The sequence below is a fragment of the Aegilops tauschii genome, chromosome 3 (assembly GCF_002575655.3).
Source record: "Aegilops tauschii subsp. strangulata cultivar AL8/78 chromosome 3, Aet v6.0, whole genome shotgun sequence".
Classification (NCBI taxonomy): domain Eukaryota; kingdom Viridiplantae; phylum Streptophyta; class Magnoliopsida; order Poales; family Poaceae; genus Aegilops; species Aegilops tauschii.
Genome location: NC_053037.3, coordinates 190,241,475 through 190,313,563, shown reverse-complemented (window position 1 = coordinate 190,313,563; position 72,089 = coordinate 190,241,475). Strand labels below are relative to the sequence as shown.

General features: G+C 45.7%; 1 protein-coding gene across 1 annotated transcript; it reads left to right on the top strand.

Moving 5' to 3' along the window:
• Positions 1-25,731: 25,731 nt before the first annotated feature.
• Positions 25,732-31,149, top strand: LOC141042837 (uncharacterized). Its single transcript, XM_073511732.1, has 4 exons — positions 25,732-25,736; positions 26,781-27,527; positions 27,765-28,113; positions 30,958-31,149. The coding sequence occupies exons 1-4, from the start codon at positions 25,732-25,734 to the stop codon at positions 31,147-31,149; spliced, it is 1,293 nt and encodes a 430-aa protein (XP_073367833.1).
• The last annotated feature ends 40,940 nt before the right edge of the window (positions 31,150-72,089 follow it).

The window sequence follows — 72,089 nt, the reverse complement described above, 5'->3', positions numbered from 1 at the left end:
AACTTACTCAACTATGCCAGAGCCCATAATGGCTTGTAGCTGCACACGGAAGTTTCTAGGCATGAAATATCTTATGATCCCTTTGAGCCTGGGTGGCGGACCTAGGGTAATCACACGGGTACTCCGGGATTCCCCTTGGGCAAGCACTGGTTACTCCAGGTGCCCCAAACCATCCACCCAGATGTGTATTAAAGTTGCCACCTTATGTTGTCCCAAAATTATTATCTCTCACAACTTGCATGGATCACACATACCAAGCCCCGTCTACGAGCATGGCTAAGCAATATATGATATAACGAATATTCCCGGGGTGATCAAAAGGTCATAGGTTCCTACCAGATGAACTACATATCATAACCACATTGTCCCAATCCTATTCATGCAATCTTTGAGGGTGAAACTAATGCATAGTAAAAACTAGGTATTGGAAATTATGATCAAAGTGTGAACTTGCCTTGCTGACGTTCGTTTAACTATAAAGATTCATAGTAGCAAGCTTCGCACTCCGGATGATCTAGCGTAAGCAAGCAATAACATACATAAGCATACAAGCAAAGATCCAAAAAGAAAACAAATGAAAGACTTCGAAAAACTCCAAAACATCCAAATAAAGTTTCTGTATAGAACGTAATATTTACAACAACAAAAATAAATGTTTTTGGTTTTAACAGAAAGTACATGTCACAAGCTTCGCTTTGCAAAAAAAATCACCCAAAACGGAGTTACGAAACTCGAGTTACGGCCTAACGAAATTTGAATTCAGATCTGTTTGAATTCAAATTTTAAAACTTTCAAAATATTTTTTGTTTGATTCTCTGGATAGATGGGATTTCTATGAACTAGTAGGAAAAAGAATCAACTAAATCGGATATATAGACTAAAAGATATACAAGAAGGAAGATTTGGTATAGAATCTGAGATTGGAAAAATAAACTCGAGTTACGACCTAACGAAGTTTGAATTCAGATCTGTTTGAATTCAAATTTTAAAACTTTCAAAATATTTTTCGTTTGATTCTCTGGATAGATGGGATTTCTATGAACTACTCCCTCTGTCCCAAAATATAAGAACGTTTTTAACACTACACTAGTGTCAAAAACGTTCTTATATTATGGGACGGAGGGAGTAGTAGGAAAAAGAATCAACTAAATCTGATCTATAGACTAAAAGATATACAAGAAAGAAGATTTGGTATAGAATCTGAGATTGGAAAAATACTGGAAAAAGAGAAAAGAAATTCGGTCGGATGCCAAGTGGCGCCCTCTGATTGGCAGGCTGGGTGCTCACCGGACTTGTCGCGGGCGACGAGGAAGAAGGCAACTCCGGTGTGCTTCGGTGAAGGACGCGTGCGGAACGGTGAAGAGCAACGTGAGGCGGATCCGAGGAACAGCACCGCGGGGTCGGTATCGCCTCCTGGCGTGGTGGAGAAGTCGCCGGAATCCACGAACTCCGGCGAGCAATTGGCGAGGTTAGGGAGGGGGAAAATTTCCAGAAGTAGAGGCCTTCGGACGAGGGTTGAGAGGGCTCCCAGGGGTGCTTTATATAGGGCTTGGGGAGGTCAGAATCCGAAAAAAATTGTGGTGCTTAATGGTGGCTGTTTCTCTGCCTCGTAATGGCCATTACAGGCGACTCCAAGGCGCACTAGGAAGGGGAAGGGGTAGAGGGAGGCGAGGGGAACCGATTTAGGAAGTCAGTTGAACGAGGGAGATGAAGGGAGAGGGTGGGGCGCTGGGTGGAAGTGCTGCATGGGTGCTCTCTGTAGATGTTTCTGTAACGACCAGAGGAGGGAGATGGCCATTGGTTGGGCTGAAAGATATGGGCCTTAGTTGGTCTATGGCTGCGTGGTTTTTTTAATAACAAAAACACTGTGGCACCGAAAATACAAATAAATATAAGTCTAAAAATGCCAGAAAAATTCACATAATATTATGGTCTTATATATGACCTAGTGCACTTTTATCTGGCCTGAGATGCAAGTTTTTAAAAAATAAACATTTTGCTATGCTAATAAAATAAATTGCAAATAAAACTCAACAAATATATTTTGGTTCCACATTCGATTTCCAATAATTTCTTTTCTGATTTTGAAGAAGTCATTTTATCTTCTCTCTTTATTTTATTTTTGATATAATGGAAATGAATTTTTTGGTGAAACCAAATTTGATCCAAACTCCCAACTTCGAAAAAATTCAAAATTGGTTTTTTAGGGAAACTTCCAACTCTCTCTTTTGGTCCTTGAGTTGCCCAAAGTTCCTTGGATCAAAAATCAAATAAAACAAATGGGGCAAAAATGCATAAATCATGGATGCATATGAATGATCTATTATAAACATCCAAATTGAAAATTGGGATGTTACACGGTCCCACCGAGATTGCAATGCAAACACTCTGTTTCCTTTTCGTAACGTTTCGGTCCAACCGAGATGAGCGAATCGGTCCCACCGAGTTTGCCTGACCAACTCTCTGTTTGTCTATTACCAAAATCGGTCCCACCGAGTTTGTCTAATCTGTCTCACCGAGATTACATTATGCCCTAACCCTAATGAAATCGGTCCCACCGAGTTGACATGTCGGTCCCACCGAAACACCTAACGGTCACATTATGAACCAAATCGGTCTGACCGAGTTCTCTGAATCGGTCCCACCGAGTTTGGTGATTGTGTGTAACGGTTAGATTTTGTGTGGAGGCTATATATACCCTCCACCCACTCTTCATTCGTCAAGAGAGCCATCAGAACATGCCTACACTTCCAACACATATTTCTGAGAGAGAACCACCTACACTTGTGTTGAGGTCAAGATACTCCATTCCAACCACATAAATCTTGATCTCTAGCCTTCCCCAAGTTGCTTTCCACTCAAATCTTCTTTCTACCAAATCCAATCCTATGAGAGAGAGTTGAGTGTTGGGTAGACTATCATTTGAAGCACAAGAGCAAGGAGTTCATCATCAACACACCATTTTTTACTTCTTGGAGAGTGGTGTCTCCTAGATTGGCTAGGTGTCACTTGGGAGCCTCCGTCAAGATTGTGGAGTTGAACCAAAGAGTTTGTAAGGGCAAGGAGATCGCCTACTTCGTGAAGATCTACCCGAGTGAGGCAAGTCCTTCGTGGGCGACGGCCATGGTGGGATAGACAAGGTTGCTTCTTCATGGACCCTTCGTGGGGGAGCCCTCCGTGGACTCGCGCAACCGTTACCCTTCGTGGGTTGAAGTCTCCATCAACGTGGATGTACGATAGCACCACCTATCGGAACCACGGATAAAAAATCTCCGTGTCAACATTGCGTTTGCTCCCTCAATCTCCTCCCTTTACCTTCATATGCACTTGTTTTACATTCCGCTGCTATACTCTTATAATTGCATGTGTAGGTTGATTGCTTGACTTGTGCTAAGTTGTTAAAATCTGCCAAGAACTAAAATTGGGAAAAGGCTAGATTTTTATTTGGTCAAGTAGTCTAATCACCCCCCCCCCTCTAGACATACTTTCGATCCTACAACTTTCCGTTTGAACATATGGAATGGGTTGTTTATTTTTTTAAATGGGTTGTATTTGTCCGCCACGGGTTTAGAGGCTGACTTGTCGGCCTACTAGGTTGACACATACACAATCAGGAGATGATTGTACGTGGAGAGGATGACAGCAGGGACCCACCAAGGTTATGGCAGTACGCAAGCAAGTGCCTTCTTATTTAAAGCCAAAAAAGGTTCCTCCTAATGGATTTCTGACATCTGGGTCCCATGCCATTTTCAACGTAGTCAATAAACGAGAGAATTGCACAACAAGCGGCTGACACCAGGGGCCCGGCAGCTCGCCAGTTATTTTTGTTTTTGAGACGGAAGCAGGGTGTCTACTGGGTTGTGCGGGGCACTCTGGCCTGTCTAGACAGCCTTTTCTTTTATGTTTACCACAAGACCAGCCCAGTAGTTTTTTTGTTTCTAAAAATGGCTAGCCCAGTTTTTTGTGCTTTGTCAAGTAGGTCGCTTTGTCAGCCGTGTTGGGCTGCAAATCTTTCACGATGAGAGCTTCATTCGGCCGGCCCATAAAATGGTCTATCAGTAAGGAGAAATGGGCTGTACATTTTTAAAACACATCAAACCGGCAATTACTTTCAATTTTTTTTGAGATTTTAAATTCCATTGACTTTTATGCGTGGAATTTTTTGGATTTAATATTGATATAAATTTATTTTTAAAATTAGTTTGAATGTGACTCAAAATTTTGGGATTAAAAATAGTTCGGACCGCACCGAAATATGCAAAATTTCATATAATTTTTTTACCGTGACCACAATATGGGCTGTAATGCTAACAAAAAAATATGGGCTCCAAAAAACCTTAAGAATTAGCAAATGGGTTATAAATTATTAGAAATAATGGCAGATGGGTTGTATGTTTTTTCCACAGATATGAGGCTGACTTGTGCGCCTACTATAGGTTGACGCGTACGCTTTCCTAGAAAAGGTTGACGCACACGCAACGCCGTGTCAATTAGTCAACACATGAGAGTAGTGACTGTTGGATGTCCATCCAATGGTCGTCGTGCTTCTTCAATCTCTGCTCTTCCTGCTCCAGCCGCTCAAACAAGCGTCGGCGGGACTGCCTGCTCGCTCCTCCCGTAGTCGGCTGTGCTGCCACGCAGGCCTCACCGCCCCACCCTACTCCCATTGCTGGCCTGGCCATCCCTCTACTCACCCAAACCTGCTATTATTCTCCAGTGACGGTAGACGAACCAATAAACCCTCGTACTCCCCTCTGCGTGGGAAACAACTGTCGAGTCTTCCCTGGCTCCGTGTCGTTCCCTTCCTAGGCCTCGCCGTCGTCCACCGCCCTGGTGCTCTCGGCGTAGCGTGGTCAACATGGTCAACGAACGACATCCATTGGAAGAGGACTGTATGCGGAGAGGCTGACAGCTGGGTCCACGGCCGCACGCAAGGAAATGCCTCCTTATTACGCGCAAAATAATGATTCATCCACCTGACAGTTGGGACCCACCGCAAGGGCCTCTGTATTTCACGAAAAAATGTTCCTCACGCTAACAGCTCGGACCCACCAGCTATATCTTCGCACGCAAGGAAGTGCCTCCTTATTATGCAGAAAAAGTGAATACTCCCCGTGCTAGCTGAGACCCACCATAGTGGGAGGCTGACTTGTGGGCCTACTAAGTTAACACGGACGAAGGGTGAAAGTACGTTATATCGACTAGAGGGGGGTGAATAGGCGATTTTTACAAATTCGTCACTGAGGAATTTCAAGGTGAGGAAATTCCTAAGCAACGAACTACTTAGCAGCGGAATAAGTACTCAGATGCATGCATAACAGAACAGAAGCATAGTCATCATGATGAAATGAAAACAAGCACAGAGTACAAGTAGCGTATAACCAGGATAAGCAAGCTGAAGACAAACTGACTGAAGAAATAGGATTGAGGAAATTGAGAGAGTCTTCAGTCAAAGTCTTCAAACAGTAATGATCAAGTACTTCAACACAAGAATGAGGAAACGAAAGGGTTGAGGAAATAGAACCAGTAGCTTGGTGAAAACGATGATTTGGTAGACCAATTCCAACAGCTGTGACAGTTGTACGTCTGGTTGGAGCGGCTTGGTATTTAAACCTGAGGACACACAGTCCTCACCGTATTCTCCTTGAGCTAAGATCACACAGACCTCGCCCAATCACTCGTGGTAAGTCTTCAGGTGACTTCCAAACCTTCACAGACTCGGTCACTCGGTGATCCACAATTTCCTCTTGGATGCTCTAGACCATGACGCCTAACTGCCTGGAGGATGCACAGTGCTCAAAGGTAACAAGCATCGGTTCCACACAGGAACAATCTCTTTAGTGATGCTCAATCACTTTGTGTTTGTAGGTGTTTGGGTTTGGGTTTTCCTCACTTGATGATTTTCGCTCAAAGTCCTCGGAGGATGGGATGCTCTTAATGACAAGTGTCAGTTTCTCCCAGAGAAGCCAACCAGCTAGTGGTTGTAGGGGGCGGCTATTTATAGCCTAGGGAGCAGCCCGACATGATAAGACATAAATGCCCTTCAATGATATGACCGTTAGGTGGGTAGATATTTTGGGACAGCTGGCGCGTAGCACAGCAACGGTCGGATATTTGAGTATCAAATTCCTCAGGGCTATCATGCTCCTCACTTGTAGGCAATCCACACTAGCGAATTCCTAACTCCTCAGTTAGAACAAATTCCTCAGTGACCAGAAGATCTTCGTCTTTGTCACTGAGGAAATTGACTGAACTGCATGAGATTTCCAATGGCTTCACTCGAAAGGATTGGGTAGGTGTAGGATTTTGAGATGAGCATCACTTGGAAACTTTTTCTTAGTTTTACCTCGACCCCCTTTAACAGTATGATGTTTCCTATGACTCAAGAAAGAGAAAACGAAACTACGAAAACAAAAGTCTTCACGCATCATATTCCTCGCATGAATATCAAGTCTTCACGGTCACACCAATTTCTTCACTTTCAAAGTCTTCAGCTGAAGACATTCATTTTTAGGGGTCGACTTTCATCATAAATATCAAACTCCTCATAGACTTATAGACCTGTGTACACTCACAAACGCATTAGTCCCTTAACCTGTAAGTCTTCAATACACCAAAATCACTAAGCGGCACTAGATGCAGTTACAATCTCCCCCTTTTTGGTGATTGATGACAATATAGGTTAAGTTTTCAACGGGGATAAACATATGAAGTGTAAATACAGATATTGAGGAATTGGATTGCAAGATATAGAAGAACTCCCCCTGAAGATGTGCATATTGAGGAATTTTCTTTGAATAGCAAATGCACATTGTAGAGTAGAATCATGGAGATCGCCCGCTATATCTTGTAATTCATACATGCATTTAACATATCATATGAAGAATTTGAAATGCATGATGAAATATGGTGACTGATGTAATTCAGCATGCGTGCATTAACATACTTGAGGAAATAACATGCAGAAAACAGAGCAGAAGTATCAGACCACCATAGGACTTAAGTTTACAATTCGATCAACAAACACTTCAAAAGAGCGAGAGTTGCAACTTAACAAAAAATGCCCATATATAGAGACCCGCTTGAAGACTAACTCAAATTTCTCCCCCTTTGTCATCGAATGACCAAAAGGGGCGAAGAGTGAGGACTAACGCCCCTGAAGAATACCATCAAGATGTCGATGGAGGAGCGCCGACATTGTTGGGGTCGTCCGTTGGAGTAGGGCCTGCCGCGGTGTCGTTCAAGTATTTGCTTCATCAGTCTCACACGATGAAGAATATGAACTGGCAACCAAGTGAGGAACTTTGACCTTCTTGAATTTCTTCGAAGGTGGTTGTGACCAGTCAAAGTCCTGTTTGAAGCCCATCTGCTTGAGATCTTCATCACCGTAGAGGTGAGACAATACAGCCCAAGTGCGATCATAAACTTCATGCAAGTAGTAATGGTTCTTCTTCATAGTGTTTTGCGTGATCATCATGTTCTGAAGAATTGAACCAAACTGACGCTTGACCCACTTGTGATGGCGATCCACCTTCTGATGAAGACTAAGGAGAAGCTCACGATCAGTCATCACCCTTGGAGCCATGGCTTGAGGATATTGCTTTGAAGCATTTGCGCAGTATCATGTGTGGCAGAGTCATCATTGGTGGAATATGATGCATCTTTGCGAAACTGTCCATCCAATGGGCGAGTGCCTTCATCAATGACAGCAGCCTTTCCCTTCTCATCACCTGAGGAAATAGTCCTTTTGAGGACTTCAATTGGCGGCAAGTAGTTGAGATAATTTTGACAGTCAGCCTTATAGTTGATTGAAGACCTTGATCTGTTGATGCTCATAATCCAGGGAGCGTAAGGCTTCAATTCAAACGGTGACATAGTTACATTGGCCAAAGTCCTCATGAAGAATTGTGGTAGTTGATAGGAATACCATGAATGATATTGAACAGCAAATTCTTCATTATGCCAACAACCTCTTCTTCATCAGAGTTGTGGCCCTTGATCAGAGTGAGGGTTTTGGTCAATATTCTGTATACCGTCATTGGCACATAGAGCAATTCCTTGATGACGAATTTGGTCCTTAGAGCTTGGTCAGGCTACAAAGGCTTCATCAGCACTTGCATCAGATGATCTGAGAGTTCAGGTTCAGCATAGATGAGCCTTGCACCTTCAGTGGGAGGACTGTCTGGAACAACATGAAGCAATTCAGAGGCCGGTGCTTTGTAGTGAGTATTTTCAGTCATCCAGTCCAATACCCATGAATTCACATCTTCAGCATTTCCTGTGATGTGCAGCATGGCGAAGAATTGAAGAATGAGTTCTTCATTCCAATCGCAGATGTCGGTGCAGAAGTTGAGCATCCCAGCGTCATGAAGAACACTGAGGACTGGGGTGAAGCACGGAAGAGACTCCATATCCACATGAGGAATTTGCTCATGGTCAAAGATCTTGTCCTTATCAAACAGCAACGAGGAATAGAAGTTCATCTGGCTGGCAGTCCAAAAACGCTTGTGACGAAGTCGGGCAGAGTCATATGGATTGTAGTTAGTGAAGAAATGTTGCTCAGCAAAGAAGTCATCAGCCTTGAACTTTTGCTTCTTGGTGTGGGGATTCTGTGGCTTGGGTTGAAGATTTGCAGATGCTGTCTTCACAACCTCTTGATGCATAGCCTCTGGAGCCACAGGCTGAGGAATTTCAGGAGCAGTGTCATCAGCAGTAGCCTTGGTCTCCATTTCTTCAGCACTAGTGGCTGGAACTTCTTCTGGAACAGAAGGAAGTGAAGCTTGACGTCCATCAGAACCCGTATGAATTTCTTCAGTTTGCATAGGGGACTGAGGAATTTGTTGCAGAGGTGTGGTCAGTGGTGAATTGGGATGATGACTTTCCTAGTAGTCATCATTCATAGTCGGAGTTGTAGACCCAATATCCACATCCTCATCTTCTTCATCGATTTCTTCAATGCCTGCCTCTTTAGCTGTGAACTGAGGCATGGGCGATGATACCAGCGGAGTTGAAGGGATATTATCCACTTCAATTTCTTCATCCAACTGCTCTGACGTGGCAGCAGAAGGATCTTCTTCATCCGATTCACTAGGAATCACGTATTCCTCACCAAAGGGAACAATCTCCTTTGATGGCATGCTTGATATTGGAATATCATCTATTGGGTTCGAATAAGAGCTCGTCAAAGTCTTTAGCTTCTTTGGAGCTGAAGACTCTGAGGTTGCAGATGCTTTCCTTTTCTTCACAGCTGCTCACTCCGCAGCTTTGGTTTTCTTCGCTTCTGATGCAGAAGGAAGGTTGATGCTTGTCATCTGTGCAGGAGGAGCAGAGGAAATAGGTGCAATTTCTTCAGGCGCAACTGATGCAGTTGCCCTGGCATGTTCAGTTTCCTCAGGCGCAGTAGCAGATGCTTTAACTGGCCTGGCCTGGCTTGGTCTTCAGGCGCAACACTAGAGGCTGCCCTGGCAGTTTCTTGAGTGGTTGGAACTTCTTCAGCAGCCCTGGTGCTCTCATTTTCTTCAACAACTTGATTATCATCAGCTGTGCTTGCATGTTCTTTAGTAGGCTGAGCAGATGCTTTAGCCTGAGGAATTTCATGTTGCGATGAAGCTGCAACATTTGAGGTAAATCCCTTCGCCATTTTGACGAATCTGACTTTGGCTCCTAGCCAATCCGCACAGTATGCGTCAAATTCATCACTGAGTGCTTTGATCTCAGTTTCCATGGTCACAAGTTCATTAGGAGTCATTGTGACAACATTCTTCTTCAGAAAATGCTCCTTTTGTACTGAGCTTTCTTCAATTGCCTGGCCTTTTCAAACTTCCATTTTTCTTCGCCAATAAAGGCCGTCAACATATGACTTTGGCCAGGTGTGAGATTGAAACCAGGCATAGGAGTGTTAGGGTCCTTGTGCCAGAGGTATATGAAGTCAAGGATCAACTTGGGATCCGGCAGAAGAGGCAAATTACTGCCTTTGGCTCTAGCAGCTCTTTGCTGTCTGTCTCTGATGATTTCAGTCAATTCTTCATCATCAGCTTCGTCTTCACTAGACGGTACTTTAAAGGCGACCTGCTTCTTGTGAGGACTTGGCCTTGTGCCTCGTCCAGCAGTGGCCTTCTTCTTCAGCAATGTTGGGCCAGATGAGGACTGAGGAGGAGCTGAAGAACTTGCAGATGCTCCTTAAGCAATTGATTTTCCAGTGGTCCTTTGGCAAGAGGCAAGATGCGCAGGTGCCGAGGACTTTGCAGCAGTTGCTGAGGATTTTGCATATGGGACTGGAGCTGCTTTTGAGGAAGTGGCTTAAAGAACAGGCCGTGAGGGCTTTGAAGAGCTTGGCCGTGAGGGCACAGCAGTAGAGGAACTGGGCTTGTGAGAAGGCTTCTTTGGCATAGCCTTCTTAGGCTTGCTTGCAGAGGCTTCAGCAGCAGCAGCAGAATCTTCATTGAATTTCTTCACTGCTTCTTTGGCCATTTTGGCCAACTTGGCTTTCCGCTTGGATCATTCTTTTGGAAAGTCCTCACCATGCTTGATGCTAGTGGGTTCAGCTTCTTGGCCTGGTGCCAGTGGAGGTCTTGGGCATGGAGGGTGTACGGCGAATTTCTTCATGTACTTGGGAGTCACATATCTGGTACTCCCTCCATTCTCGTGCCCATCTCCTCTCTATCCTCTAGATGCGCACTTTGCGCTCATTCTTTGTCTCCTTACCATGAATTGCTTCATCAGGAGTGCAATACCCTTCATAGATATCATCAGGGATTTTGAAAGCAGTATTCACTTCTGGTCTCTTGCCTCCCTTCTGAGGTCTTTTGCCATCGGCCATTTTCTTCAGCTGAGGATTTTGAACAATTGAATTCTCTGACGAGGTAAGCAATTTGTCTTTGAGGAACGCTGCAAATGAGTTAAGTTGATGAGAACCTAGAGATTCAGCAGCGGACATGTGTACCTGTGAACAGAGTATAGGTGCGAAGAATTTGGAGAGGTCATATGCGTTCTCAGAAGTTTTTCAAAAGAATCAAGTTTGAGCAATTTGACCAGGGTTATCTTGAGGAATTTCACTAAGCGGTCTTTGACTTAGGTTCCAGAGTGGTATAGATTGAAAATCCACACAATTTGTGACAGCTCTAGAATACTTGAGTGAAATAGTTGCATCTGCACTCATGCATCATGTCTAAAATTTCTGAAAGTTGAATTGAGGTTAGTTGAAACTCTCAGAAATCACTTTAGAAATAATCCACATTAAAATCATTTCAAAGAAGTCCAAGAAAATGTTCCTCTTAGTCTCTAAAAATATTGGCAAGAGGTAAAACTCAAAAAAATATTTTTGGAATCTCAAAGATATTAATTTTGGGCATTTGAATTAAATCAATAACATATTTGAGTTGGATTTATTTCTGTTATATAAGAAATAAAGTTCAAATATTTTTGTAAGTTTGCATGTGACCTTGGACTAGCTCCCTGAGCTCACATAAAAATTTACAGAAAGTTTTAAAATGGTTTGGTTTGTAAATATAATCAAAACAAAGAAAGAAAAATAGAAAACAGAAACAAATAAAAGAGAGAGAGAGAGAGTTACCTGGCTGGCCCAGGTCCTGTGCAGCCCAGCTAGCGGCCCAGCCCGCCTGGCCACCTCCTCCTGTCATCTTCCTCCTTGCCAGGAGGACGGGCGCGTGCCCGACGACCGCGCACCACCGTGCGGCCACCTCCTGCCTACTTGCTCGCTGCTGGAGACGGCTCCGAGCGCCACGCACCCCCCGGACCCTCTCATTCTCTCCCGTTCTCATTCTCACATATGTCGCCCTTTCTCTCCCGCGACCGAACACCACCATCGCCGCTGCTCGCCGTTGCCGCGGCCACAGCCACTGCCTCGCCTGACCGAGCTGTCCCCGAGCTCCGCCACGATGTCGCCGTCCTCCCCACCAACTCACGCAACGCCGGACGCCCCGATGCATCGTCCCCAACCTCTTCTTCCTCCTTGGTTCGCCGATATCGACCTCACCGCCCTGACATCACCAACCCTTCCCCGAGGCCGCCGAGGCCATCACTGCACTCTCTGTGAGCTCCAGCTTCGAACCCCCCTTTCCTTGAGCTGTTTGGTGATACGTCTCCAACGTATCTATAATTTATGAAGTATTCATGCTATTATATTATCCTTCTAGGATGTTTTATATGCATTTATATGCTATTTTATATGATTTTTGGGACTAACCTATTAACCTAGAGCCCAGTGCCAGTTTCTGTTTTTCCTTGTTTTTGAGTTTTACAAAAAAGGAATACCAAACGGAGTCCAATTGACGTGCCAATATTTGATGATTTTTTCTGGACCAAAAGAAGCCCCCGGAGTAAAAGAGTTGGGCCAGGAGAGTCCCGGGCTACCCACAAGGGTGGGGGCGCGCCCACCCCCCTGGGCATGGGCCCCTACCTCGTGGACAACCCGGAGACCCCCCTGATGTGAGACCTACGCCAAAAAAAATCCTATAAATACTGAAACCTCCAGAAAATAGAAGAGATCGGGAGTTCCGCCGCCGCAAGCCTCTGTAGCCACCAAAAACCAATCGGGGCCCTGTTCCGACACCCTGCCGGAGGGGGGATCCCTCACCGGTGGCCATCTTCATCATCCCGGCACTCTCCATGACGAGGAGGGAGTAGTTCACCCTCGGGGCTGAGGGTATGTACTAGTAGCTATGTGTTTGATCTCTCTATCTCTCTCTGTCTCGTGTTCTTGATGTGGCACAATCTTGATGTATCGCGAGCTTTGCTATTATAGTTGGATCTTATGATGTTTCTCCCCCTCTACTCTCTTGTAATGGATTGAGTTTTCCCTTTGAAGTTATCTTATTGGATTGAGTCTTTAAGGATTTGAGAACACTTGATGTATGTCTTGCATGTGCTTATCTGTGGTGACAATGGGATATTCACGTGATCTACTTGATGTATGTTTTGGTGATCAACTTGCGGGTTCAATGACCTTGTGAACTTATGCATAGGGGTTGGCACACGTTTTTGTCTTGACTCTCCGGTAGAAACTTTGGGGCACTCTTTGAAGTACTTTGTGTTGGCTTGAATAGATGAATCTGAGATTGTGTGATGCATATCGTATAATCATACCCACGGATACTTGAGCTGACATTGAAGTATCTAGGTGACATTAGGGTTTTGGTTGATATGTGTCTTAAGGTGTTATTTTAGTACGAACTCTTGAATAGATCGATCTGAAAGAATAACTTTGAGGTGGTTTCGTACCCTACAATAATCTCTTCGTTTGTTCTCCGCTATTAGTGACTTTGGAGTGACTCTTTGTTGCATGGTGAGGGATAGTTATATGATCCAATTATGTTATTATTGTTGAGATAACTTGCACTAGTGAAAGTATGAACCCTAGGCCTTGTTTTGAAGCATTGCAATACCGTTTACGCTCACTTTTATCGCTTGCTATTTTTATATTTCAGATTACAAAAACCTATATCTACCATCCATATTGCACTTGTATCACCATCTCTTCGCCGAACTAGTGCACCTATACAACTTACCATTGTATTGGGTGTGTTGGGGACACAAGAGACTCTTTGTTATTTGGTTGCAGGGTTGTTTGAGAGAGACCATCTTCAACCTACGCCTCCCACGGATTGATAAACCTTAGGTCATCCACTTGAGGGAAATTTGCTACTGTCCTACAAACCTCTACACTTGGAGGCCCAACAACGTCTACAAGAAGAAGGTTGCGTAGTAGACATCAAGCTCTTTTCTGGCGCCGTTGCCGGGAGGTGAGTGCTTGAAGGTATATCTTTAGATCTTGCAATCGAATCTTTTAGTTTCTTGTTTTATCACTAGTTTAATTTATAAAAGAAAACTACAAAAAAATGGAATTGAGTTTGTCTCATACGCTTCAACTTTTTAATATCTTTTGTGAGTATGATAGAAAGGAAAATTGTGCCAAAGTGTTAGAAGAAGAATGCATTAAAATGTTTGGCACTAAACCTTTGAATGATGAGCATGATTGCAATGTTGTTAGTATGAACTCCTTGAATATCCATAGTACTAATGATGATTGCACTAGTCATGATGAAAATATCTCCTATCAACATGTCAATTTTTGTGGAGTGCATTGGGTTTGCAAGTACACACCAAATAGGGAAGATAGATATTGCAAGAGGCATAAGCATTTAGAAACTAAATGGTTGCAAGAAAGGCTAAATGTTAGTGCTGAAAATTTAAAATTTCTTAGCCATACTTGTGAACTTTGCAATGAATATGGTCATTTAAATATCAAATGCAAATTGTTTCATGATCGAATCGTGTCCAAAAATTGTGATGACTTGATTTCCCTTGCACATCATAATGAACTTAGTCTGCTTTTGGGTTATGAAGAATTGAAACGTCAAACTAAGTTTATTCCAGAATATAACCTCGAGAAATTCCTCGATATTGATCTAGAAGAAATTTATATGTATTATGCGGTGAATTGCATTGAAAATCTTTATATTGCCAATTACATAAAGAAAAGAAAAGAAATAGAGGATGAAGAGAATACTAATGAAAGGGAATAGACTTCCCAATATTCTCCTATTATTTCTTATGATGAATCAGGTAACGAGGAGGAGTCTTCTATTCAACCAATCTCATCAATAAGGAGCTCAAAAAAGAGGGTTAAACCCGCACATGATGTGAAGAAGAAAAAGAAAAAACGGAGAAGCAAAGGTAAAAAAGGTATCCCTCCCAAATAATGTTGCTACTACTACTCATTGTGATGATGATAATTGCTATACTATTAGTGCTATCCATACTATTAATGATGAGAGTGATTATGCTTATGATATGAAAAGGCCCAAGCTTGGGGATGCTATGTTTGATGAGGATGACACATTTGAGAATATATTTGCTGAAATTAATGGTTGTCCCAAGCTTGGGGATGCTACATTTAATGAAGATGATATTTTTAGCCTCCCATGTTTTGATATGCAAAGTTGTTATGATAATAGCATGCCTTCTACCTATGATGATTATATTGATGAAAGTGGGTTTGGAAGAGTGTCAACTTTAGGAAGTAATGATCCCACTATTTTGGAGGATGTTGAATCTTATTGTGATGAATATGAAAGTGGATTTGGAGAGGTCATGACTTTATTTAGTGATGATTCCACTATCTTGGAAGAGGTTTCAATCGATTATGATGAGAACAAAGTTGCTACTTATGATGATTATTGTGATGAAACTTATGCTATAAAATTAGTGATGACTATATTTATAAAACTTGTCATGATTATGATTCCCCTTTTTCTGAACATTACTCTTTTAATGTGGAAACAATTTATAGTATTCAAGTCTCTTATGATACTCCCACTATCCCGAATGAGAAGAATTTTGCTTATGTGGAGAATAATAAAAATTCTATGCTTGTAGATCATGAAAAGAATGCTTTAGGTGCTGGTTATATTGTTGAATTCATTCATGATGCTACTGAAAATTATTATGAGGGAGGAATATATGCTTGTAGGAATTGCAATAATATCAAGTTTCCTCTCTATGTGCTTAAAGTTTTAAAGTTATACTTGTTTTGCCTTCCTATGCTAGTTGATTATTGTTCCCATAAGTTGTTTGCTCACAAAATCCCAATGCATAGGAAGTGGGTTAGACTTAAATGTGCTAGTCATATTCTTCATGATGCTCTCTTTATGTTTCAATTCTTATCTTTTATGTGAGCATCATTGAAATCATCATGCCTAGCTAGGGGCGTTAAACGTTAGTGCTTGTTGGGAGGCAACCCAATTTTATTTTAGTATCTTGCTTTTTGGTTCTGTTTAGTAATAAATAGCCCATATAGCTTCTGTTAAGATGTGGTTTTATGTTTTAATTAGTGTTTGTGCCAAGTAAGACCTATAGGATCTTCTTGAATGATAGTTATTTGATCTTGCCGAAAATTCCAGAAACTTTCTGTTCACGAAAACAATTGTTTAAAATCACAAGAACGTGATAAAATACTGATTCCAATTGCAGTATATCAATAAACAAATTATATAGGTCTTCCCATTTTGGTAGAATTTTTTGAGTTCCAGAAGTTTGCGTTAGTTACAGATTACTACAGACTGTTCTGTTTTTGACAGATTCTGTTTTTCGTGTGTTGTTTGCTTATTTTGATGAATCTATGGCTAGTAAAATAGTTTATAAACCATAGAGAAGTTGGAATACAGTAGATTTAACACCAATACAAATAAAGAATGAGTTCATTACAGTACCTTTAAGTGGTGTTTTGTTTTCTTTCGCTAACGGAGCTTACGAGTTTTCTGTTAAGTTTTGTGTTGTGAAGTTTTCAAGTTTTGGGTAAAGATTCGATGGACTATGGAATAAGGAGTGGAAAGAGCCTAAGCTTGGGGATTCCCAAGGCACCCCAAGGTAATATTCAAGGATAACCAAGCGTCTAAGCTTGGGGATGCCCCGGAAGGCATCCCCTCTTTCGTCTTCATTCATCGGTAACTTTATTTGGAGCTATATTTTTATTCACCACATGATATGTGTTTTGCTTGGAGCGTCGTTTTATTTTCTTTAGCTTCATTTGCTGTTTGAATAAAATACTAAAATATGAAATTATTAAATGGGAGAGTCTTCACATAGCTAAATAATTATTTAACTACTCATTGATCTTCACTTATATCTTTTTGGAGTAGTTTGTCATTTACTCGTGTGCTTCACTTATATCCTATGAGTAAATGGTTGAATGATTTGAATGTCATAAATCTGAAATTATATATGTTTCATATGCCTTTCCCATGGGGAGTAATGCCGTCACATATAAGAAGTAGAGGTGGTAAATTCCTTGAAGGTTAGCAAACATTGTATTGGTCACTTGAACAATTCATGAAAGAGTATTGAAGGAAGAGAGATATCACATATAAATATACTATCTTGGACATATTATATGATTTTGAGCCCCATTAATTATTTTCAAACCTGAGCAAATTAGTTGAAGTTGGACAAGCAAGACAACATAATGATTTATGCTTGGGTATGTTTGTATAGAAGTTATATTGTTATGGATCCTCTAACATGTGGTGCTTGCTCTTTAGAATCCTTTGCTAGCCAAAATATCTGTACTAAGCGGCAATACTGCTTGTGCATCCAAATTCCTTGAACCAAGTTTATTCCATGAGTGTCCACCATATCTACCTATATGCGGTATTTACCTGCCGTTCCAAGTAAATTTGCATGTGCCAAACTCTAAACCTTCAAATAATAATCTGTTTTGTATGCCCGAATCGCTCATGTAGCGATTAGGGGCTGTCAGTATCTTCCATGCTAGGTGGGTTATTCTCACGATGAGTGGACTCCGCTCATCATTCACGATAAAATGGCTGGTAACTGGGATGCCCTGTCCTATGATCAAAAGAAAAAAATCACAAATAATTTAAACAAAACTCCCCCAGGAATGTTGATAGTTGGACGGCACCCGTTGTTTCGGACAAGCCGTGGAGTGTGAATGTTGGTGGAGGGGGAGTAGAAACTTTACCTTTCTGGGTGGGAACTGCCTATAATGTATCTAGTATGGAAGATATTGGGAACTCTTGGTCGCTATGTTGACAATGAAAGCATACCTCTCAAAATTATTTTCATCTCTGTTTTTGCTTCGAGCTCTGGCACCTCTGCAAATCCCTGCTTCCCTCTGCGAAGGGCCTATCTTTTACTTTTATGCAAGAGTCAGTAGTATTCCGTCTCATTCCAACCTACTCTTTAGTTGGCAAGCATCATGTGATGGGAAGATCTAGGCATATATGGCCATTCAAATATATTTGAGCATGAATTATTACTGTTGACATTACCCTTGAGGTAAAAGGTTGGGAGGCGAAACATTAAGCCCCTATCTTTCTCTGTGTTCGATGAATACTATTTGTTCTAAAAATATGCTTTGAGTGGTAGCAATCATGGAAGACTAAATGATAGTTGAGTATGTGAAGTTTGCTGAATCAAAGCTCTGACATAGACTCTTCCTGAAAATAAGATGAATTGTAATTGTTTGATGACTAATAACACGGTTTGTTAGTTTTCAAGAAAGTTTATGATCTATACTTTAACATGTGAATAGCTTGTTAATTGATCATGAAAAGTTCTGTGAGTTGAACTACTGTTATGACATATAATGATGCTAGAAAGGGTGATTGAAATTATCATTGATCAAACTTATGCACCTGCTAGCATTCACACTTCATAAATTATTTCTTTTATCATTTACCTACTCGAGGACGAGCAGGAATTAAGCTTGGGGATGCTGATACGTCTCCAACGTATCTATAATTTTGAAGTATTCATGCTATTATATTATCCTTCTAGGATGTTTTATATGCTATTTTATATGATTTTTGGGACTAACCTATTAACCTAGAGCCCAGTGCCAGTTTCTGTTTTTTCCTTGTTTTTGAGTTTTATAGAAAAGGAATACCAAACGAAGTCCAATTGACGTGCCAATTTTTGATGATTTTTTCTGGACCAAAAGAAGCCCCCGGAGTAAAAGAGTTGGGCCAGGAGAGTCCCGGGCTGCCCATGAGGGTGGGGGGCGCGCCCACCCCCCCTGGGCATGGGCCCCTGCCTCGTGGACAACCCGGAGACCCCCCCTGACGTGAGACCTACGCCAAAAAATCCTATAAATACTGAAACCTCCAGAAAATAGAATAGATGGGGAGTTCCGCCGCCGCAAGCCTCTGTAGCCACCAAAAACCAATCGGGACCCTGTTCCGTCACCCTGCCGGAGGGGGGATCCCTTACTGGTGGCCATCTTCATCATCTCGGCGCTCTCCATGACAAGGAGGGAGTAGTTCACCCTCGGGGCTGAGGGTATGTACCAGTAGCTATGTGTTTGATCTCTCTTTCTCTCGTGTTCTTGATGTGGCACGATCTTGATGTATTGCGAGCTTTGCTATTATAGTTGCATCTTATGATGTTTCTCCCCCTCTACTCTCTTGTAATGGATTGACTTTTCCCTTTGAAGTTATCTTATCGGATTGAGTCTTTAAGGATTTGAGAACACTTGATGTATGTCTTGCATGTGCTTATCTGTGGTGACAATGGGATATTCACGTGATCTACTTGATGTATGTTTTGGTGATCAACTTGCGGGTTCAGTGACCTTGTGAACTTATGCATAGGGGTTGGCACACGTTTTCGTCTTGACTCTCCGGTAGAAACTTTGGGGCACTCTTTGAAGTACTTTGTGTTGGTTTGAATAGATGAATCTGAGATTGTGTGATGCATATCGTATAATCATACCCACGGATACTTGAGGTGACATTGGAGTATCTAGGTGACATTAGGGTTTTGGTTGATATGTGTCTTAAGGTGTTATTCTAGTACGAACTCTTGAATAGATCGATCCGAAAGAATAACTTTGAGGTGGTTTCGTACCCTACAATAATCTCTTCGTTTGTTCTCCGCTATTAGTGACTTTGGAGTGACTCTTTGTTGCATGTTGAGGGATAGTAATATGATCCAATTATGTTATTATTGTTGAGAGAACTTGCACTAGTGAAAGTATGAACCCTAGGCCTTGTTTCGAAGCATTAAAATACCGTTTACGCTCACTTTTATCGCTTGCTACCTTGCTATTTTTATATTTCAGATTACAAAAACCTATATCTACCATCCATATTGCACTTGTATCACCATCTCTTTGCCGAACTAGTGCACCTATACAACTTACCATTGTATTGGGTGTGTTGGGGACACAAGAGACTCTTTGTTATTTGGTTGCAAGGTTGTTTGAGAGAGACCATCTTCAACCTACGCCTCCCACGGATTGATAAACCTTAGGTCATCCACTTGAGGGAAATTTGCTACTGTCCTACAAACCTCTGCACTTGGAGGCCCAACAACGTCTACAAGAAGAAGGTTACGCAGTAGACATTATTTGGACACTGTAACCGTCGCGCCGCTCGTGCCCGACTGCACCGCCGCCTGAGCTCGCCGCCGTTGACGCTCCGGTGACCATTTGGTCCCGGGCATGCGTCCAACGTACTTGCCGCACAGCGTAGACGCTGTAGGTGCCAACCCCGCATCGCCCACGTCCGTTGTAGCCTTGACCCCGAGCTCGCCCGAGCTCCGGCAGCCGCCACGGTCGACACCGACGGAGATTCCGGCCACCCCAGCACCTCCCACTGCCACCACTCGACGCACGCGAGCTCCAGGTCCTCGTAGATGGGCTCCGCTGTTGATTTGGTCATCGGAGGAGCAATCCCGAGCACCACCGCCGCATTTGACCCCGCCGGCGGGTAAACGCCGGCGAGTCTGACCCAGTTGACCAGGGGTTTGACTCCCCCCTGACCCACTAACATGTGGGCCAGGCCCGAATTAGTTTAGGCTTAGGGTTAGATTAGTGCTAATTAACAACTTAGTTAGAGGAGAGGCTGACATGCGGGACCCACATGTTAGGTTTGACCTGGCATGGTCTGTTGACTGCTGACGTCACAGTGACGCAAAGCTGACGCGGTAAATGTTTTCTGGGATTTTAAATAAATCAAAAATGATTTATTTATTTCAGAAAATACTCCAAACTTAAAAAAATCATAGAAATTCAACCGTAACTCCAATGAAAATAATTTATATATGTAAAATGATCAAAAAAATATGAAGAATCTGTTTATGGCATTTGCATGCATGTTAGAACAACTTATGACTACTGTTTAGGGCAAATGAAATAAATGGCACTTGAATCTTCACATATGGAGTTGAATCTGAATCTTTGATTCAAACCAACTTCATTTAATCTGGTTGCTAGTTGCATTAGCTCAATCAACAGCATATTGCCATGTCATATTCATGCATCGTATTGTTGCATTGCATTGATTGTGTTTCCTCTCTGTTGCCGGTATTTGTCCTCTCTCAATAGACGTGTTCCGACGATGAGTTTGATGACACCGACGAAGAGCTATTACTATCTTCAGAAATGCCAGGCAAGCAAAATCCCGTTGTTCATTCCGATACAATCCCACTCTCTCACTCCTGCTCTCTTTTACTGCATTAGGACAACAATGATTCAACTGTTACATGCTGCGGTAGTTGAACCCCTTTCCTCTGCATGACCTATCATTGCCACAGTAAATAGATGAAACCCACTAGCATGAGTAGGAGTTGTTTGAGCCTTGAAGTGCCTACTCATTCATGCTTGTTTTCATGCCTACTACTGCTTAGAGTTGAGCCAGGTCTGATTCATCGGGGATGAATTAGAATGTGGTGAACATGTCCTACTGTGTGTGAGCTAAGTGTGTGAACACGATTTGGTAAAGGTAGCGGTGAGAGGCCATGTAGGAGTACATGGTGGGTTGTCTCATTGAAACCGTCCTCAGGAACTGAGTTCTTTGTTCGTGATCCATGAACAGCTACTACCACGTGTTGGGCCCGAAACCAATGGACCCTCTCGACTTATTAACCGCCCCTGTCCTTTGTCCGAGAGTTGCAAGTAGTTTCTGGTGTTTGTAGTATGCAGGAGGCCGTGCGCAGCGCTAACCCAAGGGGTGGGCTGTAATGTGGTAGGCACATGGCACGATGTACCGGGACGCCCGTTTGGTGCCTCGGGAACCCTGCACACATCGTTCGGGTCCGTAAGTGGAAACCTCGGCCGGACTCCCTTCATATGGAACCTGAATAGGCGATAAACCTGGACTAGGGACTTGTGTGGTTAGTCAGGTCGTGGCTGTCACCCTCACCTGGCTTCTGCTTGAAGGTTGCCGAGATACATGACGTGTACGTGGCGGTAAGTGGCGAGAGCATTGTGACAGCCTAGATTTTGCCTTCTCTCTTTTGCCGGACTTGCCTTCTCTTTGTTTCCGGACTTGGTTTTTGCCTTGCATTAATTTGGATTTTGGAATCATTTCATATAGACTTGTCACTTGGGCATACCCTTGGATTTCACCCAAGTGACCTATCTACTCCTCATTCAACTTTATTTCTCTGATAAATCCCCAAAATAATCAAATGAATATTTTTCATAAAAGAGAAATATTCATTTTCCTCTCTGAAACTCTATTCAGAAACTTGTGCTCCAAAGCAACCCTCATTTTTATTGCTCCCAAAAATCTGAGATAAATATTGAATATTCTTTGGACCTTGGCACACCTTCCCAAGCAAAAATATTGCATGGCTTTTTGTAATATTTTTTCTATAGAAAATCATTTCTCTTCTGGCCCAAAATTCCAGTTTGTACAGCAAGTACATTTTTCCTTGATCTTTTGGCCCTGATCTTTCTTGAGCTTAACTACCCTCCTAAGAAAACCTAAACCCCAGGAGATCAGCCCTAATGGCCATCTAGAAGCTAGCCAAACTTGGCGACCAAGTTTCTGGTCAGAAACTTGCCAGCTTGGTTGAGTTAATTCTGGTCGGCCTGGGTATGAGCTTTCAACTTTCCTAGAATAAACGTTGCGTGGACTAGAGCTTAGACAAGGTTTGGCAGCGTTTGGGCATCGACTTGACCATGCCAGCATGGTGACCACGTGAAGACACGGTGCCTGGCAGCTACTCGACGCGCTCTAGGTGTCGCCATCTCCTCTATTCAATGTGTGCTCGATCCAGCGCTCGCCGACGCCTGCCGCGCCGCGCTACCAGCCCCGACCCATCACCCGTGACCTCTCCCTGGTGCTCGCCGACGCCGGAGACGCCGCAGCAAGCATGGGCACGTCACGGCAAAAAGCCACAGTCCGCGGGTGCACTTGTCCGCTTCCCCCCTGCGTCCTGTGCTCGTCCACGAGCGTGGACAGCCTCCTAGAGTGACGCTGCACGCTTGCCCCCTCGCACTGGAGCGCTTCGTCGCTGTTGCCGGCTTCCAGAGAGCTTCGGCAGTGACACGTTACCCCCCTCGCTCCGGCTATATATAGAGCCTCCCTCCTCGTTTCCTAGCCACGCACCACTCCTCACCACCGCCACGAACATGTAGAAGGGCAACAACCCGGTCGGGCAGGCCTCTGGCCATCTGCCCCAACCGGAGAACTCCGGCGACCTCCGCAGCTCGGCCACCTCGCTCCGGTGCCTCTCGAGCTCGACCAGCTGCTCGGGCGTGGCATTGGAGGTCTCTTGGTGCTGTCTGGATGCTGCTGAGCCCGCGGAGCCGCCTCTAGCCGTCGTCTTCATCCACTCTGGCGAACCCCGTCCGCCACCGAAGCTTGCGAGCTTGACCGCAAGCAGCTCCGGCCATCCCACTGCAAGAAACAGGTACGGGCAGGTGCGCCGCGAGCCCAGCTTCAATCCTATCCATCTAAACTAGTCTCAGACCCCCTCCTCGCCGGCGTGCGCTCCGGCGAAGCGCCGTCGCGTTCGGATCTCGTTTCCCCTCCCTCCCTCCTGACGTGCGGGGCCCGCCCGCCAGCCTCACCACTCGCGCCCGAAGCGGTACGAGTGGAGGCGTATTTCTCTTTTACGCCTTCGACGTCACCCCCCCAGGAATTTCTGTTTAATTCAAATTTATTCAAAAATTGACCCAAACTTTGACCAGCCACTATTTCTAAACCGTAAGTCCAAATGATTTGATTCTTTTTGCATTGTCTTTGTTTCAGAAAGCTCTAGCAGCACACCAAAAGATGGATTTTTCCTTGCTGTCTAGAATTTCTGGTGATTTTCAGAATGGGTTTTGATATTTGTTTTTGTGGTGTTTAATTATTTTCAGAAGGAGAAGCTTGTCCTGAAGCAAACCAAGAGGGGTGTGATCCTCCTCTACACTAAGGGAAGCCACACCAGCATTTGGATGGTGTTATTTCAATATCTGTGATTTTCTACTTGAATATGAGTTTAATTGCATTTAAAATTTGATAAATAAATTTTGTTAATTTCTAGTTACTTTATCATGCTTGATATGGTTGTTTTAGTTACTGGTTAATTGCATGAACTTGTTTGGTCAAGTAGAATAAAATTTTGCATTAGATAGATTGCTATGGTAGAGAATGATAGTTCTTTTACTAAGTGACATTTTCATATAAGTGATGAGCTAATAAAAATATTGTGGATAATAAAAATGAATTAGGTCCAATAAGGTTTTTGATCCTAGGTATTGCAAGATAATTATGTTGATAAGTTTGATCCATATAAATTTTTTTGCTTTGCATGTCGGTTAGTTGCATAAGTATGTCAAAGTATCATGTTAGTACAAAAAGTTTTTATCAAAGTTAAACTTGATTAAGTTCAACTTGAATATGATGTTGATCACATCATGGTGCCACTGAATCAGGTTTTATTCAGTACGACCACATTTACCTTGTGGGAAGGTCTTGATTCGGTCCTTTGTTGTGCCTCTCACCAGTGCCTCCCACGAGGGAAGGTTATGGGTGTGCATACCCTGGCCCGGTAAGCAGACATAACCTTTTGTGCTCGTTTTTGTTTTTATGGTACCTTGTCCCCGTTTGGGACCGTTTTGCCACGACGGTGGCCCTTGGTGCCTTTGGTAGGCACGAGGCCACCCAAGACCTAGCCCTGAGACGGAGTTGGTCGGAGTGGCCGGGAGAGTGCCATGACAAAGGGAGGGTTTCGTCGGAACACTTTGGTCCACCCGAATGGGAGTGCGAGGCCAGGTGTTCCGTAGTGTGGGTAAAGTGTGCTACCCCTACAGAGTGTATTTAATCTATCGATAGCCGCGTCCTCGGTTATGGGCATAGCTCGGAAGTAAGTCACACCATGGATCAACTTTTATTATTAATCTTGCAAACTAAATGATTGTTGCGATGCTGTGTGTTTCATGAACTCTCGAGTTGTTCATGCGCATTTGGTTTTCAGTTGTGACCCCGGTATGGTCACCGCTTGGTTATGAGGTAACCGTCTGGTAAGCGAGTCTGTGAGACTCGGTGCGCGTATTGGTTTCATTGCATGCTTAGTAATTCTTGCTTTTGCATTAATTTGATTAATTGTCATGATATTGTCTGTCATCGTGCTTATGTTTGTTGTGAGCTTGCAAGTACATTCAATGTACTGACCTAGTGTGTCATGCCAGATTTCAAGCAAGTTGATTCGCATCAGAGCGCATCTCGCGTCTAGGCTGTGTCCATGTCGGTGTCCCTGTGCTATGGAGTTCCACTGCGTCGTTCTTCCACTGCCGCGTAGTTCGTGTGATAGAGGCCCTCATCATGTTCATTAAATAATGTACATACTGTTCAGCAGCATCGTGCATGCCGCTTGGCCTCGTATCTCGATGTAATATTAGACTTATGTAATCCGCTAGCATCAATAAAGCGGTTGTTTATATACCAAGTTGTTGTGTATTGCCAGAAGACTTGATCTCTGGGCTGGCAATGCAGGGTGAACCGGTTGCTCTGAGCCGGGGTGCCACAACGCTTGGTATCAGAGCCGCGCTGACTGTAGGGCACGCTAGATTGTTAGTGCGTTAGTGAAACAGTAGATAGCTTTGTCTGAGTGCCGGTAGTCATAGAAATTGGTTGCTGCATTGCATTCATGTTTATTTGTTGTTATTACTAACCGTACGGTTTGTGAGTGTAGATGGCTCCAGTACCGATCTTGTACCATCCTGAACCAGCTCCGTACACATTGCCGCACCTACTTCAGAATGTGTGGCGATGACTCTATCCAGAGGGTGCTGATCTAGAGTATCTGGTGTATCGGGAGCATTTGGCCGGTGCATTGTATGAGTATTATGTTGAGGTCACTCTACACCACAATTCCCCTTCTGGCGCTTACACTCGTCTACTAAGGGTGGTCTTGCTTCTACGCCATCTCAGGCGGTTCAGTTTGCTGCTATCGAGGCTCTTGTAGACTTGCGCTACAATGAGGTTCGCATGCACACCCACCCAGGTTTCTTCTACTACCCATCTCTGCACGAGAATGGGCGTATCCTCTTTCCTTTGATTAATCCGGCGTGCGATCGTCCCACTAGCCACCTTTCTCGCTATATCACTGCTAGTTATCTCCTAAACTACGAGTTAGCTCGGGAGCTCTCACGTGCCCGGACAGCTCTCGCTGCTGCTCGTACCAGGAACCCTCTTCCCACTGTCATCTACACTACTCCAGTTCCCTCCACCTCTGTTCCCCTAGTGACTTCGTAGGGTACCATTAACCCTCTGACGGTGACCCCTCGCAGTGCTCCTGCTGCGTGGGCTTCCCTTGTCGCTACTCCTGCCGCTCCTATGCTTAGATCCCATCCCCCGCCTGCCCCTGAGGGAGAGCCCTCGAGGCAGCGCCGTCGCATCTCTCATAACCCGGAGGTCTCTACTATCAGTTCAGGATCTGGGCCCGGCTCAGGAGAGGAGCCCGCAGCAGCGCAGTTCGAGCAGTAGACCGTTAGAGTATCGCTTTTGTCATGAGTATGATGTATGGGTGTAATCGCATGTGTCATGAGGCTTAGTTTCATGTATGAGGGTAGTAGACCCGTTATGATGTTTACTTTCATGTTGAGCCTATGTATAATTATGTTGGAACCTTTTATTTGCTTTGGTTTTCATTCGTTGTTTTCTTCCGGGATTTGTCGATGGCTTTCCTCCCATTTTGGAATTTTCTCATCATGGTTGCTATGTATTGGGAAAAATAAATAATAGGATGACGCGTGGAGGCAGCAGTAGTCAAGCTTGTGAGGATGTCCCTGTCTGTCGCTCCGCAAGACAGGCAGGACATTCCCCTGAGCCATACCAGCCACCTCCGTCTCCACCGCCAAATCCGCCGTCCACTGAGCAAATCCTGTGAATGTTTGAAGAAAGAAGGAGCAACGATTTGCTGGAAATACTGAAAAGTGTGCAAGTTATGGTTGGACAGAATGGAAACCAGAATGGTCATCATTCCAAGCTATCAGATTTTTAGCGAACCAAGCCTCCCAACTTCAGCCAAGTTATTGATCCATTGGACGCCGATGATTGGTTACGAACTATTGAGAGGAAACTGGAGATTGCTCGCACTAAAGAGGGAGACAAGGTTCCCTTCGCAACACATTATCTTGAAGGAGCTGCTGCTATATGGTGGGATAATGCTAAGGCAATATGGCCCGCGGACGAGGAAATTACTTGGACTAAATTCAAGGATCATTTCCGCAAGTATCATATTCCCTCCGGGATTATGAAAATCAAGCAGCGCGAATTCCTCGCCCTCACTCAAGGCAGCATGACAGTCAACGAGTACCTGAATAAATTCAACCATTTGGCCCGCTATTCTCTCCACGATGTGGCCACAGAAGAACGGAAGATCGACATATTTCTAGGAGGACTGAATCAGCATCTCAGGTGCACTTTCAGCATGTTTGATTTTGCGGACTTCCCAACTCTGGTGAACAAGGCCCCCATCGTAGAAAGGGAACACAAGCTCCTACATGACAACAAGCCAGCTATTAATGACCACAAGCGCAAATTCGAGCCGAAAAAGGATATGCAGCCAGTGCAGAAGGCTCATACTTGGCAACAGACTCAGGTTGAGTACAAACCCAACTGGCAGCAGAATGTCAACAAGACTACCACTCAAGATTGTCAGTGCAACAACTCCTGTTTCAGCTGTGGACAAACAGGGCATTACGACAGGCAGTGCACCAAGAACAACAAATCAACAGCTCCATTCCATCTGCAAGTCAACTACATGGAGCCGTATTCCGCCCCCGATATGATCCAAGGGCAAATCCATCATATCTCCGCAGGCGAAGCCCAAGAGGATCCAGATGTCGTCATTGGTATGTTCCTTGTTAACGACATACCCACCGTAATTTTATTTGACTCTGGGGCTTCCCACTCTTTTATTTCGCGGAGTTTTGCTGCCCAAAACAAATTTCCTTGCTCGATTTTGGGAAAACACATGCTGGTACAATCCCTGGGATCCCTGCTCAGAAGCAATCTGGTCTGCCGCAATTTGGAAATTGACATCAAGGGCGTCAAGTTTCCAACATCTCTGATAATCATCGAGTCTAGAAAATCAGATATTATTCTGGGCATGAATTGGTTAACCCAATACCAAGCATGCATCAACTGCGCGACCAGAGAAGTTACCATGAAAAACACGGAAGGTCGCATCACGAGTTTTTATGCCCGCAAGAGTATACCCAAGAAGGATATGATTCTCACAACCGTGGCAGAAGAGGTGGAGCTAATTCCAGTGGTCAGTGAGTATCCAGATGTATTTCCTGAAGAATTACTAGGCATGCCACCCCACAGAGAACTGGAGTTTGCAATTGACTTGGTGCCTGGAACCACACCGATACACAAGAAATACTATCGGGTGCCTTCCTCAGAATTGGTGGAATTAAATAAGCAGCTGGATGAGATGCTACAGAAAGGATACATCCGCCCTAGCTCGTCACCATGGGGATCACCAGCGATATTCGTGGATAAAAAGGATGGCAGTCTACGAATGTGTGTGGACTACCGACAGCTGAATGACATCACCATCAAAAACAAGTATCCGTGGATAAAAAGGATGGCAGTCTACGAATGTGTGTGGACTACCGACAGCTGAATGACGTCACCATCAAAAACAAGTATCTGCTGCCAAGGATTGATGATCTGTTTGATCAACTCAGTGGGGCCAAAGTATTCTCCAAAATTGATTTGAGGACCGGATATCATCAGCTCAAGATAAAGAAGGAGGATATTCCTAAGACCGCATTCGCCACTCGGTACGGTCTTTATGAGTATACCGTTATGTCCTTCAGCCTCACCAACGCCCCAGCCTTCTTCATGCATATGATGAACAAGGTGTTTATGGACTTCTTGGACAAATTTGTGGTGGTGTTCATCAACGACATCCTCATTTACTCCAAGATCAAAGACGAACACAAGGAACATCTCCGAGCAGTTTTGCAAAGGCTTCGCGATCATCAGCTTTATGCCAAGTTCAGCAAATGTGAGTTTTGGCTCCAACAAGTTGGATTTCTCGGGCATGTACTCTCGGCAGAAGGAATATCCGTGGATCCAAGCAAGGTGAAAGATGTACTTGAGTGGTCCGCACCTACAACAGTCTCAGAAATCCGGAGTTTCCTTGGACTAGCCGGATAATATCACCGTTTTATTGAGGGATCCTCCAAGATTGCCAAGCCAATGACCAAGCTCTTAAAGAAGGATAAGAAGTTTGATTGGACTGAGGACTGCGAACGGAGTTTCAATGAGTTAAAAATCAGGCTGACGTCCGCACCAGTACTGACTCTTCCAGACATCTACCGTAGTTTTGATGTCTACTGTGACGCATCCGGAAACGGGCTTGGATGTGTACTCATGCAAGATGGCAAAGTTGTGGCGTATGCATCCCGACAATTGCGGCAACACGAAGGAAACTATCCCACTCATGATTTGGAATTGGCCGTGGTGGTGCACGCTTTGAAGATATGGAGACACTATCTGATTGGAAAGAAGTGCCAGATATTTACCGACCACAAGAGCCTCAAGTATATATCCACTCAGCCCGATTTGAACCTTCGACAGCGAAGATGGCTCGAGTTGGTTAAGGACTACGACCTCGGAATAAATTATCACCTGGGCAAAGCTAATGTAGTGGCTGATGCCCTCAGCCGCAAACCAGCCAACCTTAATGCTCTCATGGATTCATTGCCTCCTGAGCTTTATGAAGAAATCACTCAGCTCAATTTGGTGATCCCCGATGCCTGCCTTGCCAACATATTGGAAGTTACCCCTACTCTCGAAGAAGAAATCCGCAGTCCTCAGGCAGATGACAAACTATTGAAAATATATGTCCAGAAGATGCACAAAGGGCATGCACCGGATTTCTCTAGAGATCAATAAGGTACGCTAAGGTTCCGAGGAAGGATTTCCATACCCAACCTCGAAGGTCTGAAGAAGAAGATATTGGCAGAAGCACATGAAGCGCCATATTCAATTTACCCAGGCGGTACCAAAATGTATGAGGACCTTTGTCAGGTATTCTGGTGGGATGGAATGAAGAAAGACATCGCATACTTTGTGGCCTGTTGCGATATATGCAACAAGGTAAAGGCAGAACACCAAAAACCCGTCGGGCTCCTCCAACCTCTACCAGTATTCCAATGGAAATGGGACGATATCTGCATGGATTTCATCATCGGATTACCAAGGTCTCACCGAGGAAACGACGCCATATGGGTCATCGTGGACACCTTAACAAAGGTGGCACATTTCATTCCCATCCGGACCACCTACCGTGCAAATCAACTTGCACAATTATATGTGTCAAGAATCATCAGTCTGCATGGAGTACCCAAGACTATCACTTCAGACAGGGGATCTCTCTTCACCTCCGCCTTTTGGTCTCGACTAAATCAAGCCTTGGGAACTGCTCGGAAGTACAGCATGGCGTATCATCCCCAGACAGATGGACTGACTGAGCGAGTAAATCAAATACTCAAAGATATGCTCCGGGCATGTGCATTGGCCCAAGGAACCAAGTGGGATCATTTCATATGGACTTGTCACTTGGGCATACCCTTGGCTTTCACCCAAGTGACCTATATAATCCTCATTCAACTTTATTTCTCTGATAAATCCCCAGAATAATCAAATGAATATTTTTCATAAAAGAGAAATATTCATTTTCCTCTCTGAAACTCTATTCAGAAACTTGTGCTCCAAAGCAACCCTCATTTTTATTGCTCCCAAAAATCTGAGATAAATCCTGAATATTCTTTGGACCTTGGCACACCTTCCCAAACAAAAATATTGCATGACTTTTTGTAATATTTTTGCTATAGAAACTCATTTCTCTTCTGGCCCAATATTCCAGTTTGTACAACAAGTACATTTTTCCTTGATCTTTCGGCCCTGATCTTTCTTGAGCTTAACTACCCTCCTAAGAAAACCTAAACCCCAGGAGATCAGCCCTAATGGCCATATAGAAGCTAGCCAAACTTGGCGACCAAGTTTCTGGTCAGAAACTTGCCAGCTTGGTTGAGTCAATTTTGGTCGGCCTGGGTATGAGCTTTCAACTTTCCTAGACTAAACACTGCGTGGACTAGAGCTTAGACAAGGTTTGTCAGCGTTTGGGCATCGTCTTGACCATGCCAGCGTGGTGACCGCATGAAGACACGGTGCCTGGCAGCTACTCGACGCGCTCTGGGTGTCGCCATCTCCTCTGTTCAACGCGTGCTCAATCCAGCGCTCGCCGACGCCTGCCGCGCCTCGCCACCAGCCCCGACCCATCACCCTTGACCTCTCCCTGGCGCTCGCCGACGCCGGAAACACCGCAACAAGCGCGGGCACGTCGCGGCCAAAAGCCACAATGCGCGCGTGAACTTGTCCGCTTCCCCCCTGCGTCCTGTGCTCGTCCACGAGCGTGGACAGCCTCCCACAGCGACGCTGCACGCTTGCCCCCTCGCACTGGAGCGCTTCGTCGCCGTTCGCCGGCTTCCAGAGAGCTCCGGCGGCGACACATTACCCCCTCGCTCCGGCTATATATAGAGCCTCGCTCCTCGTTTCCTAGCGACGCACCACTCCTCACCACCGCCACGAAAATGTAGAAGGGCCACAGCCCGGTCGGGCAGGCCTCTGGCCGTCCGCCCCGAACGGAGAACTCCGGCGACCACCGCAGCTCGGAGTTTGATGTGTTCCGACGATGAGTTTGATGACACCGACGAAGAGCTATTACTATCTTCAGAAATGCCAGGCAAGCAAAATCCCGTTGTTCATTCCGATACAATCCCACTCTCTCACTCCTGCTCTCTTTTACTGCATTAGGACAACAACGATTCAACTGTTAAATGCTGCGATAGTTGAACCCCATTCCTCTGCATGACCTGTCATTGCCACAGTAAATAGATGAAACCATTAGCATGAGTAGGAGTTGTTTGAGCCTTGAAGTGCCTACTCATTCGTGCTTGTTGTCATGCCTGCTACTGCTTAGAGTTGAGTCAGGTCCGATTCATCGGGGATGAATTAGAATGTGGTGAACATGTCCTACTGTGTGTGAGCTAAGTGTGTGAACACGATTTGGTAAAGGTAGCGGTGAGAGGCCATGTAGGAGTACATCGTGGGTTGTCTCATTGAAACCGTCTTTAGGAACTGAGTTCTGTGTTTGTGATCCATGAACAGCTACTACCACGCGTTGGGCCCGAAACCAATGGACCCTCTCGACTTATTAACCGCCCCTATCCTCTGTCCGGGAGTTGCAAGTAGTTTCTTGTGTTTGTAGTATGCTGGAGGCCATGCGCAGCGCTGACCCGAGGGCTGGGCTGTGATGCGGTAGGCACGTGGCACGGTGCACCGGGACGCCCGTTTGGTGCCTGGGGAACCCTGCACACATCGTTCGGGGCCGTAAGTGGAAACCTCGACCGGACTCCCTTTGGATGGAACCTGAATAGGCGATAAACCTGGACTAGGGACTTGTGTGGTTAGTCAGGTCGTGGCTGACACCCTCGCCAAGCTTCCACTTGAAGGTTGTCGAGATACATGACATGTACATGGCGGTAAATGACAAGAACGTGTGTGAAGAAGTACACCCCTGCAGGGTTATAAATGATCTATTCGAATAGCCGTGTCCGCGGTAAAGGACTTCTGGGTTGCCTGTACAGTTCATAGACAAGTGAAAGTGGATACTCTAAAATGCGCAAGATAAGCGTGAGTGCTATGGATGGCCTTCTCGTAGGGAGACGGGAGCGAATCCATAGTGGTGTATTGATTGGTGAATATGTGGACTCGTGTGCGCCACCCCAAAAGAGTTACTTGCAGTCGTAGTTCAGGATAGCCACCGAGTCAAAGCTGGCTTGCTATAGTTAAACTCCACCACCCCCTTTGTTGATACTGATGCATATGTAGATAGTTCTGATGTAAGTCTTGCTGGGTACATTTGTACTCACGTTTGCTTAATTTATGTTTTGCAGAGAGACTTCAGCCTCACTAGTAGTTTCGCGTAGACTCCGACGTTTAGCTTGTTACCGCAGCTACGATCTTGTGCCCTCGGCGGGGTCATTTAGATAGTCAGGCTTCTCAGCCTTTTCTTTTGTAGTTGTCTTTACTCAGAGAAGTTAAGCTTTCGCTTGTGCTTGTTGCTTGTATGACTTGAATGCTGGGTCATAAGACCCATGTTTGTAATATCTGGCTCTTCGGAGCCTAATGAATAAATACTTTGAGTTGTAGAGTTTTGTTGTGATGCCATGTTGTATTTGCACATATCGAGCATATTGTGTGTATGATTTTAAATGCTTGGTATGTGTGGGATCCGACAACCAAGTTGTTTATCCTTGGTAGCCTCTCTTACCAGGAAATGTCTACTAGTGCTTCCACTGAGCCATGGTAGCTTGCTACTGCTCTGGAACACTTAGGTTGGTCGGCATGTGTCCTTCTTCGTTCCTGTGTCTGTCCCTTCAGGGAAATGTCACGTGGTGTCTACCGGAGTCCTGTTAGCCTGCTAAAGCCCGGATTCTCCAGAGTCTTGTTAGCCCAACTTCTACAGCCTGGATTCACTCGCTGATGACCGACACGTTCGTTGACGGGTCATGTATGCCTGTGCCTGTAAGTTACTGCCACTTTGGGTTTACGACTAGTCATGTTGGCCTAGGTTCTGTGTCATATGGATGCTAGCGACACTATCATATACGTGAGCCAAGAGGTGCAAACGGTCCCGGGCCAGGTAAGGTGGCACCCGTGGGAATACCGTGCGTGAGGCCGCAAAGTGATATGATGTGTTACATGCTAGATCGGTGTGACTTAGGATCGGGATCCTGACACAATTGAGGAATCTTAAGATAAAACGTTGCTTAGAAAAACACATTAAGAACAGATGCAAGTGTGGTGTTTAAGGGTGTGAAAGTTGAAGAATAAACATCTTTTGAAGATTTTGTGGAAATCACCAAAATCAACAAGGGCAGTAAAAATAGATTTTATTTACCCTTGACGAAGAACACGACAAACTGGGAGTTGAAGATGGTAAGTTCATCTGTGCAAATCTTCCACGCCCTAACTTGGCGGCGGAAGACAGCTACGGCGGCGCCGGAGTGAAGATTTTCGCGACCGGCGCGAGTACGACGGCGACGAGGTCGAGGCAGTGAAGCTCTTCCTCACCGGCGACGATGGAAGGTAGCGGTGGCGCTAGGTCAGAGAGCTCGAGCGAGGGGAGTGAGGTCGAGCAGGGTAAATGAGGTCTGAGGAGGGTGAGGGGTATTTATAGCCGAGGTGAAAAATCGTTCGTCCGAGGAAAATGGATGAACGTGCCCCTGACCCTTCTCATCCTAGCGACATGTGTCACCCATGTACTGTGAAGTGGAGACCGTGTCAGATCGTGGGATGCGGAACGGTTTGAGCGGCAAGAGCCAAAAATTGAGATATGGAATTTTAATATTTCGTTCGCAAATTCTTCAGCAAACAAGGGCACGGTGAAAATTTTGAACGGATTTCAAATAGAACGCACATGAAGAATTTGTGGACAGACTGCGTTGAGTTAAGCATAGAGGGGGAAGGGTCCGATCACATTCACTTAGCAGAAGAATCAACTTCAAGAAATAGCGATAAGGGAATGTTGTAGTGGACTGAAAACTCAAATATATATATATATATATATATATATATATATATATATATATATATATATATATATATATATATATATATATATATACAGTCAATGAAGAACACAGTCGGAAAGAGTGAATACTTTGCAAAGTTGAAGAATTTGAACAACTGAGGAATTTCAAAAACTGAAGAATAACTCAAATTGAAGATTTTAAACTTTTCTTGGTGGCGTGACCCACCGTATAAGAATGATGATTTCACACGCCGCGTACAATTGTCGTAGGGCTCTGAGAATCAAATTCTTCATTAATTTCTTCACACTTTGAGGGTTAGTCTTCATTGATTGAAGAAAAATGTTACTTCGTGTGTTGCACATCTAAGTCATCAATTTTGCATAAGTGTTAGGATGTGTGTCCTTTTCAAAGAACATTCGAAGATTCTAAGATATTTAGCTCACACCGCAACTGTCTAAATCTCTTCTCATCCAAGGGCTTTGTGAAGATATCGGCTAGCTATTCTTCAGTCTTCACGTGCTCAATAGAGATGTCGCCCTTCAACACATGATCTCGAAGAAAATGATGACGAATCTGGATGTGCTTTGTTTTCGAGTGCTGAACTGGGTTATGAGTAATCTTGATGGCACTCTCATTGTCACAGAAGAGTGGCACATTCTTCACATTGATGTCGTAGTCCTTGAGGGTTTGCTTCATCCATAGCAATTGAGCACAGCACGAACCAGTAGCAATGTACTCAGCTTCAGCAGTAGAGAGTGATACGCAGTTCTGCTTCTTCGTGAACCAACATACCAAGGATCGTCCGCGGAAATGGCATGTGCCTGATGTTGAATTGTGGTCCACACAATCACCAGCATAGTCAGAGTCAGAATATCCAATGAGATCAAAAGCCGAGCCCTTGGGATACCATAATCCAAGTGTTGGAGTGTGAGCTAGATATCGAAGAATATGCTTCACAGCCTTATGGTGTGATTCCTTCGGTGTAGCTTGAAAACGGGCACACATGCAAACACTAAGCATAATATCTGGCCTAGATGCACGTAGATACAATAATGAGCCAATCATGGAGCGGTATACCTTTTGATCGAAGTCAATACCATTTTCATCAGTGCATAGATGGCAATTTGTGGGCATAGGGATTTTGACGCCTTTGCAATCTTGCATGCCAAATTTCCTCAACGCATCCTTGAGGTATTTCTCTTGAGATATGAAGATGTCGTTGCGCTGTTGATGAATTTGAAGACCTAAGAAGAATTTCAATTCTCCCATCATACACATTTGATATTCCTCACTCATCATATACACAAATTCGTCACTGTAATATTGGTCAGTAAAGCCAAAGATAATATCATCAACATATATTTGGCACACGAATGTAGGGACCCCGATCCTTAGTCACACTGACCTAACATGTAACACCTCATATCACTTTGCGGCCTCACGCACGGTATTCCCACGGGTGCCACCTTACCTGGCCCGGGACCGTTTGCGCCTTTTGGTTCACGTATATGATAGTGTCGCTAGCATCCATATGACAGAGAACCCGGGCCGACATGACTAGTCGTAAACCCAAGGTGGCACTAACTTACAGGGACAGGCATACATGACCCAGCAACGAATGTGTCGGTCATCAACGTATGAACCCAAGTCGTAGCAAGCTACAAGGACTTAAAGGAACAACGCGTGACATTTCCCCGAAGGGACAGACACGGGAATGAAGAAGGACACATGCCGGCCAGCCTAAGTGTTCCGGAGCAGTAGCAAGCTTCCATGGCTCATTGGAAGCACTAGGAGACATTTCCCGGTAAGAGAGGCTACCAATAATAAACAACTAGGTTGTCAGATCCCACACATACCAAGCATTTCATTAACATACACACAATATGCTCGATATGTGCAAATACAACATGGCATCACAACAAAACATGGGTCTGATGACCCTACATTCAAGTCATACAAGCAATAAGCACATGCGGAAGCTTAACTTGTCTGAGTAGAGACAACTACAAATGAAAAAGGCTGAGAAGCCTGACTATCTACAAGACCTTCCCAAGGGTAGAAGATCGTAGCCGAGGTAAAAAGCTAAACATCGAAGTCCACGCGGAACTACTAGTGAGACTGAAGTCTCTCTGCAAAACATAAATTAAGCAAACCTGAGTACAAATGTACCCAGCAAGACTTACATCAAAAATAGCTACATATGCATCTGTATCAACAAAGGGGGTGGTGGAGTTTAACTGCAGCAAGCCAGCTTTGACTCAGTGGCTATCCTGTACTACGACTGCAAGTAACTCTTTTGAGGTGGCACACACGAGTCCACATATTAACCATATCAATACACCACTATGGATCCGCTCCCGTGTCCCTACGAGAAGGCCATCCATAGCACTCACGCTTATCTTGCGCATTTTAGAGTATCCACTTTCACTTGCCTATGAACTATACAGGCAACCCAGAAATCCTTTACCGCGGACGCGGCTATTCGAATAGATGATGTTAACCCAGCAGAGGTGTACTTCTTCACACACGCTCTCACCACTTACCGCTATGTACATGTCATGTATCTCGGCAACCTTCAAGCGGAAGCCTGGCGAGGGTGTCGGCCATGACCTGACTAACCACGCAAGTCTCTAGTCCAGGTTTATTGCCTATTCGGGTTCCATCCGCAAGGAGATCCGGCCAAGGTGTCGCTCACGGCCCCAAACGATGTGAGTAGGGTTCCCAAGCCCACCAAACGGGCGACGCTTTGTACACCGTGCCACTGCACCTAGTCTGTCCCAAGACCACATGTACCGGGTGCCACTTGGTAGACTACTAGAACTACCTACAAACACCAGAAACTAGTTGCAACTCCTGGACAGAGATCAGGTTGATTAATAAGCTGAGAGGGGTCCAGTTACCGGAACCCAATGTGTGGTAGTAGCTGTTCATGGATCACAAACACAGAACTAAGTTCCTGAGGACGGTTTCAATGAGACAACCCACCATGTACTCCTACATGGCCTCTCACCGCTACCTTTACCAAATCGTTTTCACACACTTAGCTCTCAACAGTAGGACATGTTCACAACTTTTCAATTCATCCCCGATGAATCAGACCTGACACAACTCTAAGCTATAGCAGGCATGACAAACAAGCATGAATGAGTAGGCACATCAGGGCTCAAACAACTCCTACTCATGCTAGTGGGTTTCAGCTATTTACTATGCCAATGACAGGTCATGCAGAGGAAAGGGGTTCAACTACCGCAACATGTAACAGTTGAATCGTTGTTGTCCTAATGCAGTAAAAGAGAGCAGGAGCGAGAGAGTGGTATTGTATCGGAATGAACAAGGGGTTTCTACTTGCCTGGCACTTCTGAAGATAGTATAGTCCTTCATCGTTGTCATCGATCTCATCGTCGGAACCACGTCTACTGAGAGGGGACAAATACCGGCAAACAAAGAAGAACACAATCAATGCAATGCAACAATTATGATGCATGATTGCGACATGGCAATATGATGTGATTTGGCCTAATCCAACTAGCAACACAATTAAGTGTAGTTGGTTTGAACCCAAGGGTCAAATTCAAACTCCACATATGGTTATTTAAATGCCATTCATTTGATTTGTCCTAAACAGTAGCCAAAAGTTGTTCTAACATGCATGAAAATGGTACAGATGAATAGATTGGATATTTCTTTTAATTATTCATATATAACTTATTTCATTTGGAGTTACAGTTGAATTTCTATGATTTTTAGAAGTTTAGCACATTTTCTGAAATAAATAAATCATTTCTGATTTATTTAAAATCCCAGAAAAGCTTTACTGCATCAGCAGTACGTCAGAGTGAGGTCAGCAGGACAACAGACCCATCCAGGTCAAAGCTGACCTGCGGGACCCACATGTCAGTGGTTGTAGCTTTAATTAAAAAGGTTTAGTTTTAAACCGTAGATTAGCTAGGCAGTGGAGCCCAGTGTCAGTGACAAGGATTTAGTTAGTGGGGTAATTAACCCCTGACAGTGGTAATTAGCACTAACTAAAACCCTAAACTAATTTCAGTCAGAGGCGGGCCCCACATGTCATTGACTCAGCGGGGTCCAGCCGAGGTCAAAGTGGGTCAAGCCCAGTCAGCGGGGTCAAACCCACCGGCGTTAAGCCGCCGGCGAGGTCCGATACGGCGGAGGGCTTCGGAAATCGTCCACAGAGCACCATTCGATGCGTTGTTTGCTCCTACGTTCTCCTGGTAGTGAGCCGCATCAAATGGAGGTGGTGGCTGGAGCTGGGTGGCCTGTAGAGGTGTCGGCGATGAGCTTTGCGGTGGCCGGAGCTCGGGTGGTTGTGGGTTTGGCGCTACGGCTTGCGTTCGAGCAAAGTAGCAGGCTAGAGAGGCACTAGGCGTTGCTACGAGCGCAATGGGCACACGCACGAGACCAATTGGTCACCGGAGCCACGTCGGCGACGAGGCCAGGCACCGGCGCGATTCGGTCGGCAAGGGGGCGACGGCTATGGGGTGTAATTTGAGCTCGGGAAGAGGGGGTTGGACGCAGGAGCTCACAGCGCTTGGGACAGGAGGCTTGAGGGGCTCGGCGAAGGCCTGTAGATGGCAGAGCGGCGATGGCGTTCGTCGGAGCCCGAGGAAGAAGATGAAGCCGATGCCGCCGATGCAGCGCGTACGGGCTCGAGCGCGTCAGCTTGGAGATGTGGGGCATTGCAGCGAAACTTTTGGACGCGTCGAGGGGGCGAGTGGGTGGCTGTGGCTGCGGCTACGGTGAGTAGCGGCGACGGCGGTTCTCGGTCTCGCTTGGGGCCGAGAGATAGAGGAGGGGAGGAGGTCCAGGGAGAGAGGGGAAAGTGAGAGGGGATCAAGGGGTTGCATGGCATCCTTAGGGCGACGGGGAGACAGGCAGAGAGGCAGTAGGTGGCCAGGCGCGTCACAGCCACACGCCTCGCGTCCTTCTGGCGCGAGGTAGGCGTTGACTGGCACTGTGGGCTGGATGGGCTGCACGGTGCTGGGCCAGGTTAATCCCCCTCTCTCTCTTTCTCTCTCCTGTTTTTCTTTCCTATTTATTCAGTTTGTTTGATTTGGTTTAACTACCAAATCACTTTATAAACTTCTGAAATTCAATATGTGGACTTAGGGAACTAGTACAGAGCCACGTACAAACTTTCACAAGTATTGGACCAATATTTAATACATAATAAATATAAGTCCAATGCAAATAATTATTGGATTAACTCAAATTCCCGAAATATATATTTCTGAGATTCCAAAAATACTGGTTTGAATTTTACGTGTTGCCAGTATTTTCACAGAATAACAGGAACATTTTCTTGGACTTATTTGAGAAGATTTTAATGTTGATAATTTTTAAAAGGTTTCTGAGGCTTTGAAAATTCCCTCAATTCAAATTCCTTGAATTTAAAAAGATGCATGGATGCTCACTAATGCAATACTTACAAGAAAATTCTAGGGCTGTGACAACTCACCCCCACTAAACAAGAATCTCGTCCCGAGATTCAAGCATAGGGTAAGAGGAAGAGGGGACACAAAGCTAACACAATCTTCACGATCCAACTTCGCTCATCGTAGATATTGATTCATTGCATCATATTGGTCTTGGCGTCTTTACTTTCGAGATATTCATCCAACACGATGATGACAAAAAGAAGCTCTACAAGAATCGATCTTCTTGAAGATCGAGCAACTCAAGATCAACTCATGGAGTGAGACGTAAGAACACCTCTTGAGTTGAGACTCAAAACACACATCAGAGGGATGGAAAAATAACAGATGATGAAGGTTCAGTTTAGTAAGCAATTCCACGCTTGGTTAAGATCACGAAGGAGTTTTCGAAGTAGCGAGGAGTTAATTGCCCTTAATACCATAACGGGGCACCTTAGGGAAGGTAACTTATAGAATTATTCCCTTAAGTGGCAAAAAGAATTACTTTTGATCCATAGATCATTGAAACTCTCTATACCAGCCTAAGTCAAATCTCAACTGATCGTTTGAAGGAATACGAAAGAATGGCATACTCAGTTTGGAAAGGAAACTAGAGTTATAAGGCAACTCGGCAAACGGAAGGCACATTACAATTGATACCGAGGATATAACCTAGTGTCTGAGCATGCTCTCAAGAACTTGAGCATTTCCATATTCATCATGGTCTTACCAACATCCGTGCCGAGGATCCTGTCAACACATCATACTACCATGACGAATAGTGATGGACGATGCAAATGCAAAGGAAGACAACACTTTCTTAGATTTTGCCTCAACAATGCCAAGAACACAAAAATCTGGATGATCGACCAAGAGACATTTAACACTCCGCTTGTAATGTTCTCCTTGATGTTCTAGCTATCACTGCCATGCTTAATAGCATCCGCATGGACATCAAGTGAAGGTCGGACTTCGGGAGCATAAGGAACCCATAAGGAATAACTTATAGACTAAGTCATACCAACTCCTCATAGAAGAATGGCCAATTTTGCTGACTCGAGATACTACAATAATAGATCTCTCGGATAAGTGTGTAGCCATGACATCCACTTATTGGTTTTAAGAGACCAACATTATAATTCTTGGGAACGTCCCAACCATCATATCTGCTTGAGATTCAGATCTGGTTGGTGTCAGGATATTCCAGACTCAGCATGTCTGAAAAATAGAGTTCGCAACACAAATTGACGAGATGACGTTGTGAGATTCTCGAGAAATGGACTATGGTAGTAAGCTCCAAAACATGAGCTGGTTCTGCTACACACATGTGAACACGTTGTCCCAGACAAGCAAGACCACATAGTAGTCTTATAAGAAAGCACTACCGAGTTCTGGTTAGGATCCATCATCAAGGATTTCAAAGTCTTTATGCAAGTCCATGGATTAGATCCCAAGCATAGACTTCTCTTCCTTGAACAAGTCAATCAGTGGCTTGGTGTGCTAGGGATACATATAGGATGAAGGTTGCAAGTCTCCATACCACATAATACTTCGCACATATGCATGACTGACTTGGGATGACTCCAGAGGAAGCAACATTGAGTTTCTCGAATTCACGGCGGCAACTTGCATCAAATGCACATGAATTAGAGGAAGTCACTTCTTTCATCCGAACATATACCTCATGGTTTAGCACGAAGATAATGCCTATGTAAATTTCCAACACTAGCTTGATGTTCAACATGAATCATGGAGGGGACAAAATGCTGCTGACGGGCTCAACAACAATTCATCGAGGTTTCCATATAGATGGTATTTCATAATTATGTGAGCACGGTGATAGCATTGGTCAGAACCAAAAGATGTAATGGTGTGTGCTCGAGGAAACAACCACAAGTAAGACAACATTATGAGAATCGTTGGTCCTGATTTGATCTGATGATAGCCCATACTCGAATGAAAGTTTGGGCAAAGCAATAGATCCAACAACTGATCACGAAGATCAATCGATGAAGATATCATCTTTCTTCAACTAACACACAAACACAAGGATATCCCTTCAAAATGAACTAAGTGGGACAAGCTTTCGTCTTCCAACTCTCCAAGTTGTTGTTTAGCTCAACCAACTAGCTCAGGAGTATCCAACATAGATTCTTGGAGAAAGGGTGGTTTACAAGAAACCATCTTGATCACGAGCTCAACATATCGGTCAGGGGAAAACCTGGTGATACTTCCGAGAAGATATTCGAAAAATCACGAACCACCGATATGTTATTAGGCTCGAGAACAATCTTGCTTTTCAGGGCAAGATGATATAACCAAAAGAACAAGGATTGACACAATCCTAACCCATTGATCGAAGAGTGCACCAGGAAATATGGACTAGGTAGCACGATCAATCTTAGGATGATGATTCAATAACCAACACGCTAAGAATGAAATTTTTCGTCCATTAACTACCAAGCAACAGGGTTGCTAGGATATTGATTTCACACATCACAATTCACTTGTCGGCACTCCGGTTACAATAACACGGGAACCGGGGAATGAATAGTGATCGCGAGAAGTATCACTACGTCAAAAATTCACAAGAGGTTGTGCAATTCCTATGATATTCTCGACATAAAGGGGGTAACACTCTGAGGTAGAACAAAACAGAAGTTGGATTGGCATTTGATCTGCGGAATACAACTGCTTTGACCCAATCCAAGAAATGGATGAGGTACTGGAGTTTGCTTCTCCTAGTCATTCTGGAATAGAATGGCTTGACAGAGCTCAAGAGTAAAAGGCATCGATGAACACGAATGAACGCACACATACTCTTGACTATCAATTGATAGACAGAGGTTAGAATATAACTAAAGAGGGACAACCCAAGGAACATATGATTTTTCGAGTTGTAGATGCATAGATTAGTATGTCGAACGAGTTCAACATATTTCTCCCGGATAACCCATGCAGAAGAGGAGGACTCGCAGATTCACAATGCAGAATGGAGAACTCATCAAGAGCACTCTGGTTGTGATCGTTCGGTTCAATGAGGAACTTCTTCCATAAGTAGTTCATGGTATTTGGAAGAAGGAAATACCACAAACCTCGAGGACTATCGCAAAGGTTACTAATATCCTAAAGGAACTAGCAAACACTATCAACATGAGATAAGTAGAGTGAATCTCAGGTTCAAAAACCCAGGAATAGAATGGCTACTAACTAAATGGCATCATGGGATGCTTTCGAGAATGATGGCCAGAATCATCACACTGGGAACACAAAACATGGCTAGATTACTAGGTGATCCTCTAAGACACATAGGGTCATAATAATAGCTCCAACATATATGTCGAGGCAACGGAGTACCTCAACTCATCGATTAGTGTGGTTAAACTGGCCCAAAGAAACATCAGGAACGGAAAGAAGGGAGTTGCAAATGCATTAGACTATTTCGAAGCCTGGGATGACTCAGACAGCATAACGGCTGTAAATGCTCAAAAATATTTGAGACATCGTGCAAAATAGTGGCATGACCACTCAACATCACAATATCAAGGTTTTGAGGCCAGCTACGAACATACGGAAGTAGTAGAAACTGAACTGAGACTTGAATCCATCAATCCTATAAGTCTATGGATTAGTAACACGTGATCCTGATAGAGAGAATAGAAAGCCTAGTTTCTTAACCCCGTAGGAAAGATAGTATGACTCGGATCAGAAGGGCATAAGGTAAATGAGTAAAAAGAGCCTTACATTCCCTTCCACAATCAATTCCCTTATATAACTAAAGCATTTCTAGACACGACTTCGACCAGTTTGGCTTGGTAGTCCTATAGGCAATCAGGCTCTGATACCAAAGCTGTCAGGACCCCGATCCTTAGTCACACCGACCTAGCATGTAACACCTCATATCACTTTGCGGCCTCATGTACGGTATTCCCACGGGTGCCACCTTACCTGGCCCGGGACCGTTTGCACCTTTTGGCTCACGTATATGATAGTGTCGCTAGCATCCATATGACAGAGAACCCGGGCCGACATGACTAGTCGTAAACCCAAGGCGGCACTAACTTATAGGGCCAGGCATACATGACCCAGCAACGAACGTGTCGGTCATCAACGTATGAACCCAAGTCGTAGCAAGCTACAAGGACTTAAAGGAACAAGGCGTGACATTTCCCCGAAGGGACAGACACAGGAACGAAGAAGGACAAATGCCGGCCAGCCTAAGTGTTCCGGAGCAGTAGCAAGCTACCATGGCTTAGTGGAAGAACTAGGAAACATTTCCCGGTAAGAGAGGCTACCAAGAATAAACAACTAGGTTGTCGGATCCCACACATACCAAGCATTTCATTAACATACACACAATATGCTCGATGTGTGCAAATACAACATGGCATCACAGGAAAACTCTACGACTCAGAGTATTTATTCATTAGGCTCCGAGGAGCCAGATATTACAAACATGGGTCTGATGACCCAGCATTCAAGTCATACAAGAAATAAGCACATGTGGAAGCTTAACTTGTCTGAGTACAGACAACTACAAATGAAAAAGGTTGAGAAGCCTGACTATCTACAAGACATTCCCAAGGGTACAAGATCGTAGCTGAGGTAACAAGCTAAACATCGAAGTCCACGCGGAACTACTAGTGAGACTGAAGTCTCTCTGCAAAACATAAATTAAGCAAACGTGAGTACAAATGTACCAAGCAAGACTTACATCAAAACTAGCTACATATGCATCTGTATCAACAAAGGGGGTGGTGGAGTTTAACTGTAGCAAGCCAGCTTTGACTCAGTGGCTATCCTGTACTACGACTGCAAGTAACTCTTTTGAGGTGGTGCACACGAGTCCACATATTCACCATATCAATACACCACTATGGATCCGCTCCCGTCTCCCTACGAGAAGGCCATCCATAGCACTCACGCTTATCTTGCGCATTTTAGAGTATCCACTTTCACTTGTCTATGAACTGTACATGCAACCCAGAAGTCCTTTACCGCGGACGCGGCTATTCGAATAGATGATGTTAACCCTGCAGGGGTGTACTTCTTCACACACGCTCTCGCCACTTACCGCCATGTACACGTCATGCATCTCGGCAACCTTCAAGCGGAAGCCTGGCGAGGGTGTTGGCCACGACCTAACTAACCACGCAAGTCTCTAGTCCAGGTTTATCGCCTATTCGGGTTCCATCCGCAAGGAGATCCGGCCGGGGTGTCGCTCACGGCCCCAAGCGATGTGAGCAGGGTTCCCAAGCCCACCAAACGGGCGACGCTTGGTACACCGTGCACTGCACCTACTCTGTCCCAAGCCCACATGTACCGGGTGCCACTTGGTAGACTACTAGCACTACCTACAAACACCAGAAACTAGTTGCAACTCCTGGATAGAGATCAGGTTGATTAGTAAGCCGAGAGGGGTCAAGTTACCGGAACCCAATGTGTGGTAGTAGTTGTTCATGGATCACAAACACAGAACTCAGTTCCTGAGGACGGTTTGAATGAGACAACCCACCATGTACTCCTACATGGCCTCTCACCGCTACCTTTACCAAATCCTGTTCACAGACTTAGCTCTCAACAGTAGGACATGTTCACAACTTTCCAATTCATCCCCGATGAATCAGACCTGACACAGCTCTAAGCAATAGCAGGCATGACAAACAAGCATGAATGAGTAGGCACATTAGGGCTCAAACAACTCCTACTCATGCTAGTGTGTTTCATCTATTTACTGTGGCAATGACAGGTCATGCAGAGGAAAGGGGTTCAACTACCGCAGCGTGTAACAGTTGAATCGTTGTTGTCCTAATGCGGTAAATGAGAGCAGGAGCGAGAGAGTGGGTTTGTATCGGAATGAACAAGGGGATTCTGCTTGCCTGGCACTTCTGAAGATAGTATAGTTCTTCATCGGTGTCATCGATCTCATCGTCGGAACCACGTCTACTAAGAGGGGACAAATACCGGCAAACAAGCAAGAACACAATCAATTCAATGCAACAATTATGATGCATGATTATGACATGGCAATATGATGTGATTTGGCCTAATGCAGCTAGCAACACAATTAAGTGTAGTTGGTTTGACCCAAGGTTCAAATTCAAACTCCACAGATGGTTATTTAAATGCCATTCATTTGATTTGTCCTAAACAGTAGTCAAAAGTTGTTCTAACATGCATGAAAGTTATACAGATGAATAGATTGGATTTTTCTGATAATTATTCATATATAACTTATTTCATTTGGAGTTATGGTTGAATTTCTATGATTTTTAGAAGTTTAGCACATTTTCCAAAATAAATAAATCATTTATGATTTATTCAAAATCCTAGAAAAGCTTTACTGCATCAGCAGTACGTCACAGTGAGGTCAGCAGGTCAACGGACCCTTCTAGGTCAAAGCTGACCTGCGGGACCCACATGTCAATGGTTGTTGCTTTAATTAAAAAGGTTTAGTTTTAAACCGTGGATTAGCTGGGCAGTGGAGCCCAGTGTCACTGACAAAGGATTTAGTTAGTGGGGTAATTAACCCCTGACAGTGGTAATTAGCAATAACTAAAACCCTAAACTAATTTCAGTCAGAGGCGGGCCCCACATGTCATTGACTCAGTAGGGTCCATCCGAGGACAAAGTAGGTCAAGCCTAGTCAGCGGGGTCAAACCCACCGGCGTTAAGCCGCCGGCGAGGTTCGACACGGCGGAGGGCTTCGGAAATCGTCCACAGAGCACCATTCGATGCGTGCTTTGCTCCTACGTTCTCCTAGTAGTGAGCCGCATCAAATGGAGGTGGTGGCTGGAGCTGGGGTGGCCTGTAGAGGTGTCGGCGATGAGCTTTGCGATGGCCGGAGCTCGGGTGGTTGCGGGTTTGGTGCTACGGCTTGCGTTCGAGCAAAGTAGCAGGCTAGAGAGGCACTAGGCATTGCTACGAGCGCAATGGGCACACGCACGGGACCAATTGGTCACCGGAGACACATCGACGATGAGGCCAGGCGGCGGCGCGATTCGGTCGGCAAGGGGGCGACGGCTAGGGGGCGTAATTCGACCTCGGGAAGAGGGGGTTGGATGCAGGAGCTCACAGTGCTTCGGACGGGAGGCTCGAGGGGCTCGGGGAAGGCCTGCAGACAGTGGAGCAGCGATGGCGTTTGTCGGAGCCCGAGGAAGAAGATGCAGCTGATGCCGGCGATGCAGCGCATACGGGCTCGAGCGCGTCAGTTTGGAGATGTGAGGCGTTGTAGTGAAGCTTTTGGACGCGTCGAGGGGGCGAGTGGGTGGCTGTGGCTACGGCTACGGCGAGCAGCAGCGACGGCGGTTCTCGGTCTCGCTTGGGGCCGAGAGATAGAGGAGGGGAGGAGGTCCAGGGAGAGAGGGGAAAGTGAGAGGGGATCGAGGGGGTTGCGTGGCATCCTTAGGGTGACGGGGAGACAGGCAGAGAGGCAGGATTTGGCCGGGCGCGTCGCGGCCACACGCCTCGCGTCCTTCTGGCGTGAGGTAGGCGATGACTGGCACTGTGGGCCGGATGGGCTGCACAGTGCTGGGCCAGGTTAATCTCTCTCTCTCTCTCTGTGTTGTTTTTGTTTCCTATTTACTCAGTTTGTTTGATTTGATTTAACTACCAAAATCACTTTATAAACTTTTGAAATTCAATATGTGGACTTAGGGAACTAGTATAGAGCCACATACAAACTTTCACAAGTATTGGACCAATATTTAATATATAATAAATATAAGTCCAATGCAAATAATTATTGGATTAACTCAAATTCCCAAAATAAATATTTCTGAGAATCCAAAAATACTGGTTTGAATTTTATGTATTGCTAGTATTTTCACAGAATAACAGGAACATTTTCTTGGACTTATTTGAGAAGATTTTAATGTTGATCATTTTTAAAAGGTTTCCGGAGCTTTGAAAATTCCCTCAATTCAAATTCCTTGAATTTAAAAAAGATGCATAGATGCTCACTAATGCAATACTTACAAGAAAATTCTAGGTCTGTGACAACGAATAATTCATCATCATAGGTTTTGATGAAAAGAGTTGGGTCAAGTGAACCGGGTTTGAAGCCTTTCTTCATGAGGAATTCCTTCAAAGTATCATACCACGCCCGAGGGGCCTGCTTGAGGCCATAGAGGGCCTTATTGAGTTTGAAGACTTTGTCAGGATGCTTTGGATCTTCAAAACCTAGGGGTTGACCAACATATACTTCTTCCTCAAGCTTACCATTGAGGAATGCACTTTTCACATCCATTTGATATAAGATGATATTATGATGGTTAGCATAAGCAAGCAATATGTGAATAGCCTCAAGTCTAGCAACAGGTGCAAAAGTTTCATCGAAGTCAATTCCTTCAACCTATGTGTAGCCTTGAGCTACAAGACGAGCCTTATTCCTCACCACAAGGCCCTTTTCATCTTGCTTGTTGCGGTAGATCCATTTGGTATCGATGACATTGTGCTTGCGTGGGTCTGGTCGCTTGACAAGTTCCCAGACATTGTTGAGCTCGAATTGATGTAATTCCTCTTGCATCGCTTGAATCCACTCAGGCTCCAGAAATGCCTCATCTACTTTGGTGGGCTCTGTGATAGAGACAAAAGCAAAGTGCCCACAAAATTTAGACAAATGTGAAGCCCTTGAGCGTGTGAGAGGATCTGGTGCTTTGATGTCGTCGATTATTTTCTCAATCTGCACTTCATTGCGATGCGAGGATGAGCGGGTTGACGACATTGAGTGGGCTCAGCATTTTCTTCAGAGCCATTTTCCTCAGGTGCACCAGCATGATGTTCTTCACGTTCTGGAATGACTTCTTCAGCAGATTCTTCGGTAGGTATGACATCCTCAGTGGCCTTGAACTTAATGGATTCCTCAGGTGACATTTCATCTAGCACAAGAGGTAGGTGCTCTCTTGCGAGCCGTTAGTTTCATCGAACCGCACATCTATAGTTTCAACAACCTTGTGGTGAACGGCGTTGAAGAATCTGTAGGTGTGCGAGTCCTTTCCGTAACCAAGCATAAAACCTTCATGTGCTTCCGGTGCAAATTTAGAATTGTGATGAGGAGCCCTAATCCAACATTTAGCACCGAAGACTTTGAAATAACTCACATTGGGTTTCTTGTCAGTGAGGAGTTCATATGAGGTCTTTTTGAAGAATTTGTGAAGATATACCCTATTGATGATGTGGCACGCAGTATCAATTGCCTCAGGCCAGAAGCAAGGAGGCATCTTGTATTCATCAAGCATAGTGCGAGCCATCTCAACAAGAGTCCTGTTCTTGCGCTCCACGACGCCATTCTGCCGAGGGGTATAAGGAGCAGATAACTCGTGAGTAATACCAAGTTCATCAAGATAGTCATCAACACTAGTATTCTTTAACTCTGTCCCATTGTCACTTCTGATGTGCTTGATCTTTACAACGAATTTTCTTGAAGCCCTCAAGGAAAATCGTTTGAAGACCTCCTGCACTTCGGTTTTGTAAGTGATGATATGCACCCATGTATAACGAGAATAGTCATCAACAATAACAAAGCCATATAAAGATGCAGCATTAGTGAATGTGGCATAGTGAGTAGGGCCGAAGAGATCCACGTGAAGTAATTCAAATGGACGTGTGGTAGTCATGATAGTCTTTGAGGGATGCTTGGCCTTGGTCATCTTTCCAGCTTCACAAGCTCCACACAGATGATCCTTGAGGAATTTGACACCCTCGATGCTAATGACATGCTTCTTCTTCGCGAGTGTGTGCAAGTTCCTCATGCCAGCATGACCTAGCCGTCGATGCCATAACCAGCCTTCTGAAGCTTTTGCAAGTAGACATGTGGCGGGTTGTGGTCCTATAGACAAATCAACAATATACAGTCTTCTCTCCTAAAGCCTTCGAAGACTTTGGAATGGTCAGCTTCCATGATCACAACACAATGATACTTGCCAAAGACAACAACCATATCAAGATCACAAATCATTGAGACAGACATGAGGTTGAATCCTAAGGACTCGACAAGCATGACTTTGTCCATGTGTCGATCCTTTGATATCGCAACCCTACCTAGACTCAATACCTTGCTTTTGCCTTTGTCAGCGTTGGTGATATGCTTCAGATGTGATGGATATAAAGCAGTGTCCATCAATAAGTTCATGTCACCAGTCATGTGATTTGTACATCCACTGTCGAGGACCCACTCGGCGGCTTTGGGTTGATCATCCTGCAGATGAATTAGTGCATCTTATGAACTCATATACTTCATTAGTGAAGAATATGACATCAAATTCATCATATTTGAATTTCATCAAGCAATACAACAGATATAGCAGTATGAGGACGTGAGAAATGAAAGTTTCATTTCTTCATGATTAGCTTGCGTCCTTTCAAGCATATTCAGGTCTCCAGTAAATTCTTCAGACGATTAAGTTTGTCTGGAGACCTGACCCTGCATAAGAGATTAGTTCCTTTTCTTCACCACCCACATATGGAGGGGTGGCAAAGAGTTCATCATTCTGTGAGCTCCATAAGAGAAAGGTGGCATAGAAGCCAGTCCACTTTGTTTCACAGAAGAGGGGTTAGAGTAAGCATATGAATAAGCAGAGAAATTCTTCGAGGACTTATGAACATAATGATTTGAAGAATAATGCACAAATTCATATCCCTTAGGCTTTCCTTGCAAAACAAAAGTGTTAGCACAATGATGTTCATGTGAGGATTTTGACTCATATGAGGAATTTGATCCACGTGAGGAATTTGGTCCATATGAGGACTTGGATCCATATGAAGACTTTGGTCCATATGAAGAATTTGATCTGAGGTTCCTATTCTTCACAGGTGGTGTCATGATGACATTCACCTGAAGACTTTCAAGGCACCTTTTGGGAACCCAGATTTTCTTCATAGGGGGCCCGTTCCTGCAGTTACTGCCAACATATGTAGCAAATACTTCACCATTCTGATTTTTGAACAGTTTATAGTTGGAGTCAAATGACTCATCAGAAGAATATGAAGATTCATATGAAGATTCACGGGAGGTCCTTTTGGCAGCAACCCATGAGGTTTTGGGATACTGCTCAGGTTTCCAGTAGGCCCCATCAATGTTAAGTTTCCTCTCAAAGGCAATACCTCTTTCCTAGGGTTCCTGTTGAGGATCTACTTTTTAAGCACATCACAAAGAGCCTGATGCCCTTTGAGGCTTTTGTACATGCCTATCACATACAATTCCTTTAGCCTTGCATTGTCAGTTAAACTAGTGGTATCCTCAGATGAGGAATTTGTGACAACAGAGACAGTTGAAGAATTTGCATCAATAGAAGCATTTCAGGTGAAGAATTAGCAGTTTCACGTTCAATGCATTCCAAACATGGTGGAATGAATTCATCCTGAGCGGAACTGGTCTGTTGAGCAAGTAATGAATCACGCTCCTTCTGAAGATCTTCATAACTCAACCTTAGCTTCTCAAGATCTTGCTTTCTTTGAAGAAATTCACAAGAAAGCTTCTCACGATCAGCTAAGAGAGTGTTATGATGACTTTGAAGGTTGTCAAACTTAGACTGAAGTCTGTGAAGATTTTTAGTCAGAGTTTGAGTTCGATCCATTTCTTCACCCAACAGGTCATCGCTTTTGTCAAGCATGTTTTGAACCTTTTCAAAAGCCTTTTGTTTCTTTACAGCAATCTTAGCAAGTTTAGAATAGATGGGCTTGAGGTTTTCATCAGATTCATTCTCACTTGATTCAGAGGAGGGGTATTTGCGTACCTTGGCACCTTTTGCCGTGAAGCAATAGGTGGGAGCGTAGTCATCATCGTTGTCATCAGCAGTGTTTGGGAAGTCATTTTCCTCAGAATTGAAGATGGACTTGCTGACGAAAGCAGTAGCGAGGACTAGGCTCACCACACCAGAGTCTGACTCCTCAGATGCCTCCTCTTCCTCATTTTCCTCAGATTCAGCTTCAGAGTCCATTTCCTTGCCAGTGAATGCCCGAGCCTTTTTGGAGTTGCTCTTCTTGTGAGATGAAGACTTCGAAGATTTTTACGATGAAGACTTCGAAGATTTCTTCTTCTTCTTTGAGTCATCAGGACTGTAATCCTTGTATTTCTTCTTCTTTGATTCCTTCTCCCACTGAGGACAATCAGTAATGTAATGTCCAGGTTTCTTGCATTTGTGGCAAGTTCTCTTCTTGTAGTCACGGGATGAGGAATCTGATCTCATGTCATCACCTCTTGAGGATTTACCAAAGAGACCACGCCTTGAGAACTTCTGGAATTTCCTCACGAGCATTGCTAGCTCTTGACTCAGTTCTTCAGGATCACCAAGGCTGCTACCAGAATCCTCACCTTCTGATTCAGAGACTGCCTTGGCCTTCAGTGCACGTGATCTGCCATAGCTCGGACCATAGAGATCTCTCTTCTCAACAAGTTGGAACTCATGAGTGTTTAGCCTCTGGACGATATCGGCAGGATCAAGTGACTTGTAGTCTCCACGTTCTTGTATCATCAGTGCAAGAGTGTCAAATGAGGAATCAAGCGATCTCAGCAATTTCTTCACCACCTCATGGTCGGTGATGTCAGTGGCACCAAGTGCTTGAAGCTCATTTGAGATGTCAGTGAGGCAATCGAAGGTTTGCTAAACATTTTCATTGTCGAGTCTTTTGAAGCAGTTGAAGAGATTGCGAAGAACGTCAACTCGAGAGTCATGTTGAGTTGAGACTCCTTCGTTGACCTTTGACAGCATATCCCAAATAAGCTTAGCTATCTCCAAAGCACTCACTCTGCCATACTGCCCTTTGCTCAGATGGCCACATATGATATTCTTCGCTTGATAGTCAAGTTGCTTGAATCTCTTCACATCAGCAGCGTTAATGGTAGGAGTGACGGAGGGAACACCATTTTCCACAACGTACCAGAGATCGTTGTCAATTGCCTCAAGATGCATTCGCATCTTATTCTTCCAGTAGGGGTAGTCCGTCTCATCGAAGGTAGGGCACCCAGCTGAGACCTTGATCATGCCTGCAGTCGACATGGTTAGACCAAAATCACACAAAACAAGGGAGTACCTCGCTCTCATACCAATTGAAAATGCGTTATATCGACTAGAGGGGGTGAATAGGTGATTTTTACAAATTCGTCACTGAGGAATTTCAAGGTGAGGAAATTCCTAAGAAACGAACTACTTAGCAGTGGAATAAGTACTCAGATGCATGCATAACAGAACAGAAGCACAATCATCATGATGAAATGAAAACAAGCACAGAGTACAAGTAGCGTATAACCAGGATAAGCAAGCTGAAGACAAACTGACTGAAGAAATAGGATTGAGGAAATTGAGTAAGTCTTCAGTCAAAGTCTTCAAACAGTAATGATCAAGTACTTCAACACAAGAATGAGGAAATGAAAGGGTTGAGGAAATAGAACCAGTAGCTTGGTGAACACGATGATTTGGTAGACCAGTTCCAACTGCTATGAGAGTTGTACGTCTGGTTGGAGCGGCTAGGTATTTAAACCCGAGGACACACAGTCCACCGTATTCTCCTTGAGCTAAGATCACACAGACCTCGCTCAATCACTCGTGGTAAGTCTTCAGGTGACTTCCAAACCTTCACAAACTCGGTCACTCGGCGATCCACAATTTCCTCTTGGATGCTCTAGACCATGACGCCTAACCGTCTGGAGGATGCACAGTCCTCAAAGGTAACAAGCATCAATTCCACACAGGAACAATCTCTTCAGTGATGCTCAATCACTTTGGGTTTGTAGGTGTTTGGGCTTGGGTTTTCCTCACTTGATGATTTTCTCTCAAAGTCCTTGGAGGATGGGATGCTCTTAATGACAAGTGTCAATTTCTCTCGGAGTAGCCAACCAGCTAGTGGTTGTAGGGGAGTGGCTATTTATAGCCTAGGGAGCAGCCTGATACGTCCATTTTGCATCATGCTTTTATATTGATATTTATTGCATTATGGGCTGTTATTACACATTATGTCACAATACTTATGCCTATTCTCTCTTATTTTACAAGGTTTACATGAAGAGGGAGAATGCCGACAGCTGGAATTCTGGGCTGGAAAAGGAGCAAATATTAGAGACCTATTCTGCACAACTCCAAAAGTCATGAAACTCCACGGAAGTTATTTCTCGAAATAATAAAAAATACTGAGCGAAGAAAATACCAGAGGGGGCCCACACTGTGGCCACGAGGGTGGGGGCCGCGCCCTACCCCCCTGGGAGCGCCCCCTGCCTTGTGGGCCCCCTGGTGGCCCTCCGGTGCCCATCTTTTACTATATGAAGTCTTTCGTCCGAGAAAAAATCATAAGCAAGCTTTCGGGAAGAAACTCCGCCGCCACGAGGCGGAACCTTGGCGGAACCAATCTAGGGCTCCGGCAGAGCTGTTCTGCCAGGGAAACTTCCCTCCGGGAGGGGGAAATCATCGCCATCGTCATCACCAACGCTCCTCTCATTGGGAGGGGGCGAATCTCCATCAACATCTTCACCAGCACCATCTCCTCTCAAACCCTAGTTCATCTCTTGTATCCAATCTTTGTCCCAAAGCCTCAGATTGGTACCTGTGGGTTGCTAGTAGTAATGATTACTCCTTGTAGTTGATGCTAGTTGGTTTATTTGGTGGAAGATCATATGTTCAGATCCATTATGCATATTAATACCCCTCTGATTATGAACATGAATATGATTTGTGAGTAGTTACGTTTGTTCCTGAGGACATGGGAGAAGTCTTGCTATTAGTAGTCATGTGAATTTGGTATTCGTTCGATATTTTGATGAGATGTATGTTGTCTCTCCTCTAGTGGTGTTATGTGAACTTCGACTACATGACACTTCACCATTGTTTGGGCCTAGAGGAAGGCATTGGGAAGTAATAAGTAGATGATGGGTTGCTAGAGTGACAGAAGCTTAAACCCTAGTTTATGCGTTGATTCGTAAGGGGCTGATTTGGATCCATATGTTTCATGCTATGGTTAGGTTTACCTTAATACTTCTTTTGTAGTTGTGGATGCTTGCAATAGGAGTTAATCATAAGTGGGATGCTTGTCCAAGTAAGGACAGCACCCAAGCACCAGTCCACCCACATATCAAATTATCAAAGTACCGAACGCGAATCATATGAACGTGATGAAAACTAGCTTGACGATAATTCCCATGTGTCCTCGGGAGCGCTTTTCTCTATATAAGAGTTTGTCCAGGCTTGTCCTTTGCTACAAAAAGGATTGGGCCATCTTGCTGCACTTTATTTACACTTGTTACTTGTTACCCGTTACAAATTACCTTATCACAAAACTATATGTTACCGATAATTACAGTGCTTGCAGAGAATACCTTACTGAAAACTGCTTATCATTTCCTGCTGCTCCTCGTTGGGTTCGACACTCTTACTTATCAAAAGGACTACGATAGATCCCCTATACTTGTGGGTCATCAAGACTCTTTTCTAGTGCCGTTGCCGGGGAGTGAACCGCCTTTGGTAGGTGGAATTTGGTAAGGAAAAATTTATATAGTGTGCTGAAATTTACTGTCACTATTTACTATGGAAAGTAATCCTTTGAGGGGCTTGTTCGGGGTATCTTCACCCCGACCGGTAGAGAAAATAGTTGCTCCTCAACCTACTGAACCTACTGAAAATGTTTACTTTGAAATTCCTTCGGGTATGATAGAGAAACTGCTAGCTAATCCTTTTGCAGGAGACGGAACATTGCATCCCGATTTACACTTAATCTATGTGGATGAAGTTTGTGGATTATTTAAGCTTGCAGGTATGCCCGATGATGTTATCAAGAAGAAGGTCTTCCCTTTATCTTTGAAGGGAGATGCATTGACATGGTATAGGCTATGTGATGATATGGGATCATGGGACTACAAACGATTGAAATTGGAATTTCATCAGAAGTTTTATCCTATGCATCTTGTTCACGTGATCGTAATTATATATATAATTTTTGGCCTTGCGAAGGAGAAAGCATCGCTCAAGCTTGGGGGAGGCTTAAGTCAATGTTATATTCATGCCCCAATCATGAGCTCTCAAGAGAAATGATTATTCAAAAATTTTATGCTCGGCTTTCTGACAACAATCGCTCCATGCTCGATACTTCTTGTACTGGTTCTTTTATGATGAAGACTATTGAATTCAAATGGGATTTATTGGAAAGAATTAAACGCAACTCTGAAGATTGGGATATCGACGAAGGCAAGGAGTCAGGTATAACACCTAAGTTTGATTGTGTTAAATCTTTTATGGATACCGATGTTTTCCGTAAATTTAGCACTAAATATGGACTTGACTCTGAGATAGTAGCTTATTTTTGTGAGTCTTTTGCTGCTTATGTTGATCTCCCTAAGGAGAAGTGGTTTAAATATCATCCTCCCTTAGAAGTAAAAGTAGTTGAACCTATTAAAGTTGAAGAAAAGACTATCACTTATAATGATCCTATTGTTCCTATTGCTTATGTTGAGAAACCACCTTTCCCTGTTAGATTAAAGGATCATGCTAAAGCTTCAACTGTGGTGTCGGCATTCTGGGAACGGGGGTCCCAAGACTTGCCTGCCTGCTTCCCACGGCATGGCTGTGCAGCAGGCCTGTACGGCCCATCTTCATCGACAAGGCATTCAAGACCCTCGCGAGGGGCCAAGCCTCGCGAGGCGGACGACACAAGACCCCCTCAGGAGCGGCCTCACCAGGCTGCCTCGCGAGGGGCGGAGAGATCAAGGCAGGGCAAACCTCGCTAGGTTCTCGTGACGTGAGCCATGACAATCGAGACCAGGCGGGCGCCAGCGCGCGCAGTGTCCTTGTTTCCTCTTTGGTGCTAAGGAGGCAAGCGCGGGCGCAGAGTACCGAGGCATCAAGCAAAGGTTTCCATGTCAGTGCAACGAGACCAAGACCAGCAGGACGGCGAGATGGGGGTCACCATGGAGCCCAAGGCAGCGTCACCACCAGAGCCTTTAGCAGGCGAAGACCGCTTTTGTCAGGATAAGCTGTACTAGCTGTCCCCTTTCAAATTGGCCGTTGTTGGCTCCCTTCCCGCTCAATATTTGGGGAGAGGACCATGGCCTATATAAGTAGAGCTAGCCACCACAGCAAGGGGCATCGAGTCCTCACCCACACAAGTTGGCCAAGCACAAGAACACCTCAACCTCACGAGGCTGTTCTTCCCCTTGTACTGTTCATCATCAGCCCAAGAGGCAATCCACCACCACCACACTGGAGTAGGGTATTACACCACAACGGTGGCCCGAACCAGTATAAATCTTGTGTCTCTTGTGTTGTGAGTTCGTCGAGTTCGTCCGCGAGATCTTAGTGAGCTTGGGCGTGGATCGGTAGGGAGGAAATCTTCGCGTGCACCCCAGTCTTCGAACCTTGAGGGTTTTGCCGGAACCCATGATCCGACATTTGGCGCACCAGGTAGGGGTGCGCCGTAGCTTCCCTTCCGTTGATCTGCGCTCCGTCGCCACCGCGCTCCACCCTCATGGCAGCGCCCCGCTACCGACTCCGACGGCCGGCGTTGACGACGGGGCCAGGGGGCTCCGAGCCCTGGCCCCCGCCCTGCGGTAGGTGCGGTGGCCACCCAAGTTCAAGCCAGAGACGCCGCGGCGCTACGACGGCGCGGCGAACCCGTCGGCTTTCCTGCTGGCATATGAGGAGGCCGTCCTTGAGGCCGGGGGTGACGACAAGGTCATGGCCAACTGGCTTCCCATGGCCCTCGCCGGCGAGCCGCGCGCCTGGCTGCTCAACCTCCCCGGATCCACGATGGCATCTTGGGAGGAGCTGTGCGACCTCTTCACAGCGTGCTACGCGGCACCGGCGCACCACGCGGTCGCAGCCCTGCTAGGCGGTTCTCAAGCGCCGCCTTCGGATCGCCACATCAAGCCGTTCCTCCACCAGATTGGTGCCGCTTCCAAGCGCTCGGGGGCTCCGCCGGGCTGGGCTGCGCCTGAAGCCGACCTCACCTTCAGTTTGGAAGACCACCCCATCACCACCGCCGGCTCGGGCATGCTTCCGATGCTCTGCACGCCCACCATCTGCAACGTGGCCGTCACCAAGACCCTCATCGACGGCGGCGCCGGCCTCAACTTGCTCTCCGTGGAGGCCTTCAGCCTTCTTCACGTGCCGCTCGAGCGGCTCAGCCTCAGCAAGCCTTTCTCAGGAGTTGGTGGCGGCGCTGCCCGCTCCCTGGGGCAGATCCGCCTCCCCGTCACCTTTGGCACGCGCAACAACTACCGCACCGAGCTGGTCGGCTTCAACATCGCCAGCATCGGCCTCCGTACAACGCCATTCTCGGGTACCCAACTCTGGCCCAGTTCATGGCGGCGACTCATCCGGCCTACAACCTCATGAAGATGCCTGGAAGCAAAGGTGTCCTCACCATCAAGGGGGACACCAAGGAGGCCGTGACAGCGCTCAAACTTGCCTTCAAGACCGCTACGGCGGCGCAGCCCGTCGGCGCCGGTGCCCCCGAAGCCAAGGAGGCCGCGCCAACCAAGAAGAAGCAGTTGTTCACCCAAGACAAAGCGGAAACCAAGCAGGTGCCGGTCGACGAGGATGGGTCCTCAGGAGCCACCTTTACCATAGGTGCCGGCCTCGACCCAAGCCAAGAAGAAGCGTTGGTGAAATTCTTGCGCGCAAACAAGGATATATTCGCACGGGAGCCCAACCAGCTGGTGGGGGTCCCGAGAGAGGTGATTCAGCATCACTTAAGGGTATGCCCCAATGTGCGCCCTATCAAGCAACAGGCGAGACGACAATCCACGGAGAAGCAAGCCTTCATCGTCCAGGAGACCCGCAAGTTGGAGGCAGCGGGTGCCATTCGCGAGGTTCGATACCCCGAATGGCTGGCGAACCCCGTCGTAGTACCAAAGAAAGGCGGGAAGGAGCGAATGTGCGTTGACTTCACCAACCTCAACAAGGCGTGCCCTCAAGATCCGTTCCCACTCCCACGCATCGACCAGATCGTTGACTCCACCGCCGAGTGCGACCTGCTATGTTTCCTGGATGCGTTCTCAGGGTATCACCAAATCAAGATGGCGGTGGAAGACGTAGAGAAGACAGCCTTCCTGACCCCGTGTGGGGTGTACTGCTACACCTGCATGCCCTTCGGACTGCGCAACACAGGCGCAACCTTTCAGCGGCTGATGCACATTGCCTTAGGGCGGTAGCTCGAGAGAAACACGGAGGCCAACGTCGACGACATTGTGGTGAAGTCTCGGGAGGCAAGAACCTTGATCCAAGATCTGGAGGAGACCTTCGCGAGCCTACGCCAGGTGAACTTGCACTTAACCCAGAGAAGTGCGTGTTCGGTGTCCCCTCCGGCAAGCTGCTGAGATTCCTCGTGTCCCACAGAGGGATCGAGGCCAACCCGGAGAAGATCAAGGCCATTGAGGATATGAGCCCACCACAGACCCTCAAGGAAATGCAGAAGCTGGCTGGTCGGGTAACTGTGTTGGGACGCTTCATCTCCAAGCTGGGAGAGCGCGCCCTACCCTTCTTCAAGCTGATGAAGAAGAAGGGCCCATTCGAGTGGACCCCGGAGGCCGACCGAGCTTTCCAAGACCTCAAGAGATACCTGACCAGCCCTCCGGTGATGGTGGCGCCACAACCTCTCGAGCCTCTAGTACTTTATCTTGCCGCCACCCCGTACTCCGCCAGTGTGGCGCTAGTGGCGGTTCGGGAGGAGCACCAAGCCAAGGGCGCGCCGCGCCGAGCTACGCCGCCAACCGAGATGATGCAAGATCGGGAAGGCGCAACAAGAGCCGTAGCAACAACAACAGAAGACCAAGCTCGGCAGAACGACGTCACAGAGATTCCCGCGAGCGATCAGGCGCCAGGAGTTTCGGCACCTCAGGAGACACCCCAACTTTCGCAAGACACGAGCCTCACCAACGCGCCTGCCCTCGTCGAGTACTCGGTGTATTTCGTCAGCACGGTGTTGCGGGACGCGAGGGCACGATATCCCATGCCTCAGAAGCTCCTGCTCGCGCTCCTGGTGGCCTCGCGCAAGTTGCGGCACTACTTCCAGGGCCATCCCATCAAGGTCGTCTCAGCCTACCCATTGGAGAGGGTGCTTAGGAGCCCCAACTTTGCTGGAAGGGTCGCTGAGTGGAACATCGAGCTGCAGGCATTCCAGCTGCAGTTCAGCACTACCAGGGTCATCAAGGGAGCCGCGCTCGCTGATTTTGTGGCAGAATGGACGGACGCCCCGACACTTGAAGTAGGCGAAGACCGGTCCACCTCACCAGGAAGCGAGGCGCCAGATGGTTGGGTCATGTATTTCGATGGCGCCTTCGCGCATCAGGGCGCAGGGGCTGGAGCAGTACTCATCTCGCCCACTCAGGACAAGCTCTACTACGCTGTGCAGCTCTGCTTTCAGCAGGGCGAGAAGGTCTCCAGCAACAACGCAGAATACGAAGGCCTCATAGCTGGCCTGAAGGCCGCGGCAGCTCTAGGGGTGAAGCGCCTCACCGTTAGGGGCGATTCACAGCTCCTCGTCAACTTCTCCAACAAAGTGTGCGAGCCAAAGGACGAGCACATGGAGGCATACCTCACGGAAGTGCGTAAGATGGAAAAGCAGTTCCTGGGTCTGGAGTTGCAGCATGTGCCCCGTGGCACCAACAAGGAAGCCGACGACATCGCCAGGAGGGCGTCCAAGCGGCAGCCCCAAGAGCCTGGCGTCTTCGAGGAGCGGCTCTTCAAGCCGTCAGCAACGCATCCACTTTCAAGCACAGCTCAGCCTAGGGAGTAGCTCCCACAGCCGCCTGCCACGGGAGCCCCAGCCTGTGGCCCAACCTCAGGAGCTCGTTTGCTCTTGGTGCTCGAGCCCCAGGAGGGATGCTGGACCAAGGAATTCAAGGAATATCTGATGCAAGGGGCGCTGTCAGAGAAGGAGGATGACGCAGAGCGCGTGGCCCGGCAAGCCACGGTATACTGCATCCAGGACGGCGAGTTGTACAGGAAGCAACCAAATGATGTTTCGTTGCGTTGCATTTCCAGCGACCAGGGGAAGGAGTTGCTAATTGACATACATGGCGGGGACTGCGGGCACCACTCGTCATCACGGACCCTCGTCGGCAAGGTATTCCGCAGTGGATTCTACTGGCCCACGGCGCTCAGCGACGCAGCTGAGCTGGTGAAGTCCTGTGAAGCCTGCCAGTTCCACGCCAAGCAGATCCATCTCCCGGCTCAGGGCCTCCAGACCATCCCGCTCACATGGCCGTTCGCGGTCTGGGGGCTGGATATCTTGGGCCCGTTCCCTCGAGCGCCTGGGGGCTACCGCTACCTCTACGTCGCCATCGACAAGTTCACCAAGTGGGCGAAAGTGGAAGCCGTCCGCACCATCACAGCCGGTTCCGCGGTCAAATTCATCAAGGGTCTCGTAAGCCGCTTCAGGGTCCCCAACCGCATCATCACCAACAACGGCTCGCAGTTCACTAGTAACCTCTTCAAAACATACTGTGCTAACCTTGGAACACAGATCTGCTACGCTTCGGTGGCGCACCCGAGGAGCAATGGCCAAGCCGAACGCGCCAACACAGAGGTCCTGAGGGGCCTCAAGACCAGAACCTTCAAGAAGAAGCTCGAGGCCTGCGGCAGGGGCTGGAACGACGAACTCCAGTCCGTGCTGTGGTCCATCCGCACCACCGCCACCAAGCCGACGGGTGAGACCCCGTTCTTCCTCGTCTATGGAGCTGAAGTGGTCCTCCCTCATGAGGTCAAGCATCGCTCCGCACGGGTCCTGGCGCTTGATGAAACACAGCAGGACGCCACGCGGGGGATAGACCTCGTGCTGGGGGAGGAACGTCGCCGCGAGGCTTCACTGAGGGCAGCAAGGTACCAGCAGGCGCTGCGGCGATACCACTGCCGCAACATCCGCTCCAGGACGCTCGAGACGGGCGACCTCGTCCTGAGGCGGGTCCTCTCCAAGGAAGGGCTGCACAAGCTCTCCCCTATGTGGGAGGGCCCGTTCAGGGTCGTCCATGTCTCCAGGCCTGGCGCCGCGCACCTGGAGACACAGGACGGGGTGCCCATCCAGAACGCCTGGAACATTCAGCACCTCTGGAAGTTCTACCCATGAAGCAAGGCCCAGTGCCTGTGAAGAAAGGCCCAGTGCCTGTGAAGAAGGCCCGGTGCCTGTGAAGAATCGCCGCTCGTGACACTCTCACGTAATAATGAGTGGGTCTGTACATGCCCCAGAGTCTCCGGAGTGCCGCCCTCGGGCCTCGGGGGCTCCCTCCCACGCCTAGTGGCAGCACTTAGCTCCGCGCTGGTGAGAAGACTTTAAGACTAGACTAGGTGCCGTACACGGCTTTTCCTTTGCTTTCCGTAGTTGGCTCGCCTTCTTTTAATGGAAGTTTGCTTTTGGTGTTCCTTGCTGATTTGGTTCCGTCGTCTTTTGCCGCTATTTTCGACTCTAGTTTATTTGTGTTCTCTCTCTCGCATACCTCGCAAGGCGGCTAGCCCAATGCCCTCGCGAGCGTTTTCCATCTCTCTGCCTTCCGCCTGCTTTCTCGCGAGGCACCCTCGTTCAAGCCCATAAACTAGTGCATCTCTCCTAATCTGTGCCCCTCGGGTACCGCGATATGAAGCGCTGGGTCAAGGCTTGGGCGAACGACAAGTTTCCTAGCGAGCTTCCTAACGAATTTTTTGCAGTTCCTGAGCGACCGCCAAGTCAGGATGGGCACGAGGAAACAAGTTCCTCGTGAAGAGGAGGCTATCCCGAACGTGCCAAGCTAAGTTATCTCTGCACAAAATAACGACACAGCACGGAAACAACAAACATAGCAAAGTGATTGAGGAATCATAGTTCGTTACACGCCCCTCCGGGCCCATGCTGGTTCTATTTTGGATGCAGGAAGGAAAAGAAGAACAAAACAAAAGCGGCGCTCGCTCCTGCAGCAGTCCACGGGGGCAGGCCCTTGGCGACGTCCCGAGCTTAGCCGAATCCCTCCTCGCGCTTCACGGAGGTGCGGCGACGAGATGACCCGCTACCACCTTCGAAGCAAGCGTGGCGGCGTGGTGGCTAGTCGTAGCCGCCGCAGCTAGAGCTGTCGCCAGGAGAAGACCCACCGTAACTGGACGGGGCGCGACCGGCGGGCTCGCCCTCGCCCTCGTCGCGGCCGTCACCGAGGCCCAGCACCTCCTCCCCGTCGTTCATCTCGGGGCAGCACCCGGCGCGGCGACCATCTTCCCCAAACACCCTCACATAGAGGGTCGCATCGCCGTCATACTTGAAATGGAGGGTGCATCGCCTGCCCAGGCCGCGCGCGCGAGCGAACATCTGCCAACCTCGGGCCAGAGCTATGTTGCCCACGGCGAAGACCTCAACCACGACCCAGGAGGCCCTGCTGCAGCAGCCGTCCGCCTGCAACCAGAGCCCGCCTGGACCAGAGGCCGGCAGCTCGTCAGCGAAGAAGCGCGGAAGCTGAAGCCAGTTGCCTGCCGGGTCCTCCGACCAGACAACGAACTCCGGCAGCACCTCTGCCGAGTGGAAGCGCGGCCGGGTAGGCCACGCGACCACGGCACGTCTCCCTTCATCGACGGGACTGCCACGGCCGGAGTGACCCCTGCCACGCGCAGCGGCGCCACCCCGGGAGCGGGGGGCCGCGGCGGGAGTCACGGTGTGCTTACGGGGACGGCCGCGTCCCCGCTTGGGCGCCGAGGAGCCGGGCCCCTTGCGAGGGGCCTTTCCCTTCTCTGCGGCGGAGAACCTCTTCGACGGCACCATTGCTGCTAGCGGAGGAGCAAGGAGAAAGAAGCAGGCGGACTGGGAAAAGATGGACGACGGGGGCTCCGCCCCCTCCCTCATTTATAGCGGAAGAAGGCCAACCGGCGCCTCCCACGGTCACAGGTAATGATGGTTTTCCTTGCATGTCATAGGGACTTGTCAAGTCGAGCAGTTGCCGAGGCAGCGTGGGGAAGCGGAGACGCCCACGTCCAATCAACCGCCACGCGTCGACCAAGGCCGCAGGCTTTTGAGGCCCGCAGCGCTCCGTACTTGACCTTTGGCTTCGCCTTAAAGCCAAGCCCGAGCGCGCCTTGGGCCCGGGGGCTACTGTCGGCATTCTGGGAATGGGGGTCCCAAGACTTGCCTGCCTGCGGACCACGGCGTGGCTGTGCAGCAGGCCTGTACGGCCCATCTTCATCGACAAGGCATTCAAGACCCTCGTGAGGGGCCAAGCCTCGCGAGGCGGATGACACAAGACCCCCTCAGGAGCGGCCTCACTAGGCTGCCTCGCGAGGGGCGGAGAGATCAAGGCAGGGCAAACCTTGCGAGGTTCTCGTGACATGAGCCATGACGATCGATACCAGGCGGGCGCCAGCGCGCGCAGTGTCCTTGTTTCCTCTTTGGTGGTAAGGAGGCAAGCGCAGGCGCGGAGTACCGAGGCATCAAGCAAAGGTTTCCATATCAGTGCAACGAGACCAAGACCAGCAGGATGGCAAGACAGAGGTCACCATGGAGCCCAAGGCGGCGTCACCACCAGAGCCTTTAGCAGGCGAAGACCGCTTTTGTCAGGATAAGCTGTACTAGCTGTCCCCTTTCAAATTGGCCGTTGTTGGCTCCCTTCCCGCTCAATATTTGGGGAGAGGACCAGGGCCTATATAAGTAGAGCTAGCCACCACAGCAAGGGGCATCGAGTCCTCACCCACACAAGTTGGCCAAGCACAAGAACACCTCAACCTCAGGAGGCTGTTCTTCCCCTTGTACTGTTCATCATCAGCCCAAGAGGCAATCCACCACCACCACACTGGAGTAGGGTATTACACCAAAACGGTGGCCCGAACCAGTATAAATCTTGTGTCTTTTGTGTTGTGAGTTCATCGAGTTCGTCCGCGAGATCTTAGCGAGCTTGGGCGTGGATCGGTAGGGAGGAAATCTTCGCGCGCACCCCAGTGTTCGAACCTTGAGGGTTTTGCCGGAACCCGTGATCCGACATGTGGTTCGTAAAAGTAATATTAGAACTTATACACCCCCTGAGCAATTTAAAGTTGAACCTAATATTGCTATTGTTAAAGATCTCTTGGCTGATAATATCGATGGGCATGTTATTTATTTCTGTGAGGAAACTGCTAGAATTGCTAAACCTGGTGCTAAAGATAAACATAGACCTGTGGTAGGCATGCCTGTTATTTCTATTAAAATAGGAGACCATTGTTATCATGGCTTGTGTGATATGGGTGCTAGTGCTAGTGCAATACCTATTTCTTTATATCAAGAAATTATGCATGATATTGCACCCGCTGAGTTAGAAGAAATTGATGTCAGCATTAAGCTTGCCAATAGAGATACTATTTCACCGATTGGGATTGTTAGAGATGTTGAAGTCTTGTGTGGGAAAGTTAAATATCCTGCTGATTTTCTTGTTCTTGGTTGCCCACAAGATAATTTTTGTCCCATTATATTTGGTAGACCCTTCTTGAACACTGTTCATGCTAAGATAGACTACGAAAAGGATGTTGTTACTATTGGTTTGGATGATATGTCTCATGAGTTTAATTTTTCTTAATTTCGTAGACAACCCCGTGATGAAGAATTGCCTAGTAAAGATGAAATTATTGGTCTTGCTTCTATTGATGTGCCTCCTAATGATCCTTTAGAACAATATTTGCTAGTCCATGAGAATGATATGTTTATGAATGAAAGAAGGGAAATAGATGAAGTATTCTTTAAACAGGGACCTATTCCGAAACACAACTTGCCTGTTGAAATCCTAGGGGATCCTCCTCCACCCAAGGGTGATCCCGTGTTTGAGCTTAAACCATTGCCTGATACTCTTAAATATGCTTATATTGATGAAAAGAAGATATATCCTGTTATTATTAGTGCTAACCTTTCAGAGCATGAAGAAGAGAAATTATTGAAAACTCTGAAGAAGCACCGTTCTGCTATTGGATATACTCTTGATGATCTTAAGGGCATTAGTCCCACTCTATGTCAACACAAAATAAATTTGGAGAAGATGTCAAACCAGTTATTGATCACCAACGACGGCTAAATCCTAAAATGAAAGAAGTGGTAAGAAAGGAAATATTAAAGCTCCTTGAGGCAGGTATAATTTATCCTGTTGCTGATAGTCAGTGGGTAAGTCATGTCCATTGTGTCCCTAAGAAGGGAGGTATTACCGCCGTTCCTAATGATAAAGATGAATTGATTCCGCAAAGAATTATTACAGGTTATAGGATGGTAATTGATTTCCGTAAATTAAATAAAGCTACTAAAAAGGATCATTACCCTTTGCCTTTCATTGATCAAATGCTAGAAAGATTATCCAAACATACACATTTTTGCTTTTTAGATGGTTATTCTGGTTTCTCTCAAATACCTGTGTCAGCTGATGATCAAGCAAAGACCACTTTTACTTGCCCTTTCGGTACTTTTGCTTATAGACGTATGCCTTTTGGTTTATGTAATGCACCTGCTACCTTTCAAAGATGCATGATGGCTATATTCTCTGATTTTTGTGAAAAGATTTGTGAGGTTTTCATTGATGACTTCTCCGTTTATGGATCCTCTTTTGATGATTGCTTGAGCAACCTTGATCGAGTTTCGCAGAGATGTGAAGAAACTAACCTTGTCTTGAATTGGGAGAAATGCCACTTTATGGTTAACGAAGGAATTGTCTTGGGGCATAAAATTTCTGAAAGAGGTATTGAAGTTGATAAAGCTAAAGTTGATGCTATTGAAAAGATGTCGTGTCCCAGGGACATCAAAGGTATAAGAAGTTTTCTCGATCGCGCCGGTTTTTATAGGAGGTTCATTAAGGACTTCTCAAAAATTTCTCGGCCTCTGACTAATCTCTTACAAAAAGATATATCATTTGTCTTTGATGATGATTGTGTAGAAGCATTTGAAATACTTAAGAAAGCATTGCTTTCTGCACCTATTGTTCAGCCACCTGATTGGAATTTACCCTTTGAAATTATGTGTGATGCTAGTGATTATGCTGTAGGTGTTGTTCTAGGGCAAAGAGTCGATAAGAAATTAAATGTTATTCGATATGCTAGTAAAACTCTAGACAATGGCCAGAGAAATTATGCTACTACTGAAAAAGAATTCTTAGTAGTTGTATTTGCTTGTGATAAGTTCAGACCTTATATTGTTGATTCTAAAGTAACTATTCACACTGATCATGCTGCTATTAAATATCTTGTGGAAAAGAAAGATGCTAAACCTAGACTTATTAGATGGGTTCTTCTACTACAAGAATTTGATTTGCATATTATTGATAGAAAGGGAGCTGAGAACCCCGTTGCAGACAACTTGTCTAGGTTAGAGAATGTTCTTGATGACCCACTACCTATTGATGATAGCTTTCCTGATGAACAATTAGCTGTCATAAATGCTTCTCGTACTGCTCCATGGTATGCTGATTATGCTAATTACATTGTTGCTAAATTTATACCACCTAGTTTCACATACCAGCAAAAGAAAAAGTTTTTCTATGATTTGAGGCATTACTTCTGGGATGACCCACACCTTTATAAAGAATGAGTAGATGGTGTTATTAGACGTTGTATACCTGAGCATGAACAGGAACAGATCCTACGCAAGTGTCACTCCGAAGCTTATGGAGGACACCACGCTAGAGTCAGAACTGCGCATAAGGTATTGCAATCCGGTTTTTATTGGCCTACTCTCTTCAAAGATGTCCGTAAGTTTGTCTTGTCTTGTGATGAATGTCAAAGAATTGGTAATATTAGTAGACGTCAAGAAATGCCTATGAATTATTCACTTGTTATTGAACCATTTGATGTTTGTGGCTTTGATTATATGGGACCGTTTCCTTCCTCTAATGGGTACACTACTAGGAAAAGGGCTATAGATAATATGGACATTAATAGCGCACCACACATGTGGTGCGCCACTACTATATACTAATGGCGCACCATGTGTTGGTGCGCCATTAGTGTCCAAATACTAATGGCGCGCCACATCCAGGGTGCGCCACTAGTAACAATTTTTTTTTTCAAAACTAGTAATGGCGCACCAGTGGATAGTGCGCCATTACTAGTTAAACTAGTAATGGCGCACCACATCCACGGTGCGCCACTAGTAATTTTTTTTCAAAAAAAAATTCAATTTTTTTTATTTTTTTTCAAAACTAGTAATGGCGCACGGTGCACCATGTGTTGGTGCGCCATTAGTGTCCAAATACTAATGGCGCACCACATCCACGGTGCGCCACTAGTAACAATTTTTTTTTTCAAAACTAGTAATGGCGCACCACTCCCATGGTGCGCCATTACTAACTTGGCCCAAAAATTCCACCGGATGCACCCCCCTGACCGCCTTTTCAGTTTTGAAAAAAATAAAAAAATGATGGAAATGTCAAAAAAATAAAAGAAAATAACTTTCCCATGTGATATGTGGTCTACTTGTTGGGAAAATTTACAAATATGAATTTCGACTTTATTTGTAAAATCTCTCTGGAATTTGTAAAATGGGCATAACTTTTGCATACGAACTCGGATTAAAAAGTTTTTTATATGAAAAATCATCTACTCGAAAAGTTACATCCGAATTTAACATGGGGAACCCCGTTAAACATTTTCAAAATCCTCAAAAACCTAACAGAAAAATGTTACGGGGCTTTTAAGATCTAGAGGGGAAAAATGGAAAAAAAATCAAACTTACTAGTGGCGCACCATTTTCTAGGTGTGCCACTAGTAGCCAAAAAAATTGGTTTTGAACTTTTTTTGGAATTTTTTTTCAAAAAATGATACGTAATATGACCGGGAAGTTTGAAATATTTTTCAAAATTTCATCATACTCATGAACATGAACAAAGTCCTAGACATCAACAAGGTTTAATAGGATTGATATGATATATATATCAACAAGTGCCTGTTAAGTGAGGTGGTGCTGGGGTTGGATAGAACTACGAAGTTAAGCGTGCTCGGGCTGGAGTAGTGTGAGGATGGGTGACCTTCCGGAAACTTTGACCACTTAGTGTGATTTGACTTGAGATTAAGCATATTGACCCGAGATTAAGCCATAGTGACATGAGATTAAGAAAAAACGAAAAAAAATGAAATTTTTTTTAAAAAAATTTGAAAAAAAAATTTGAAAAAAAATTGTTAGTAATGTCACACTTCTATGTGGTGCGCCATTACTAAGTCAGATAGTAATGGCGCACCGTGTGATATACTAATGGCGCACTCCCTGGTGCACCATTAGTATCTGGTATACTAATGGCGCACCCTAATGGCGTGATGCTAGTGGCGCACCTGTAGTGCGCGATTAGTAGCCAAAACAGGTGCGCCACTAGCAGGCCTTTTCCTAGTAGTGGTATTAGTTGTTGTTGATTACGTTACTAAGTGGGTAGAAGCTATTCCAACTAGTAGTGTTGATCATAACACTTCTATCAAGATGCTTAAAGAAGTTATTTTTCCGAGGTTTGGAGTCCCTAGATATTTAATGACTGATGGTGGTTCACACTTTATTCATGGTGCTTTTCGTAAAATGCTTGCTAAGTATGATGTTAATCATAGAATTGCATCCCCTTATCACCCACAGTCTAGTGGTCAAGTAGAATTGAGTAACAGAGAGCTCAAATTAATTTTGCAAAAGACTGTTAATAGATCTAGAAATAATTGGTCCAAGAAACTTGATGATGCATTATGGGCCTATAAAACTGCATATAAAAATCCTATGGGTATGTCTCCGTATAAAATGGTTTATGGAAAAGCATGTCACTTACCTCTCGAATTAGAACATAAGGCATATTGGGCTATTAAAGAGCTCAATTATGATTTCAAACTTGCCGGTGAGAAGAGGTTATTTGACATTGTCTCACTTGATGAATGGAGAACCCAGGCCTATGAGAATGCCAAGTTGTTTAAAGAAAAAGTTAAAAGATGGCATGAAAAAGGATACAAAAGCGTGAGTTTAATGTAGGTGATTATGTGTTGCTATACAACTCTCGTTTAAGATTTTTTGCAGGAAAGCTTCTCTCTAAATGGGAAGGTCATTACGTTATCGAGGAGGTCTATCGTTCCGGTGCCATAAAAATCAACAACTTCGAAGGCACAAATCCGAAGGTGGTGAACGGTCAAAGAATCAAACATTATATCTCAGGTAATCCCATAAATGTTGAAACTAATGTTATTGAAACCGTAACCCCGGAGGAATACATAAGGGACACTTTCCAGAACGTTTCAGACTCCGAAAAGGAATAGGTATGTGGTACGGTAAGTAAACCGACTCCAGAACAGTTCTAATGGCAATTTTTCTCCGTTTTGGAATATTTAGAAAAATAGGAAAATAAGAAGTAGTCCGGGAAGGACACGAGGCTTCCACGAGGGTGGGAGGCGCGCCCCCCTGCCTCGTGGGCACCTCATGCGCCCTCCGGACTCCGTTTTCTTGCACGATACTTCTTTTGGTCGGTAAAAATTCATTATATAATCCCCCGAAGGTTTTGACCATCGTATCACGCAAATATCCTCTGTTTTTGTTTCGAGCTGTTTTTCTGACAGATCTAGATCACCATGACGTCTCCAAGCGCCCCCAAGGACAAGTTCTTCGAGAAGGTCATCAACCCCTACCTCGCGGAGGTGCTGCAACACCCTCAAACCATTGAGATGCGTGATGGGTTGCTACACATCCGCGATGTTGAGGGACCAAGGAAGACCGGAAGCGTGGAGACGAGGCTCGAAGCAATGGAACAACAAGTTTTCAAATGCCAAGGGATGGTGGAACGTGGACTCAATGCCAACCATATGTTGATCACGGAGTTCACCAACAACCACAAGATGGATGCCAATAACATTGGGGAAACCATCTTCAAGCTTCACGAGAAGATCGAGCATCTCCAAGCCCAAATCTATGACCTGCAAAACCAAAACTGTGAGTATGAATATAGATTCAAGAGGATGAGTTTGGCTGCAGATTTGAGGATCCTGCAGACTCAATCATCCTTCTATGATGGTGAGCCTATGCCTTGGAAGATGGACGACAAGCCCGCATCATCAACAACTCCACCATCTTCTTCACCAGCAAAAGAGATATAATCACATGGGTACGGGCACTCCCCTTGGCAACTGCCAAGCTTGGGGGAGGTGCCCCGGTATCGTATCACCATCACACTCCTATCTTTACCTTTTTCTTAGTTTGATCCTTTTAGTAATAGCTCGATCTAGTAGAATAAAGTTTTTGGTATGATCTATTTTTGAGTTTTGCTTTATGATCCCTCTATGTAATCGAGTCCGTGAGCTATATATAATAAAGATTAGTGTTGAGTCAAGGGCTTGATTATTTTGCCATGATCTTGAGGGAATAAAAGAAAAGAGAAAGAATAAAAAGAAATAAGAGATCGTATTAATCTTATGGGGAGTAATGACTTCACATAGAAAGAGTATGATGATTAAAAGTTGTTGAGAGTTGACAAACATAGCTTTGGTCATCGTTGCAATTAATAGGAAGTAATAAAGAAAGAGAGGTTTCACATATAAATATACTATCTTGGACATCTTTTATGATTGTGAGCACTCATTAAAATATGACATGCTAAAGAGTTGATGTTGGACAAGGAACACAAGGTAATGGGTTATGTTTTCTTATATCTAAAATAAAGTATATTGTCATGGATCATCCAACATGTTCAGCTTGCCTTTCTCCCTCATGCTAGCCAAATTCTTTGCACCAAGTAGAGATACTACTTGTGCTTACAAATACCCTTAAGCCCAGTTTTGCCATGAGAGTCCACCATATCTACCTATGGATTGAGTAAGATCCTTCAAGTAAGTTGTCATCGGTGCAAGCAATAAATGTACGATTTATTAGTGTGGAGAAAATAAGCTTTATACGATCTTGTGATGTGGAAGAAATAAAAGCGATGGACTGCATAATAAAGGTCCATATCACAAGTGGCAATATAAAGTGACATTCTTTTGCATTAAGATTTCGCGCATCCAACCATGAAAGCGCATGACAACCTCTGCTTCCCTCTGCGAAGGGCCTATCTTTTATTTTTATCTCTTACCCTTATGCAAGATTCATGGTTATCTTCACCTTTCCTTTTTACATTTTATCCTTTGGCAAGCACCTTGTGTTGGAAAGATCCTGATACATATATCCAATTGGATGTAAGTTAGCATGAACAATTATTGTTGACATTACCCTTGAGGTAAAAGGTTGGAAGGCGAAACTATAAGCCCCTATCTTTCTCTGTGTCCGATTAAAACTCCGTAACCACAAGTATTGCGTGAGTGTTAGCAATTGTGAAAGACTAAATGATAGTTGAGTATGTGGACTTGCTGAAAAGCTCTTACATAGACTCTTTCCGATGTTATGATAAATTGCAATTGCTTCAATGA

Coding starts and splice junctions, on each gene's coding strand:
- LOC141042837 (XM_073511732.1), top strand. Junction 27,528..27,764: donor CAAGTCAACTACATGGAGCC/GTATTCCGCCCC, acceptor ATCCCTGCTCAG/AAGCAATCTGGTCTGCCGCA. Junction 28,114..30,957: donor TGGAGTTTGCAATTGACTTG/GTGCCTGGAACC, acceptor GGTGCCTGGCAG/CTACTCGACGCGCTCTGGGT.